At 53.3% G+C, this 70,719-nt stretch overlaps 3 protein-coding genes and 4 non-coding genes across 7 annotated transcripts; 1 reads left to right on the plus strand and 6 right to left on the minus strand.

The window, feature by feature from the left end:
- Positions 1–2,589: 2,589 nt before the first annotated feature.
- Positions 2,590–2,662, minus strand: Trnam-cau (transfer RNA methionine (anticodon CAU)). Its single transcript has one exon. It is a non-coding gene; the product is annotated as a tRNA-Met (tRNA).
- Positions 2,663–2,777: 115 nt separating this feature from the next.
- On the minus strand, positions 2,778–2,849 carry Trnam-cau (transfer RNA methionine (anticodon CAU)). The gene has a single exon. It is a non-coding gene; the product is annotated as a tRNA-Met (tRNA).
- Positions 2,850–4,154: 1,305 nt separating this feature from the next.
- On the minus strand, positions 4,155–4,227 carry Trnam-cau (transfer RNA methionine (anticodon CAU)). The gene has a single exon. It is a non-coding gene; the product is annotated as a tRNA-Met (tRNA).
- Positions 4,228–7,099: 2,872 nt separating this feature from the next.
- Positions 7,100–7,171, minus strand: Trnam-cau (transfer RNA methionine (anticodon CAU)). Its single transcript has one exon. It is a non-coding gene; the product is annotated as a tRNA-Met (tRNA).
- A 163-nt stretch (positions 7,172–7,334) lies between these two features.
- Positions 7,335–8,050, plus strand: LOC128266988 (uncharacterized). The gene is made up of 2 exons (XM_053003779.1): positions 7,335–7,469; positions 7,529–8,050. The coding sequence occupies exons 1-2, from the start codon at positions 7,335–7,337 to the stop codon at positions 8,048–8,050; spliced, it is 657 nt and encodes a 218-aa protein (XP_052859739.1).
- Positions 8,051–21,608: 13,558 nt separating this feature from the next.
- On the minus strand, positions 21,609–22,072 carry LOC128266989 (uncharacterized). The gene is made up of 2 exons (XM_053003780.1): positions 22,010–22,072; positions 21,609–21,929 (listed from the first exon to the last, which is right to left on the minus strand). The coding sequence occupies exons 1-2, from the start codon at positions 22,070–22,072 to the stop codon at positions 21,609–21,611; spliced, it is 384 nt and encodes a 127-aa protein (XP_052859740.1).
- A 41,177-nt stretch (positions 22,073–63,249) lies between these two features.
- On the minus strand, positions 63,250–63,705 carry LOC128266990 (chymotrypsin-like protease CTRL-1). Its single transcript, XM_053003781.1, has 2 exons — positions 63,506–63,705; positions 63,250–63,442 (listed from the first exon to the last, which is right to left on the minus strand). Exons 1-2 carry the CDS (start codon positions 63,703–63,705, stop codon positions 63,250–63,252), a joined length of 393 nt encoding a protein of 130 aa, XP_052859741.1.
- Between the last annotated feature and the right edge of the window lie 7,014 nt (positions 63,706–70,719).

Raw genomic sequence — 70,719 nt, forward strand, 5'->3', positions numbered from 1 at the left:
TCCGGGCTGTTGGCCGGGGAACATGCAAAACATGCATCGGCAAGCCTGCAGGGGGCCCGCGACAGATTTATCTATCCCGAGGGCTACACCGGACGACGACGACGAGGACGCGATCGCAATAAATCACCTCGCTAACGACGCCTAATGATTGCAGATAAAGCGTGATTTAAAGTATCAGTCCGCGTTGGCAGTCGGGTGAAAATTAAAAGGTTATTATGCACTGCTATCCCACCTTCATCTTCGGGGACAGTTTGCACCTTCGCCCAGGCCCAGGCCCCGGCCGTTGACATGACCAACATCGCCGGCTGCGAAATCTCGGTCGCAGCTTTTCCCAGCGTGCTGCCGCCACAGGATCTCGTAGGCGTCTCGTCGACCGGCAGGCAGCTGCAGGAGCCGTGGGCTCGCGAAAGTGTCACGAAACGCCCCGCGTTCGCTTCACACGCTCTCGAGCTCCATTAGCGAGCGGGCGCGACGTTGGCCACCCCTTATGTTGGCCCTCTATTTGCGACTAATGCTGTGCTCGGTTGGGTTTATGAGTTTGCGCTCAGCAGTCACGCGCACGGGGAGCCACGATCGGGGAGCCTATAATTGCGCGGCAAATTGTGATTAATTTGTGTCGGAGTAAAATGGAGATCAATTGGCGGGTTGTGGTGGCATGTTTGTGCAGTGCGTGTGTGAACACACACACCAACCAAGTCCCAGTGGTCTTTCCAGTCCTGTTTAAGGTTATGATTTTTCAATCACGATCAGTAATTGATGCACTGTGGCTGCATCTTCTGCCCACCAAACCGTAAATAGAACGCATCCCCTAAGCATGCCACCGATTGCTCAAAGGGTTCCTAGCATCATGGCCCTCCTTAAAGGGGCCCGCGTTCATGCCCCGCTTTGCTCAACAGTAAAACGTACGCCATTACGCTCGCTAAATGGGTCCGGAGGTGCAAATGGAGAAAATAAAACTCGGTGATCGTAGTTGATCATTAACTTTACGACCGGCAGCCCGGTGTAATGGATCAGGTGGTCCGATCGGTTTTCTCTTCCACGGATAAATAATTGATATTTAAAATGGCATTCAGTGGGCAGGCTGGCTGCCCAACTCCTGACGCCCAGCGGAGCGGAGCTCAGCGCTCAGGATGAATCACGTCGCCCGCGCGAGGCCAGCCGGGAAACCTGCGGAAAACAAAAACCCCAGGATAAGCACCTGAAAGTAATTCCCATTTTTTAAGGGGCACCCGATTCCGGAGCCCGGAAATTGTACGTGCTCGGGTGGTTTAATTTCGTGTTGTAGCGCCTTAATGTTTCTCCCTCTTCGGCTTCGGCGGTGCTGTGCTCCGGAAGGCACGAAGGCGCTGGCCCAATATTAGGAGCAGCGGATCCGTTTTGTGGTTTTTAATTTATTTTACTCATTTCGCCGGAACGCTTTCGCTTCGGCTGTGCGGATTGTTGTGTGGTTTTTATGGTACCGCGTTCTGAGCCTTCTTCCTTCTGTCTTGCTAGCACAGCAGAAAAGAGTTGGTAAAACATCGGTACAGACGGACGGGACTTCAATTGTTTATAGTGAAGAGGACGTTTTAAGGAATTATTTACAGAGATTGACAAACGAAACATCAACGAAACGAGCCTAACAAAGAGCCAGAATCAATCGCTTCGACTGGCAGTTGATGCGTCAGCAAGGTACACAATCCGACCGCGAAAGTACGAACGGCGAAACTTATTCATCAAAAATCAGTAATCCAAAAGTGAACCGCAGTCGCAGACAATTGCAGTTCGCGGTGCTCGCCCATCGACCGACGCCATCGATTTCGGGCCACGTCGGCCGCAGGATAATTGAATCTTCAAACAACGTCTTGGCTTCGCTCCGCTTTTTATCCCCACATCAATATCCTTCCCCGTGTCTGGGCACAAGTTTTGGGCGCCCCGTTTTGAAAGTAGAGCAAAAGTTGGCTCCGTATTATTCCCGGTTTGCGTTGCCTTTTTGTTTTGCCCAGAGATTTGCCCACAAAGCATAAATAATGGGTTCTTTGGTTGTGCCGCCTTGCGCCGTGTATGTGCAGCATAAAAGGCAGTGCCGATGGCCCTCAAAGCCCGGTAGGAGCGGAAAAATGGGAGGTCCAAGTTCAAACAAGCCGCAAGCGCCTCCAGGACTCCGAAAAAAAAACCGAAATTCGCCGCCGCGAGAAAACGGCTGTCATAAATTATGAGCGACGTTCGATTGTGGCCCCAATTGCAAACGCAGTGGGCTTAGAGCTTTAATTGAAACATCGGTCAAAAGCACGGGCAAACGGATGCCGCAGCACGGTGGCGGACATGTTGCGCGTGCGGCCGCGGTCAAGACCTTTCTCTCTCTCTCTCACTCTCTTCGGATCGAATGTAATCGACATAAGCCGCTGCCGTTGAAAGTGTATCGATCATGCCGATGTAAACCACTCGTGAAGCGCGGATTAAGGACACCTTTCAGAGCGCGCACAAAGAAGGCTATGTTCCGAGCGTCAATGTTTCAACTTGACCGCCAAATAAACCGATTTTCGATCAATACAAATCCGTTCACCACAATCGAATGGTGAAAGTGAATTGAAAAAATTAAAAAAGTTCTGCCCCGAGTGAGGATCGAACTCACGACCTTAAGATTATGAGACTTACGCGCTACCGACTGCGCTATCGAGGCATGCACCCGTGACCTCGTTCTAAGCCGTCCCGTAGGCGAATATTCGGGTCAACTACACTCGAAAGGATAACCTTAAAAAAAGCGAATCCTTGACAGATTGCACATTTCAAATCTCTAGCAGAGCGTAGTTTCGATCTACGGACCTCTGGGTTATGGGCCCAGCACGCTTCCACTGCGCCACTCTGCTCTCTGCCGGCACGGGGCATATTTTTAGAATCATCGAACCTATGCGGGGCGCGCGCGCGCATGGCCGTTCCGTGCCAGAGGGAAGCGCTTGGAATGAGTCAACGCACCCACCGCCCGTGTTTCCTTCCACACGGCGCAGTGCACGCCGCGTTATCGCTCGGGGCGCGCGCGCGTAAAAAGCATAGCGCGGCAGTCACAGCGAGAGCGCGAAAAAGCGCATTAATTTACACGCGACAATCTGATTAAGATACAGGCCCGGGCGATAAGCACCCGGCCCGGCCCGGGCCGGCTCTTACCGGAGGCTGATTGTTTTACGACTCGGAATGGCACTTTGGAGAGAACACAACACTCACAGCGGAGCGGGCGCTTTTCGGCGGATGGCCCCATGGAACAGGATCCGCCACAGGTCCGCGGCAGCTGTATTGTGGGCAATCGTTACATCTTCTTATCGCTTCCGCCCGCGGTCGGAGAGTAGCGCGGCGACGGAATTCCTTTCCGCCAGACATGTCAGTTTGCGGTGCACCGCCCACTGGGCGCATGCTGGGTCGGCTGACCGGCGACCGTCAAAAGGACTCGCGAGGGGCTACAGTTTTTGTCCATTAAAGTCCGGTCCGGTCCGGTCCGGCTATCGTAATCTGACTTGCGAAAACTCGCACCGGGACGGTTGTCAGAGGCCGGACACGGCCAGATAAGCGCGAGGCGGTGAATCCGGAGCGCTCCTTCGTCGTGTGCCAATTGCTCGCGGGCCGCGAATTCGGCTCGTTGCAAAACGAGAGGCGTGTTTCGCTTCGCTTTCGGGGGCCGCCGAAGGTTCGTGATTATCAGCTGCTCGATCGGACGGCATTCGTGGACGGCGACCTGTCATGTTTCTAAGTTCCAGCTTCAAGTCTCCGAGCACCAAGAGATTTGAGGTGGATTTGACGGGACGCAGCATTGGGCTCTGCTTCCCCAAAAAGGACGACGGTGGAGCCGCGACGACTACGGAACGAGTGGTGTTTTTGTGTAGGAAATTTAACTCCAGGCAGCTGCTGGTAGTTTGTGCGGGTTTTAGAAGAGACGGTTCTGGATGTGCCGACACGTTTATCATCCCACGGGGTCCACAGCATCCGTCGGCACACGGACAGTTATAATCGGTGGATACCGAGTCGTATTCGATCTAGTGAGTGGACAGAATTCGTGAGGTTTAGTTGTCACTAGATGTAGTATTCCCCCATTTAATTTATTTATCTTGGCGTTGGAAATATTCTAAACATCAATATGGAGGACAGCAAAGTTTTCTCAATTAAAAAAATACCGTTTTACTCTGTGCCCCGAGTGAGGATCGAACTCACGACCTTAAGATTATGAGACTTACGCGCTACCGACTGCGCTATCGAGGCGTGTGCAGGATGTCGATAACAAAGTGCATCCGGTTGCGTTTGGCTGGTGCCGCGGTTGCGGGGTGTTGCGGACACAAATGGGGGCACGTTTCCCATTGTGCGCTGGGCGTGCGCACCAATTCGCCGGCGTAGATAAATTAGATAATAATACGAATAACTCTATAAGGAGTGGTAACCGGGGCAGCCTGGTAGCAACGGCGGCCAGCACCAGCACGATTGGCGGCACCGATGGGCGGTGGAGTACCACCAGCATAGCGGCGGCAGCAGCCCCGGAGACCTCATAGGGTGCAGGCACGTGCGGCGTCACGACGACGCTTCGTGCCTCGTGGCGATGGAGGTCGTCGGTCGGCCGGTCGTGTGCCACGAACGACCACGGACATCGAGGGGAGGCCGTTCGGAGTTTCGGAAGCCGGTTGGTTGGGTGGTGAGTCTATCAAGTGAATTGTGGGTCGCTAGAAGATCGCGCGTGCTGGCATGCACACGTGCCCCCGGAGAGCCTTTATCTGCAGTCGCGACCCACATACCCACGCGGCCACTGGTTGAACCAGTATTCGGTACCCGAGTGGCGTAGCGAGTTGGAACTGGAAAGGATAGCTTGTGTTTATTAAATTAAAAAGTTGATAAACTATTTAAACGATAATTAATGGTTGAACTGGTCGATTGATTAAGACCGAAAAATTATGAAGGAATCCTTTTACAACCAAAAGAGTGTATTAAAGTTACTTAGTAAGCACCTAGAGTGTTTCCAGTACCAGTACCAACATTAATGCAAAATATAATTTAAGGCTTTGGTCGACCATCGTACCTCAACGCACGCCACCGTACGGGGGGTCCTCATTAACCTCGCGTCAAATTGATTGCGCCCTTTTCTTCGTCGCGCTCGCGAGGAACCGAGCGCGCGCTGGTTTGTGCCAGGATCGTGCCTCGGCACTCAACGCCACCGTGTGCCACCTTCAATTTTTCTGTCCAACTCTGCGGCGTGATTTAGCTAGCCAGCGCTGGAGGACCCCCTATCCTTGCCCATTCACTTTCCCGTGTGCCCGTGGGGGCCACCGTAAACGCCCCGTGGGGGCCTGGGGCCCCGGCAAAACCTCCGACCACGCCGTATGTTTATAAAACCACATTCATTACGCGAACGATCTGGGGTCTGTGGCGGCACGTTCACCGGCCGGCCGGCCGGCGGAATCCATCTCTCCCCCCGGGGGCCACTGCGCCTCGCGCCCGGCGACCATTTTGTGGGTTGCGGTGGCAGACGACTTTCGTGTCGAATCTTGCGTTGCCGTCGGGCGTAAAACTAGCCACAGGTTATGCTGGCCCCGGCGAGCTGAAGGTGGAACACCTTTGGGTTTGGGGTGCAAAATGATGCCCATAAAGCAGAAACTGCGCTGGGGGACGTTCGTTCAATAAGCTTTAGGCAAGAAGATTGTGAATAAAAGGCAATGGCATAGACCCATAGCCATAATATCTACGTCCATTTTGTAGATCTAGTCCTGAAGTCGTCTGAAGGTCCTTTGAATCGCTAGACATCTAGTAATTCTTCATCAAGATCGGGCAAATCCGACCTAATTTAGTGCAGTAAATGCGGTACATTGTTGTAGGCAACAAATCACTTCCGCCGGTGCCGAAAGGTGTTCCGCCTCGGATCGGAACGGACAGAGTCAGCATGGGCGCAGATCAAAGTTCGAACGCGCAACGCGAGCAGCAGCCTGGCACGACACACGAGCCGCACGAGCCTGGGAACTGGCGATCGCAAAACGTTCTCACGGCCTTTCTGGTCGGCGTGGGCTCCGGACGTGGCGTGGCGTGAGGATCAGAAGTAAGGCCCGATGCCCGTTTTTTTGCTGTCTGTGGCTGCGGCTTTCCCGTACTGCAACCGATGACGATGCGCGGTGCCTGATGCTGTGTCCACCGTAACCGTCCACCTGCAGCCACCTTTGTTGGACTCTCTCTCTCGCTCTCTCTTGTGCTAAGTCTTCTGGCGGCCGGCCTAAAGGGGATTGCCTCGATGTTTATGCTTCGTCTCCCCGCTTGCGGCTGGACTTTCGGTGGCAGCAGCAGCCACGACAACGACCAAAACGACGACGACGACGACGACGGTGGCGAAGTGCTTCTTGGCTCGCGTCCCGAAGACGCAGCGCGGATGCTTTTGTCTGGGTCTGGGATCGGTTGGGTGATGGGGTGGGCCGTGGCTTTGGCTTATTGTTGTCGTTTCGTTCCCTTTCCCCGCGGAGACGGCGTTGTTGTGCGGCTTACAATTTGCCTTTCTGTGATTGTTGCCATTCGGTTGGGTCTTTGGTTTTGGTCGAAATTTTCTCACTTTTTTTTTCTGTCGCGTCGGGGCGGCTTCTTTTGGCCATTCTCAGTCGTCCATGGGGGCTGCGGGGGACCGATACGCCCTGTGGTTGGCGTCCGGTTCGGTGCTCTATTGCGACACACTTTGCTTCTCGTCACGGATCAGGTCTTACTTCATTTCTGGGTTTCTATTAGCAATGACGTACAAAAAGATGAAATTAGCAATATTTGGGGAAATGCAAAAAACATGTTAAGTAAGAATTTAAATATTTTAAATCATTACGTACTTAAAATTAGGCATTTTTCAATCATATGTGCTCGAGTCGTATGTTTTACCCCTGAAAGTATGCAATCGGTTTCATTATCGACCGCCATCAATACGGAATACGGAGCGTACGCATATCCATTTGGAATCACACGGCGAATATTTATCTTTTGTAGACATATTATCTATTTTTATCCATCCAACACAAACGACTGAAATGGTGACTTGGTGTGTTTTTGGCAGTAATTTGTGCCAAAAACGAGTTTTAACCGCGGCGTAAAGGGCTCTCCCAACCATGCCCCTTTTGGCGCGAATTAGCAGAGCGTAGTTTCGATCTACGGACCTCTGGGTTATGGGCCCAGCACGCTTCCACTGCGCCACTCTGCTCTGTTGGACTGCTCGAGCCTCGTTTGACACCAACATCCCTTCGGTCGGTCGAAGCAAGCGACGCAGCATTTCTTACCGTGAGCCATCTAAGCAAACATTGCTCATTAGTCTGGCAGTTATCCCAGCTCGTCGTTTTGTCTAACACGTTCCGTCGATCCACAGAATGGTCGTAACGATGAGTGCCGAAGTTCCGTCGTTGAATTTCCTCGGCAGCAAAAGGGACAAGGTATTTTTGGAGTGCGCTGGCCACGTTTACTCGGTCCCGGTGGACGATGTGAAAAATTTACCGCTGTTGGATGTGAGACCGTGTGCTGCCGCTTGAGGTAATCCGCATCTGTACGCATTATCCTTTTACAGTCCTTTTCGAAGTCTTACTATGCTCTGGAGGGCGATTTCGCGCTGTATGAGTCGCACAGGAGCAAATCTTTGGCGGGCCCCGAAGCGATGTCGGACCTAAAACGTGTCGCTTCCGAATCGAGTTGCAGTGACGTTAGCAGCGCATCGGACGCTGAGAATCCACCGCTGGTGCGGTGCAGTGCATCGAGGGGGTTGGCCGAGGCGAAGGAAGAGGCAACACGTTTGATAGATCTGTTGATTCTTAAAATCGAACAAAATTGGTTGCGCGAGAAATCGAAGGACGACATGCTGGACACGGAAAACCCCACAGTCGACGAGGTGGTAGTGGAGAAGAAAGATTCGGCAGTGCCAAGTTCTTTTCATCCGGACGGTGACTATAAAATCGAAAGCTATAGGGTTCAAAATCTGGAGGTATTGAAATCGAAATCGTTCAGAAAAAGTAAAAGCCAGACGCGGATGGGATTGCTGGAAAATATGCGTACCCTGGTCGAGAGGTTGAAAGATCTGGAAAAATTGGAATAGACGAGCAACGTGTGTTGGTCTTTTTGTACTACGTTCATGACGCCATAATATATTTGTACACTTTTACCAGAGAAGCTGTAGCTGTGTTTGCTTTCATAATGCATATCATCCATTGAGCCTTTTGATGCGCTATTGACACTAACGTCGAAAAATTTGATTGAGTTATTTCCTAAGAGAGAAGGCCATGCGGACCTTCCTTTCGAGGACACAATGGACGCCAAGTCTACATTCGGGTCTGTTTTCAATCGAACCCCGTAATAGGCCGCTTTATTTGTAGGTTGTTTAAGGACAACACGGCTTTTTATTCGAAACTACAATTGGAATCAAAGAAAAAAACCTCTTCATCTTCTGTCGATCATTTTCAGATGAAATGGGTTCGCTAGAGGTGTTTGGTGACGAAATCGGCATTGCGCCGATCGGCGATGATGATATGCATTTTATTGCACTGAGTCAACATTGAAAGGCCAAAGATGCCCACACGAGGTTCAGCTTTGCCGTCTCGTGTTGGACTTTGTTAGAGAAGGACGTGCTACACGACATTGTGGATTTCAACGCCTTGCGTGTTTGCATCAGCATTTGTGGGGCGGCGTGTGCCGTTCAAAGCCTTGTTTACGGTGGAAACAACTACCGTGACAGTATGCGGCGTACTTAACCCAACATCGAGGGCCACCAGAATGGTTGTTGAAGTGCGTGGTTGACTGGTTCGTAGGTTTCAGTTTGAGAGCGAATTCCTGATATTTTTTGCCCACGGTTGTGTCCCGCTTTGACGCTTTAAACATTGCCTACTATAACTCGAATCCGTTCACTTTCTTTTCTAGATCTTTCCGTAGCACCAAACTGTGAGCCGACAAAGAAATAAATCTCATTATTGGGCTCAGACCGTGCCCTGGCCGACACATCGCCGAAAGGCCAAACACGGCACGGCCGCGGAAACCCCGGAGTGCCGCCATATCGCGTCAAAAGGCCAAAGCTTTATTGATGATAACATTAATGCGTAAATTTAAAGTAAGTAAAATTACACCCCAAAAGCGCTCGCGCGCACACCGTGGCCCATCTCGTTTGAATCCGCGGCCGGCCATTGAGAGCCGGCCGTCGGGACGTTATCGGGCCCGAGAAGCAGCTGACGTTGAGCGAGACTCGGGGCCAAAATCGTGGCACAGATTAGCACCACGACAGTACAATGGGCCCAGCGGTGGGGCGTTAAAAGCTACCGCCTCGGGGGTCATGTTGACATGCACTAAAGCCGCCGCCGAAAGGCGCACTCCCGCGGCGCATTTGACGGAGCCGCCCGAATAATCGCGAGCCAGCCTCCCCGTGCCGGATTTACGTCAATAATGGACGGACGCGAAATTCTGCCACCGCGGATACCGCGCTGTCACTGCGTTGCCAAAGATACCATCCGCCATTCGGTGCGCCCAGAGACCCTCTTAACCGTCGGGATGCCGGGATTATAATGCGGCGCGCGCGCACGCGGCCGTGATGTTACGACAGGCGGTCCCCGTCAGCGGTGCACTTTTGGCGATGGCGATTTTCGCCGTCAACCTTCGGTGAGTGAGCCCCAAAGTGTTGATAACACGAGTTCCCAGCCCCTCTGGAGTGGTTGGTGTGGCGTTGTGACAGCTGTGGAGGACAATATCCCGGCAGTCGCCAAAATGGAGCCTTTGCCAGTCGGGTATTTCGGGTGAGTTGCTCTAATTAAAATCCGCCACCGACACAGCTGCCGTCCGGCCCCTGGAAGACGGTGGCTCTAATTTAGTAATTTACTAAATTGGATCAAGATGGGTCGCTTTTCTCTCTCTGTTTCTCTGCGTGGCTGAATGCATGTTCTGGGGGTTTTTGTGCATAATGTTCCGATGGGCCACAGTGGGTCCCCGCTGAAGGGAGCATACTGTCCCTGGGTGAGCCTTCGTGCCGTGCGACCGACCGAAATTCGGGTGAAGATTTGGCCCGGCGTAATTTGGCGAAACTCACGCGAATGATCGGAAGGCCGGCCGGCGAACAAATTGCCTCCGGATTGGCCGCAGCGATCGTGGCGCTGCCCCGAGACCAGACATCGGACGCGAATACGATGCGGCAGGAAGGTTAGCTAATTTTCGAACGACACTCGTTAATTTGTCGCCTGTCGTTGGCCGGGTTGTAATTTGGGTTGATTGGCATCCGTTGCCGTGCTGCTGCTGCTGCTGCTGCTGTTGACACTGAGCCCGCATTTTCGGTTCTCGCGCTTCATCGGCGGTTGGGCTGCAGGAAGCTGCCGCGGGTTAATTTGTGCTCAACTTGCCATCCAACGTATCGTGCATTGGTGCGTTTATTTGAAGAAGAAACCCTATTTGATTTCTCTTTCCAGCAACAGTTTATTAATTAGCCGCAATGGCCGGTACGCGACGTTCCACAGTCGAGTGTGATGTGACCGAAGATAATGCGTGCCTTTCGAATGCCGCGTTCTTGAGTTGTGCAAGATGTTTAGCACTAGAACCCTGTCAGTGCGCACCTCGTGCTCCTTCGGATGGACTTCTCTTAAGTGAGCCCGGCTTTATCAGTAGTTTTCCCCTTCTTTATGGCTTTTAGGATAAGCCTGTCGGCCTTCTGGGACAGCTACACCGTATGTAGTTCGGACGGAAACCGTGGCCGAAACCTTGCCACCGGCCACATCGGAGCCTCGGAACTTTTGGGCTCCGTCGCCGCTTCTAATCGCCCGAAGGTGTCCCGCTATCAGCGTGGCGACTGTGGGAAAATACCGTCCGTTCCAGTCGCTGGGACGGCATGAATGAAATGGAGGGCCCAACAAATTATTGGCGGACTTTCGATAAGGCTTTAACGGGGCCGCCGACCAGTAATGGGATAAGCCCCGGCTAACCCGGCGATCGGTAGACACACGATGATGATGTGCCGCGCGGCCGGATGGCGGCTTATGCTGTGTGGGGAAGATTGTGCGATAGAAGACACTGTTTGCCGAAATGCTGTAGCGGCCAATCTGGGTGATGGGAAGTCGGTTTATTCGCCGGCGCCGATAGAACAGAAGATGGTATTTAAGATGCGTTGATGGACGTGGCATTACGGGCCTATCTAAGGCTGGGAACCTGCCGACCCACAGCGATACGGTATCTTAAAGACACGGGAGTTCATCACTTAGTTTTAAATAGTGCGATACACTTTAAAGCAGCCTAGGCGCAGGATTTAAGAAATTAAATGAATAAATAAGTAGAAGGATTTGGGACATGTTTTGAAACTTCTCCAAATTGAAGACCAAAACCTCAGCGATCATTCTCGCGAACGTGTGTTTCAATCGCTGACTGGTTTTGTTTCTGGGATTTAAGCAAACCAGCTTGTGCTTCCCAGTTTGGTTCGCTTGGGTTCGTCACTGTCCACGCACCTGCCACCCGGACCAGGTAACGTTCCGTCACGTTTCCGATCTTCCACGATCGTTTTCCGGCCCCGAAAAAGCGCGCATGCTTTCGTTTGATCTGGCGTTGACGCCGACGGCGACCATTCGTGGTTCGTGTAATTACATCGGTAGCTTTTATTGCCACAATTCACGTCGCTTCGGAGCTCCCAAAAAAAAATCGAGACAAGAACACTTTCGGAGTACCGTGGTTGACGTGATTCCGTATCCAATGCCAGGTGTAGCCAGGGTGTAGCGGCGTCGGGCCGCGAAGGGAAAGACTTTCCCACACTCTCGGCCGCCGGACGGAGCGCGACATGTTTTTATGCTGCCCGTCGGCGTCGTCACAATGACGGCCATCGATGGCGTTCCGATGAAAGTCACACGATTTTACGCTTAAGCAACTGTCGTCGGTTCTTTTACCGTTTTGAAGTACTTTACTTACATACTTGTGGGGATTTAAGTTTAAAAATTAACAACTTTTCCTTCCCGACATTAAACCCAATCTGGAGGGTGGATTTATCCCGGTTTGCCGGAACCGAACATTCCCACCGCGTGACCGCGTTCGGAAAAAGCCCCTCCAAAAACGAAGGCGTACACCAAGGCACCGCAGCACTAATCAAAGATCCGAACCGATCATTTTTCCGCATTTTTCCCGGGCCCCCGGAAATAGGTGCCCAACCGGCGCGTAATTGCGTTAAATTATCTGTCATCGATTCAATTACCGGCCGACTGTGGCGCCGTGGCATACTCCCGTGGAGGCACTCGCGTGCTAATTGGCTGCCTTCCTCCGGAGAGGGCGCCTTATAATTACGCCGCCAACGGGTTTCGTGGCTGCCCGACTTTCTCAGCGCCGGTCGGCTCTGGATGGGGCTCCACATAATGAGCGGAGCGCCGCCACGAGTCTGCGGTCTTTTATCGGTAGTCAACCTTGTTCCCGCTTATCGGAGTACACTCATTTACGCCACACGTCTTCTGCGTCGGTCGGCATAGGTCGGGCGCCGACCTATGGCGGCCCGGTCGGCCGTACGTCAAGCGATTTTATTATCCCACCGAGATTATTATTCAAATGATTTTGGCCAGCTGGCCAGCGTGAGACAGAGAGAGAGAGAGAGCGAATAGAAGCCAAAAAAGTAAATCTTTAAGACGTAGAGCCACCACCGAAAACATCAGCCGATCAAACGGCACCAAGCCGAACCAAGCCGGTGGTGGTGGTGCCGTTCGATGCCGAGACAAGACAAGCAACTTTCTCACACATCACCCCAGAACCTGGTGTCGTTTTGGATGTGCGATAATGGGCAGCATAACTTACGGCCCCGATAATTTGTTTCTCCCTCCGACGCCGTCATCTTCGGGCCAGGTGACACTTTAAGCGATTCTCGTCGTCGGTCGCGTCGCGTTGTTTTGGGAGATGTCGGCGACGGAGAATTCCGCGAGCGCGACTCCGCAGTGGGTTTTTTTGCCCCACCGAGAATTATTGTAATGCCCGGCGGGCTGATGGAAGGATCTCCCATCAGTTGTGGCGTTTTATAGGAAGGTCTTTAGGATTGGTCGCTTGGACGGCCTTGTCTAAAGGCTTGCCTCCGGATCCGTTTAAGATAGGCCAAGGGTAATGGTTGGCCGGTGCCCGATTTTTTCACGAGACCACGGCCACCTTGTGAGCTATTCGTGAGTGAACAGATCGAGGACAGGTCAACGCTGGAATTCGACCGAAGGGGCCTTTCTGGGTTCGAGTCGTGGCGATGGCGTGACGATCGACGGTGTGTAATGAATGTAAACCCCGATAGATAGGCCTCCGACGACTCCGAACGTCGATAAATCGTGTGTCGCCGCTCGCTTGGCTTGCCCAAAACTAAACTACTGGCCACTAATGCACGCTCCGACCGTCCATTATGAAGATTTATTTACGGATTAGTGCGCTATCTAGTTTTGTACTAGTAGCGGTCACTTGTCGCGATTATCGGCGGCAGCCTTTTTGGTGAATGCCGCCTGTGCGCTAAAGCGAATTTCTAGCAACTTCTGAACGTCTTCAAACCGTCTTGATTCATAGTGATGCCCGTGTTTGACTCCCGCCAAGCCGTGTCTTTCGCGCCGAACAAATGGATGATGGTTTTATGGCCACCGGTCTCGGGCGCGGGCGTTAATATGTATGCAAATGATGAGCTCATCTCCCAAAAGCCGGGCCCGTGTCCGTACGTTGAACCGTGGCCACCGATTTTATCGTCCGCGCTGCGCGGTGAAAAACTCGTATACAGGTGTTAAGTCGCTAATGACCGCTATTGCACTGCACTGCGCGCGGTGCAGTCAATGCACTTCCCCATCTGCGGGGCGCGGAAGGAAAAAGGGGACCCACCTTTTCCGGCCGCCCATCCACAACCACACCTTCGAACATGCGATGCGGTGATAAATTATGTAATTGATTAATGATCGCCATCGCGTCGTGTACTCCAATGTTGCGCCGCGCCGCTTCGGGCGCTTTCTTTTGCGCGGCGCGCGCGCGCGTCCGTTCTCCGGCGAAGAATGCGGCACCGCATTCGGGTTGTCCGAGCTCCCCCTTTTTTTTTTTGGATTCCAGACCGGTGCCGAGCGAGCCCTCAATTATTTTCTTCCAAAATGTGCAATAAAATCGAGAGTGATGCTACAATTAGCATAAACATGTAAAGTCGGACGCTGCAACGGTCGGTTTCGGGCATTGATTTCTGAAGGGGCTTTTGAGTTCGGCGCGGCGAGATGCGCTTTCAATGCATTCTGATGATGGTCGGTCGCTGGTTGTAAAAGGAAAAGTTTCAGTCTTGCGGCACACCTTTCAGGGGTTCTGCGTTGCGAGCGTCCCAACGTTGGAAGTGGCGACCGTTGATCGTTCGTGGGAAAGCAGTCTTTTTGGAATAATTTACCGACTTCTATCGACGCGTATTACTTTGTTCAACTAATTTTAACGCGATAATGGGGCCAATAATATTTAAACCAAATTTTGCACCAAGCCCTAATGTAAAACTTCAAATCGACGTCCGCATCGTTGCAAACAATTATCATAAAAATCCGTCCCGAACTCGAATCCCGTCCGAATCGGTGGTCCATAATTTGCGGCCGCTTTTTGGCCACGATAATGGCTTCGCCGATGCTTGCACGGGAGGCGTGAAATGAAGAGGCGCATTACCAACAAGTTTTATGCTTCATCGGCCGCGTCGGACAGACCGCGTGGCCCGACCCGAACAGGGAAACAAAAACGTGTGCCGTGTCACAGCGAGGCTTGCTGGCATGTCAAAGTCATGCGCGCCCGACGAAAGAGGGACCCCCGGTTACTCATTAATGTGAAATTATTTTCCCATTCAAATTCACCTTTTACGAGGTCCACGCGGACCTTTCCGTAAAGAGTTCATTACAATGTGTGTGTGCCGCTCGTCATTGATTGGTGAAGATGGAAACGCGGGGAAATTAATGCACCCCAAAAACCGGCACCTTCGGAGTGCATTTCGGTGTGCTGTGGGGCGCGCTCTGTCTGGTTTAATGGAACCGCAACGATCGACGTGAAGAGGCACCTGTTTCGGCGGCGGTTATTTTGAAGCTCTGCGTGCGCGACTTTGAATTCGAAAGTGCCCGCGAATGCGACGTTTGCCAACTCGCATCCCGGTCCTTCCCGGTCGGTCGGTCAACCGCTAACCGCTCGTTAATGAAGATGAAGGTGATAAATTGAATTAGCATACCGAAACTCCCCAACACACACAAACACTCGAATGCGTGTGACAGTTGGTGGACAGTTCCCGAGGCTCCCGAAAGTGTCAACACTGCTGCGCGCGGGCCTTTCTTTCAAGCGGGACAACCCTTGGCTGGGTCCCACGGCCGGGCCAAAGTGCTAATTAATTACCATACAAATTGACAGCGTAAATTTGAACACGATCTTCGAGGTTTGGGCCGCGCGCGGACACACGCGGACACAATTTACGGTTACTTAAAAGCGTCCCCAGCCGAAAAGAAAACGGTGTGTTTTGAATGGTTTGTAATTAGAAATAAATATTGTACACCCGGACCGACAGCTAGCCAGCGGAGAGCCCGGGTTGATGGACCCCGACTGGCTTGGTGTGTCACCAACCGACGACGTAGTGGAGAGCTTGATCTACGGACCAGAAACCGGTGCCGTTATTTATGGGCTTTTGAGAACAATAATGGTTAGTGGTGGACATATGTTTGCTTCCCTCTAAATCTATGTTGGATCCAATGCTGTCTCAAATTGACATAGGAAAAAGTGGTCTCCATTAGGGATATAGGAACACTGGTAACGAGAGCTTTATGACTAATTATCAGGTCCACAGCTGAGATTCAGTAAGATCAAGCTGAAGAGCAGAGGCCATTAAAGAGGATCGATCGATCACTAAATCGCCACGTTGTCGCTGTCACTGATTGCACACGGCAACATACGTCCTGACTGCCCGCCAGCGAGTAATCGATCCACTCGACCAAACGCACCCGGAGCCGGGGTCGGCCCCCCACTACGGTGGTCCCTTCACGCGGGAGCCACCACTCGAAACCCGACAAACGTGTGCCAATAACCGCATTATCTAGTCACCAACCGCAACCGATGAACGACACGGAAGGGAGGGACGACGGTATGTCACCGCCACCGACAATGTTGACGACCAGAGACCAGAGACCACCTCCGATTGGCAACAGCCTGTGGAGTGCTTCCCTGCGACAAGTGGCGGCGCTCGAGTTTCTTGCCAATAAACTTTGCACAAGTGCAACGCACCTCGCCGGCACCTCGTCCCGGTGCGCTCCGGCGGCACGACGTAAAAGGCCAACAAAAGGTGCGCGTGCGAGCCACCCCCCGCTGCTTTGCTAATTTCCGGCCACCACATCGGCGGCTTACCGGGCTCAAAGAGGCTGAATTGGAGTGAAGTGGCCCGGCTCGACCCCGGACCCCGGTCGTCATCAGCGCAGCGCAATTAATGCATCGTCAAACAGGACTTAACAGGCGGCGGGGCTGTGTTTGAGCGGTAGCTGGCGCCCATCACTTTGTTGCGGCCACGTTGTGGGTTCCGACGGTGCGTGGATTGGCGACCAAACCGGCGAGAATCCCGACATACCCAGGAAGCGCCATTTAATGGAGCATAAAAATTGTGTTTAGCATACATTGGGACTAATCGGGGTGCCATTTGTCGGGTCAACACATTGTTGCCGATCCTCTGGGAAAGTGCGGCAACATTAGTGCGGCAATTCTGGGCTATCAAAATAATGTCCACCATTAGGTAATGAGTCCCGCGCGAGTCCTCGACACTTTCTCCACGGCGTGTTGCAGTCCTAGCGCTTCCCTCGGATGCGCCATTGTCGGGCTCGGGCTTCTAATGAAGAAAATATATCTCATTTGCCGCCGCCAAGAATTATCGGATTTCTTGGCGTCTGGGCAAGCCGTCGGAGCTCGCCTCGCTCGGTTGATCCGTGCGCCGTTTGTCGGCGAGCTAATAAATGGGCCACCGTTTATAAATCAAAGCAGCCGGGACGGGGCGCGGACTAAACGGCCATCATCCTCCGGTGCTTGGGCGGATTGACAATGCTGCTGCCGATTTCTGTGTAATGCTGGAACGATCCTCGATTCTCTCTCTTAATACCATCGGAGGAGGCATTTGTTTTTGCTGCTTGCAATCATAATTATCGTTACCGGGTCTTGCGCCTCCATCGTGGAGCCAGGATAATTTGTGCCCTTAATTCTTCCTTAATGTGTCCCGATTACGGTCCAAATCCGACCGTGGTTTTATTTACCTTAAAACGCATTTTAATAACATTTTAAAACTTTCTCTCACAGCGATGGCTCCGAGCGCCTTGCAGAGTCTATTGATCCACCGACGACAGTTTGAGCGCCGCGCTAATGATGAGCGAATCGGTTCCCGTTCCTACGGCCTCCGAACGGGCGCACTATTTAACGCGTAAAATATGGGCTCGAGTGGGCCCGCAGGACACACGCAGGGGTTATGAGGCGCGTATCACGGGCAGTTAAACGGGTTGAAAATCTAGCCCTACCAGCGTGGCTAGCAGCCCGCGGCGGCCGATCCATTAACGAAAGGGACTCGTCATCGGCGTCGTCGTAGTCGTCGTAGTGACCGGCCAGTGGCTGGTAGCCAATTTGTGCCGATTAATCATCTCATTATTCACACTCACGCCGGCGACGATCTTCGGTGCTTCGGACGGACCATCCATCAGTCGCCAGGTTGCCATGGACCAGATTATCCCGCTGATGGCCGCGGACTCGGAGGGAACATTTTCTACGCCTATCGCGCAAGCGACCAAGCCCCCGGGGGGGCCGTTACACACACTCATCTTTGTACGGAGTTCCCGGAGTTCGTTGCCGAAGCTTTATTGTTTCAGCGCCCAGGGGACAATTTTATGTGGCCTACGCCTCGTTTGTTGGGAGGATGAAAAATCGGCAACATCCCGCGCGCGTCATTTGCAGCGATCCTGGACGGCCGGCTCGGTGGGTTGACGGTGGCCATGCGCTGACAGTGACATCGTTAGCGCGCTTCTTGCGTAAAGTCGAAGCGGCCACTGGTAAAGACTTAATTGCGGTTGCGGTGCATCTGCGCTTCTGCGGGTTGGGTCAGGGATTTTTTCCCCCCCGTCAGTGCGTTTCGGTTGGACAGAATTTTACAGGTTGCAATTAAAACCGAATAAATTACGCGTACGTTCGCGTTCGCTATCTTCAGGGGAGCGTTCTTCTCATTTCTGTTGCCAAATGTTGCCAAGGACTCACGTTGGAGAGAGAACCGAAATAACAAAGAATGACTCGTTTCCGGTGCAGCAGATCAGATCTGCCGGACCGAACGGTCGGCTACCAGGCCACAAGAGGTACACCCATTCCGGGCGTGAGATTTGATAAATGATAGCTCCGGGGAGGCTGATCCAATTCGGATTGCTCGGTTAGCTCGGCACTTGCGCATCCTGCGTCGGACACTAAATTGCTGGCTGGCCTTCAGGTGCACCGCGGCCCGGGCTACCGAAAGAGTCCGTCCGCGCTTCGGACATCTAAACGGTGGCGGGTTTGCCGGCTAAACATTGCCCACTGCGTCCGGCACACGGGCGCGGCGGTGGCAAGTGTGAAGATTTGAAATATTCGCATCGAACGAAAATCGATTTCTCGCAGCTTCTGGGCCACGCCCGACATGGCGGTGCGACTAGTGGAGCCTGCCTTCCGGTCGTCGTCCGTCCGACGGTCGATCCTGAGTGTGGGATTTTGGCAGATTACGACCGCAAAAGCCCCTGGAGCCCAGTGCAACTCGACCGTTTAAGCCGTGGAGCGTATTTTTCATTTAATTAAAAGCCCACGTCGCTTATCGGCGATCGTCGGCGCACCGAGTAATCGACGCGATTAGGGAATCGGGGCGCTGGGACTCGGTGCACTCGACGTTTATGGGCACTTGAGACAATTTATGAAAATTGAAATCCCGCTCTAGGAGGAGGATTGCACGAACGGGAAGCCACTTTCGGCTTCAAATGACAAATAGCTTAATTTTGGAAATTCGGCCACACTGAATCGGAGGGGGGATTATTTGTGGGACACATCAGCCATGTTGGTTAACACTTTTTCGAAAATTGGATTTTCTTATCGATGCCATCAACCTGTTTGGGTCATTCATTTCCCAGAATCACATTCCCCTTGAAGGTGTGATAAAAACCGAAGCTTCCCAGTTTGTTGTTGGAACCTGCTCCGAAGTGTCCGCTAAAATGATATGCTACCAAAAACACGCGACGACCCAGCCAAAGTGTGTCGCTGGCTGGACCTCGCTGGCACGCTTAATTATTCCGCTGTCTCGGGGCAGCTGCCTACGTATACGCACGAAGCGCACTGATTGACGGCTGACCTCAGCCTCGACTTGTGTCCGGTGCAACTTTCCCGGGACCTCGATATAAAAAATCAATCTGACCAGCTGCCCGCGTGCAACAATGAGACGGGAAAGGGCAAAAAAAAAATCGGGAATAAATATTCAGTACGGGGGGAGCTCGATTGCGCCCTGAGAATTGAGTCGTCGGCGTTGTCGCCCGACGACGACGGTACCTCATCCGTCATAGCGCCGCCCGTCTGCGCGAGCGGCACCTACGCAGCGCGCAGACCAAAAAGAAGTACAACCACGTGCGCATTAGTCTCGTTACTCCCGTGCCGTGGTCGTCCTGCGAAGGTCTCCATTGTCATGTTGATCGAATGCACTTTCTCGCCCGCAGTTAATCCCGAAATCCCGGCATCCCGGGTGCCGGACCTCCCGGGGCCGGGCCGGAGATTCCACCCGAGACAGCTCGATATCGATCACTGACAAGACAATTGACAGATCGGGCGTGATTCATTACCACTTGCCGATCGATCGTGCAGATTCCGTCTGTGTGTGTGTGTGCGGTGATAAATGGTGACTCCCGGTGGAAGCCGATGCTCCCGACGCTGGGTATGCGATGCTGCTGCCGTAATGAGTGGCGGTTCGTTGATGGAGATATCTTTCCGAGATGATCGGTTGATTTGAGCGAAGAATTAACTTCTTGCGGTTGTCGTGCAGGAGTGCATCACTTTTGAGAAATATTTCATTACCGAGTGCCGGGGGCATCGATTAATCTTATCTTCTTATCGCACACAAAGCGTAGCGTCGTGATCGGATACCCAGGATTCGGGGCGAAGAACATGTGGCGACATTTCGAAAGGGCTAAAAATTGGAGCAACCGCACGCTGTTGGTTGTCATGGTGATTGGAAGACCAAGCTCATAATCGATTGGCCTAAAAATTACTCTTCTTTTAATCCAACGTTTATTTATATTAATCTTAATCCTGTTTAATTTTGACCACAAAATGATAACGACCATTTTTACGGCCATCCTTTCCGGTTTACGGTTCATTTTCGTATCGTTGCGCCCATCGAAAAAAGATAATTCTGAAATCTTGTTGGAATGAACCCAACGAATGTTCGTGTGCCTTTCGGAACCGCCCGGTAAGTACCGGGGATATTGCCGGCGGTTCGGCCGGCCGGCCGGTGACCCATGTCATTAAACACAGGTCCGGCTCGGGAGCCTCAGTTGTCGGTGCGCCGCTTTACATATGCTGCCGTGCATCGGAAATTTGCATACAGTCGCGTCGCGAAACGTAAGCGTCCCGCGTCCCGTTAGCGGGTTGCTCCGGGTCTCCCGCTCCGCTTTTTTGTGTGTTCTCTGTGTGTGCGCCGATAATAATTCTTGTTTCTGATCTGATTAATGATCAACAAATTTGTTTCCCTTAGAGTCTGCCGGGCCGGGAAGAAATTGCGATGCGATCCACGATATCCGTCGTTTTTGCGTTGCTGCCGCTGCTGCTACTACGGCTGAGCAACACCGGTGGGCATGATTGAGCGCGTTTTTGGGGGCTGATAAAGTTAACCCGATGTCCGGTCCGGTCCGGACGGCGGGAAGATGCAAAGCGCACCACGCCACACCGAGCGCGCTTGACAGCACCAACGGGGGCAAAAGCAAGGGGAAGAAAAAACAAGAGACTTCAACGACGTGCAGACCGGAATCCTTTCAACATTGCTCCCGTGTTCCCGCACCGCGTTTCGGGAGCGAAGGCCCAGGACACACAAGAAAAAACGAACGCCTGACGCCAAAATCGAAACGAATCCGAATCAGAAGAACGGCAGAGCACAACGACCGGACCGCCACCGCCAGCGTTCCGGGCAATCTGGGTAGCTGCCGCGCGCGCGCAGCTGCCGTTATTTATTTGTAATTGTAATCATTAAATTACGCGCAACAATCGCGACGAACGCAACGAATCGCTCGGCGCGCGCGCGCGATATCAGGGAGCGGCAAATTTTCATTCCGATTCGCGCAGCATGCCCTCGCCACCGTCGCCCCACCGTTCGCTGTTTATGTTGCCTTTCGTGCGGTGGATGGCCTTTTTTGCTCCCCCCGGGCGAAGAAGGTTCGAACTCCGAAAATCGCAGTCCCTTTCTCGGGGGGAAAGAACGGGACGCGGACCTTCTGGGACCCTTGAGGCTTTGAAAGTGTTTTGTCCGATGAATCCGTGGTCCTGTTTATTTTCGCCTTTTTGTTGCTGTCGCCCCGTCGGTTTTGTGCCGGTTGTTTATTGTCCCAAGAACTGCACGAGGAGGCTTCCGCGGGAAGGGCGCCGGTTCAACGGAACCGGAGGATGACAGGTTGATTTTTGGCACCGGTCGCATTCCGAGGCTACTGCTGCGGGCCGTGCAATCGCTCCCGGTACAGGAGTTCCGCAACGTGTTGCGATTGCCTCGGTTGCCCGAGATGGATGGCCACCGTGTGCCCGTTGCCGACCATTTCCGGTCCGGTGTGGTTCTCCTCGTCAAGCAACACCTCGCGGACGCGCTGCAGGAGCCCCGGGTCGAGCTGGTTGAGGCCCTCGGACGACTTCAGGCCCACGAGCACGCGCTCGTACCGGCCGTACCGGTCTTCGTCCGTCTCGAGGTTGTACGTTCGCGTTCCCTTGAACGGCTCGATCGACCGACAGGCGGCGGCGAACAGGATCAGTACCTGAAATCGATAGTACGACGATTATTCACTATTCTTGACGACCACGTTCCAGCTCTGAAGCGATCTGCGGGGTAACTCACGATAACTGTCGCTCGCATGGCCACGTCACGAACGGCGGGGATCAAATGTCCGATCCGAGCCATCTCCGGGCTGCTTTTATACGGCACACGCGGAGTGTGTGCCGCCGCTGCCAAAATCCCTCCGATAATGACTTTGGCAACGGATGGAATTATTGGTTTACTGACCGCTGGCTTAAGTGGATGCCGCAGGGTCCTTGAACGGCCGATGGATGGGCCTGGGTGTCACGCCGTCCGGCGTACCCTGAAGCGCACCCATTAGCGTGCGTCCTTGGCCTGGCCAAGGGGACGTACCGTCTGCAGCCTCGGATCGGCATCGATGGCCAGTTTCGGTTTTTTTTTTCAACCAAATCGAAGATCTGACATTCGACCCGATGAGGTTTCTTGCGACCACGACACGCGACCAGGTCACACGCCTTGAATGACCCTTGTTTGAACACTGATCGTTCGACCACCAGCCACCAGGTTAGGTCGGGGCCACTTTCGGGGCCCGCGACCATTCGAAAGGGACACCGGTTCGTTACCGGTTGGTACACGTGGTGTCACTCTGCTGCCTCGCGACCCGTTGCCGACCGTCGTTCGTCGTTGTTTGTTGATTTGACACTTGCCTTGCCTTGTGCAACGCGCGCTTTGTCACGTTAAAAACTTTCACGCGAAGGCTTTTGGGGCGCGATAATGAACGGCACCGGCTAAACGTCAGGCGGCGAATGGCCGTTTCGGTGGCCGATTACAGAGCTGGCGGCACACCAAAAGAGACGGCAATTAGCGGAAATCAGTGGCCGATTTCGCGAAAACAGATGAGGTCGTTTAGCTATCTCGAACGTTTACACTTTCTCCGGCAAATGGCCTCCCGAACCCGAGTTGTCGTTAATATGTCACAGTGCAGGGTCCTTCACAGAACTCGGTATCTCGTAATCCATAAATGGCGGTTAAATTGAAATCTACGTTCATTCTTACACTGCCGTTGGTGGCCGTTCGGATCGTGCTCCGAAAACCAATTCCCATCCCCATTAGCGGCGTGTCGTTTTATTGATCCTTACACGCCAGCCGACCGGCCGGCCGAGTATCATTACACACCGGCCGAGTATCATTGGCCCGGCCCCGGCTCGGTGATGGCGCAATTTAGTTAATTTACTCAATAACGAGAGTCCCATTGCCGTCATCTTCGGGGGCCGAGGTTCGTCGCTGGATCGCTGATTGAATTCTTTTGTTTTGCGGGAACCGTGTTGGGGCGCCGAAAAATCGAGCAGCCGCCGCCGCGGCTCGTTTCGCTCGCTTAATGGTGATGAGCTCCGGCGAAATGGGCGAAACCTTTGGGAGTGGTGCAATAAAAATTTGTGTCACAGTGAAATTTTCGAGCCTCGTTGGCCATGAAGGGAAAGGGCCCGCTTTAGGATTCGCCAGCCAGTCCGTGGTCAGGAATCCGTTTTTGTGTTTTTCTTTTTACTTTGGCCGCTTGTTTTTTGGTTGGGGGTTCTGCCCTCGAGCGCGCAGCTGGCGAGTTACGTGCCGGAGCGTTTAAATGGCCCGCCGCCGTCCCGCCCGAAGTAATGAGTACGATTTATTACGCCACCGAGTTTCGGCGGTGCTCAGCCGATCTCAGCGGAAGGAACGGAACTTTCTACATCAATTAAATCCGCGCCGGCGGCTTCCTGGCTGCTGGGCGCACAGTTGCACAGATAACGCGCACGGCACAGATCGGATCACGAAGGATTCTTGCAACGACACCCCAAACGCACAGAGGCCGCAGACTTGCATTCTTCTGATCCGTTCGGAGTCGGACCCGTAATGCGATCCTCGGACCGGAGGGGCACCTTGGGGAACCACTTCGTCAGCTTTGATGCACCCCGATAAGGCTCCCCTAACGGGGAGGCTACGATCCGGGGTGGATAATTTATGGCCGCCAAAAATGCGACCCGTACGCGCGTGGTGTTGATGGGCCTTAATCCCGAGCCGGGGCGTCAATTGGCGTGTTTCAGGACCGCGTCGATAAGTGGTTTCTGGTGTAGCCTCCGATTTTGGGAGACTCCCTGTTTTTTTGGGTGGCCAGAAAACGGCCAATACTGTCGCCACTGCCGGAGCGCGGTGTCGTGGATCAATCAAATCGATAAAACCCACCCGGGGGGCTGCACCGGTGCTGGCGTGCTGCGGTGGCGTGATCGGCAGCTTCGGACCACGCTACGCCACACCAAACCCCGAAACACGGCGCGCGTGATTGTGATTTATCGTTTCGCTGCTGAAAGCTGTTCGCATCTCCGATTGCGTGTCGCTGATAGGCACGGGAAAAGGCTCTCCACCCGGCTGCGCGGCCCGGCGCGGCCCGGGGCGTTCCAAAGTTCACACGATCGTGCTGCGTCACGTGCACCGCCCGCTCCCGGTTCACATTTTCGGGTGGATCGCAGATAAGCCGCGCAGCGGCTGCGAAATGACCTGGTGAGTTGGACCCAACGGGGTCCCGACACGCGAAACGGGACGCAGGATTTACATGGGAGCCTGGTGATCTGGATCACGGGAGCGTTTATCACGATTTTTGCGTAAACGGACCAACGGCAACGGTCCAGGATGGCGATAGGATCTGGAAACGGGCACGGCCAAGGATCATGGCCGTGCCTCTAGTGGCATGCAAACCAAGCTGGCTTCGGGTCAGGAAAGGTGCAACGCCGCAACGAAGGCAACGAAGAAGTCAAGCCACTGGCCCCCGGTGGCAGTATCTTAAGCCCCCTATCAGATAATGATTGTGCGTGTGTGTGTGTGTGCGTAGTGTTGTTACGCCATGGTCCTGCGGGGCCCAACGAAAAGGGCCCCGCTGAAAGATGGAAAGATTGCGAAAGATGCACTTGAAGTGCATGCGATCGGGTGCTACTAGCTTTCGGTGCTGCTGCCATCGGAGATCCTGGGGCTCCGTTCCCGTTCAACACTTCTGGCAGGATGCTGGCACGCTCGGGTGACGTATCGGGCGAGTCGGATCGGCCGCGGAAAAGTCCCGTAGGGTTCCGGCAGGCCCACTTTACTGCCGACGCTTGCGTGGACGCTTCGGCCCCGGTCGAGATCGGTTGAAGATAGTTTGCGACATTTGCGACGACGAGCCGTAACCGTAGCGTGACGTGACGCGCCGGGATGTTAGGTGTTTCGTATATTAAATTACACGCTTCCCCGAAACGGTCCGATCGTTGATAAGAGCGCGATCCCCGTTTGCTGCGGAAGGACTGCAGTGCATCATCTAAGAAGGTTTCTTCTCGGACGACTGGCTGTGCGATCTGCTTTCGGTCGCTGCGGGTGAGGGCTAAGTCTTTACTTCTTATTAAAGTAATTGCAAACCGAACCGAACAGTTCATTAAGCATCTTAAGTAAAGACGATTTTCGGCCGGGTGAAAGGGGCCCAACATACGGGCAATAACAGAACGGACTCCGCAGACTCCGCAAGGCCCGGAGAATTGCGGAGAAAATAAATTTAATCTTTCAAATTATCAGTTACCGTCGGACCGTCGGACCGTGGGCATTGTTTGGGCTGTTCAAACAATTTATTAATATTAATTTCGCCTGATAGCATCTCCAGTGGCTGCGCGCGAAAGCACGACGGCAGCTGGCCGGCCTTTGCGAATGAAAGTGATTTGAGATTATTTAAGTGTCCGCACCGGGCCGATCGTCCTGTGGTTGCGTTCGCCCAAAAAAATGGTAACCACAAAAATCTGATCCTTTCCAATCAGGCACGGATCGGGTCCCGGCGACGAACCCGCGTGCGTGGTTAGTACAAATTATGAACCCAATTTGTGGCCACCGCGGACTGTGGCGCGTCGGATAATGCCCGGGCCCGGACCGAACCCGATAATCGGCCAAAGCAAATGGTATCGATTAAGTGTCATTAATTTATGACGTCTTAATGTTTACCCAAAGCCCGGGACCGGGCGGTGCCCGCTCGGTTTCGGTGGCCGTTTCGGAGGACGAACCCAATCAAACCCTCGTGCTTAAGCTCATTTATTTCGCACGGCGCCGGATGCCACGGATCCTGATCTCGGCCGGTCGGTGCTGTAATCTTTTTATTGATCATTACGGAGAAAATTATTTGCCCGATCGCTGCTAAGCCCCAAAACCGGTGCAGGCTCTAGCGTTTTGCGCGCGCGCTGAAGCTGCGTTGGCCGAAACGGAAAACGAGAACCTAACTTCTTTTCGGGGGTTGAAAAATAAATTCTCTTTTCCCGAACGCTTTGTTTTATAAAAGAGTTATTAAAAGGATATTAATTTAATATGAATTATTCATATTTTGCAGTGTTCCACATTCCAAGCGAACCGATGGTGGTGGCCTGCCGTTGGCCACTGGCCACATTGTCGCACCGTGAACGAATCGCGCAGTGATGAGGAAAAATGGTTGTAATATGTAAATTGTACGCCTCACGAGCGTCCTGCAATCCTGAGAGTGTGTTATTGCTTTCAACAGGCCACTGGGCCGACGCCGACTGGCGTGCCTGGCGATAATTAAGGGTCACCGGAATCGAAATGAAGTGTTGAAAATGGTTTATTTCCATTATCCTCGAGCGCAAAACGTCCGGAGCGCGACCCGCGCGCAAGTACGCCGCAATGTGGCGGGCATGTTCCGCCACGTACGCTCCGTTTCCGCAAGGCGCAACTCGCGCAATGCGCGCAGAAATGAATTATTTCACAAACGGATTGGTTCGGTTGCAACGAAAAAAAAGCGTATGCAAATTTACGATAAACCAATTGGCCCGGGCCCTCGGCCGAGGTAGTAATTATGTGTGCGGCAAGATTTACGGCACCATTGGCAGCTCGCATCGGACACGGGACAGCCGACCCTGCCGGCCGCAATGCGTGCGTGAAGTGAAATAATTAATTTTTTACACTTTCAACGTACGCCATCGAGAGGGTCGCTCTCACGAGCGGCCACGTGACAAGTGACGTGATTTCCAGAGGTACGATCGCACGCTTTCGTTAATGTACCGTTACCTTACGCGAGGACCTATAATTTTTTTGTGCCTGCCCTTATGCCCTTTCTTATCGAATGCAGTGCCGAAAAAACATGCATAAAAGCCGGAACGGGACGCCATTTTGCATGCAGCGAGCCATAAATCAATTTATGGCACATTTGTCCGTCCTGTTATCGTTATTGCGACACGCACACGCGCCTGGAGTCTCGCCGCGGCCGCGGACATCTTCATAAGTGTTGTGTGTTTCGTGATTACGGGCGCGCAGGTTAAATGCAGGCCGCCACGTTTGGCCGTACCCGTGTGGCGGTTAACGAGTTTTCGGGACTCGCCACCGATCGCACCCGTAATCCGAACGGGCGACATCGCCGATTACGGTCGGGATTTGCCTGCCCCGATCGGTGGCCGGGATACGAAAACAATCATCATGATCACTGAGCCTGCCAAGTCAATTCCCGCTTTAACGAGACCAAGTCGCGGTCGTCGTCGCGCGCGGTTCAGGATCCGTCCACGGGCCCACGGGAGTTTATGTGGTTTAATTAAAAATTAATTAAAACAACCCATTCGCTCGTTACGGAATGGGACCGGTTTTGGGCCGAGCACGCACCCGTGCGGGTTTTGCACATTAAACCAAGCGCTTACTAATTACCATAAGCCATCTCGCAGTGGCCCCCGAGATGGGTGCCGTTTCGGATGCACCGCTGCAATCACGGAGCGCCAAATGAAAAAAAAACAAAAACAAAAAGGAAACAAACCGACGGAACGGCAAGATCATAAACGAGTGCCGCCGTGCGACCTGCGGAAAAAAAAATCCACCACGCCGGCAGGAAACCGGAAAAGTGGCAGAAGATTTTCGCTCTCGTGTCCACCTGCGCATTGCGATGATGCGCGGCTCCGGCCGGCCGGCCAGGAACTTCGGCCCCGTAATGTGCCGGAGATCGCCCTTTTTGGGCGATTATTTTACATCGTTCTTATCACATTCCGGGTGACGGTAATGATGATAATTAGCCTCGGGGCCGGGTACTTTCTGTCGCCGCCGTCGTTGAATCGATTTTGTAACTAACCTTCCGGGGACCCGAAGGTTTTTTTTTTGGTGGCGTGAAACGAAATCAAAACATTAACCTTGAAGGGCCCCGTCTCCGAAGGCCGTCCGTGTCGATGCGAAAAGTGAGATTAAATTAGTATTTAATGGCCGGGGGTTTCTCATAAATTGAGCTCTTTATTGCATAACACGATTCCGGCCGAAGGGACCACGGGACGGGACGGGACGGGCCGGCGGGTTCCCTAACTGGGGACGCGTGCGAACGCGTCCGGATTCCGCGTCGATCGGGTGCCACATAATTTATAGATGCCGCGGCCGCGGCCTCTGTTTTGCCTCTTTGCCACCAGGGTGCGTATAATTAAGGCACCTCCTGGCACCGGTGGCGGCGTCCGCTTGCTACTGCTACTTGAAAGTACTGGTGCGTGGCCGGCCTCGTCCTGCCACCGGTTTTTGCATTATGTCCACCAGCCACGGGTGTACGGGAACATGTTTTTGCGATTGTTTTTTCCTCACCGCTTATAAACAGTGGTGGGCTTCGCGGCCACCAATAAGTGCCGGATTGCCGGCCAGCGAACCGGGAGCCTGTCATGTGGCGTAAAATATTATTTATCACGTTGCCGCTTGATTATCGAGATAATTTACCGAGTCCCACACGGCACGGGAGGTGCGCTCTTATCGAACGCGCCCGATCAGGGCGCAAGGATCCTGGCACCCGGCAAGGTCGGACAAACGATCCTGTCGTCGTCGTCGACGTCGTCGAGCTCTGGCAGGGTGACGATTCGAACGCGGGATGCTTATGCTTCGGTCGCGGCCCGCGAACGATCCCGGACAATGTTGCAAATTAGGCCTTCAGGTTCTGAAGCCGCTGATGACGCAGAATAAAAAGCACAATTTAATTGCCTTTGCTGTCGGGTGTTTGTGTGTTCTGTCGGGACCGTGCCCAGGTCTTGTTTGTGTGCGGATAACGATCTGCGAAACAAATCAGTGGTACATTTAAAGGGCAGCAGAAGAACGATCAACTACAGAGAGATAAGCGCTCGTTCGCTCACTCACAGAATAATTCCATTTTGGGGTGACATGTTGCAGCAGAATCAAAGCAAGCGTGTCCCGTATGACGCACACTGGGCCCACTGACTCGGCTCGGCACGGGCAAAAAGTAGCAAAAAAAGATCGTGATCGTGAGGCACGAGATGTGCCAAAAGCGAGTGAACCTTTTCAGCTCGGCAATTATCTCAAATTTGAGCATTGCCCATCGGGGACAACATCGCCAAAAGAAAAAACTGGACCTCGATCGTGCGATCCGCTCCATCGGCTGGCGGCGGCCGTTAATGGGTACGGCAAACGGTTGGGCGACGGCGTTCCGGCGTGTGGCCGGTCTTCCGACGACTTCCGACGGTGGCTACCTGATTGCAGCTAATGCGCTGGCTGGCTGGCTGGCGTCATCGGTCTGTCGGGGGAAGTTTCCGATTGAGTGTGGCAAATATATGTGAGGTGTCAATATAATTACCAAGCGGCCAGCGACACACCCGCTGTGGCACCCGGCGCTGTCGTCATGTCGTGTGGATGGAAAATTTTCGTTCCACTCGGCGGCACACCGTAATCTGGCGCTGGCCACCGGCTGACGGACAAACACACGACGATCGGCAGGGGGCCGGCCGATCCCGCGTGACTTCCGCGGCAGCGATACCGAGCGTGGCGCGGGCACCGCACAAAGGAAGGAGTGCGGGTGCGGTGTGGGCCACCGAAAAGCGTCAACAATACGACGCCCCGGACTGGCCGGACCGGGCCGGAAGGTGTCAAATATTGACACATTCAATTTGCGCTGACCGACCGACAGACGGCGCTGCTGCGACCAAACACAAACACACAGCGCCCCCGGCGTCGATTGACGTCAATCGAGACTCACTTTTCGAGACGACCGCCGAGACGAGGTGTCGTTTGGGAGCGACCAATTTTTGTTTTTCTGATCCCGATCCCGGCGTGCTCTCGAAAATATTGACCGATCCAGGCCGACTCTTTTTTCCCGTGGTCCCACAGCCACAGATTATCACATCTGGCCGCGCGCCCCCTGGGGAGGACTTCAGTTTCCTGTGGGTGGGTAGGTGGCCAGCAAAAGTGTGCCAGAGTACCGTGCGAAGGTGTGAACTGTGGGAGAGTAAAGTGTTACATTCGTGGTCGCCGTCGATTTGTGTTGATTTTTCAAATCTAAAAAAAATGATGTTTTCCATCACTGCCACCGAGCGAGTTTCGGTTCGACCCCCCCATTAGGCCACCATGTTCTATAGCCCCACCGGTCACTTCCGCTTTTATTTGTTTGGTGGAATTGGTTCTGCCCATCGAAAGCCCTGCCCCGATCGTGCGGTGCAGTGTTGCGGAAAATTAATCCCCGGCGAGCCCACGTGCCGTGTATAATGGCGGCTTATGACCTTCGGGCCTCCCCACCCCCCACCGGTGCGCATGGCCCACACAGGTGCGTGGCTTAATGGAACCCGTGTATCGCTCGCCCCGTGGGGCCACGATAAATGGTGGCACGTGAGGCTGTAAAGCTCGTTAAAGCGCGACCAAATCCGCGAAAGTCCTTTCTCGTGGCTCGCACCTGCTCCGGGCTCACCACGGATTGGATCAGGACCGAACAGTCGGGGTGGGGGGTTTGATTTTATTAGCATGTTTGTTTTCTTGTTTACCGTGGCCTTAACGGTTCGGAATCGCTTCTTTACGACCGCTGGGGTCGGTTCTTGTCGGACCTCAGTTCTAGCCAAATCGGCCTGCGGTTTGATGTCGATCGCCTCTCATCGACTTTCTCCCGGACGGGGTCAATTAAAATTCATTTCCAAATTGCCAAGCTGCACTCGTGCAACTCGTGGCTTGGTAACGAGGAAAATTAATTAATTCAATCAGTTCCGCTCCATCAAACATTGTGGAACGGTCCAAGAGTAAGTAGAACGCCGAACTTTGTTATCGAACTTTCTCGTTCGGGGTTTAATAGATGCATATAAAAAGAAATCAAAACGTTCACCGTTTGCATAGTGCTCCGATTTTGGGTTAAATAACTGAAGACGGGCGATTAAAGTTAACCGATTTCCAAGAGCTCGCGAAGGAAACAATTACAGAATGTTTACATAAACACACGACACACGGCTCTCTGATGTGTTTATTACAGGTTCCCCTCGAACTCGAACAACCAGTTCTTGGAGTGACAGCCAAATGGTCCCGGCAACTCCGGAGCACCGGACCTTTCGATTAATCCACGCGGGCACACCGCGCGGATTACCGTTCTGTGGCCGTTGTTGCACTTTCTTCTTACGGTTTGTATGTTTATTTTTGCGCACACAACGCTTTTAATTGCCCATTGCCCTGGGCTGGCCGGTCTTCGGAGACATGCGCTTTCTTCAAATCTGGCTTGCACCTGGCCGTCCCGTCATCAGTCGCCGTCAGTCGCCCAAAGTGAGGGGTCCATATAACCATATTCGGTCATTGGCAAAGTATCCGCCCTGTTGCGGATCATGTTTAAGGGTGGCGAGTAAGTTTAAGGATTCTTAAACATTTGTTTCCATTACATCCAACATCTCACAATATCATTTGATGGGGAATTTAAATTTAAATTATCTTTCAATCATTTTAATGTAATGAAATTTTTGTTGTGTGGATCTCCGAAATGCTTAGAAATGCCTGCAGAAATGCTAATAATAATAAATTATTTTTACAGTGCCACCAAAGGCCATCTGATTGCAGCCAAACATTGAGTTCGGTACATGAACAGAACAAAACATTAAAGGCCATATTCTGGTAGCTTGCAAGCCTACTTAGATCGACCGCCTTTGAGCTCAAACGAATCACTCCTGAACATGAATGACAGTTCGAGATGTGACAGTTCTTATAGCATTGTTTTGTTTAAAGATATGGTTAATCATAGTCTATTACTTTGAATAATTTGGCCCATTTCTCAAACTTTCTTCATCGATTATTGAGTATTAACACTTTTTCTTGCACCAATAATTAATTTTCCAACCTTTCCAACGCACCGTAGTAACTTTTGCAACAACCCAACACATGTTTTGGGCCCGCGAATGCACCGCGAAAGAAAGGTCCGTTTCCGTGGTCCACGATCCACGACCGACCGATTTTTATTTCACATCCAATCAAGGGGCTCGAACGTGAGCCCAAATTGATTGCGTGGGTGTACGTTTCGGATCGGAGCAAAAACAGAACCAAAAAAAAAAATGAGAAGGAATATGCCAAACCACCCGGAGCTGCAGCCATATGCTGCTGCTGCGGACATTCGGGAATTGATTGTTTTTAAGTCGTTTTTAATGTTTGCACTCCGCCGGTCCGATCCGATCCGCCACCGCCCCGTCGCGTTGTGTGTGTGTGTGGGAGCTTTGGCCTTGGCAGGTAGGGCGGGCTTTTGCGCAAGCCGCCGGGCTGCGTCGAGCCCGGCACTATCACGGTCACGAACACGGGGTCCACCGACGGACCAACGGTCCATGCAAATCGGAGTGAGAGAGAGCGCGTAAGCCACCTAGGATGGAGCCCTTCTGGCCGAGGTACCACCACAGGGGCCAATTGAGATGCAGAGTCCCGCGTCTCGCGCGATCCGCTGCAAATGGGATGGCGAAACATAAGAAATGAATTATGAGATTAAACAAAGGAACAATCGAGCGACAGGAGCGGCCGCGAAGGATGGAGGCTGCGCCCCGGAGGAGGGCTCTGAAAATGGCACTGCACCTGCCGGCATCTGCCGTTTGGTGCGTTGGCGTGCTGCAGTCACGCCACGGAACGTGCGTGTGGGTGGTGCATGCACCTCAAACTGCAGCGAGCCCGCGGATGGAATGTGGGCCCCGCGGGCATCGCGCCAGGAAAGCCAATTTTGGCTATCAGTGAGCCGTGTACCGGGACCCCTGAGCCCGGCGAGTGGGCTTGGCGTTGGCAGCTGCGAACTGGTTGACTTAAAGTTCTCGAAATTACGTCGGGATGCGGGTTGTGAGTTAAGCGCCGAGTTTACTGCCAAAGTTTTCTGCCAATTCTTTTAATGATTGGTGCACGACTTTTTTCCCATAACTGTTCTAATGGGTTTTTAATTTCCGAAAAAAATAAAATTAAATTGACCTTTGCTCTTCAATTCATTTATCAATCTCGGGAAGATCTCGGCGACCGACCGGCTAACGGTGCGCAAATGGCACATGGTCACATTAAACAAAAGTACTAACGAGAAGTGCGTTACTTTATTTCTTTTTAATTTTTATTAAATTATTTGCATCATTTCCTTGCTGCTGGGATTATATTGAGTCACAGCAATTACCTCTTTTTTCGACCGTTTGAAGGTCCAGGGCGAAAGGTAGTCACAATGACCCACAATGAATTGATCATTAACCTTGGACAGTGTCCTTTCGATCAATAAAGTAAAACTTCACATAATCATCTTATGATATTTAACATAAGGTACTGAACTAATGCAGTGAACTTTACTCTATGTTCCGACTGATCAGTTGATCGGTCGGAATCAAAGCAGCACGGTACCAAAACCAAATGCCATCCTTCCTTCTCCTTCTCGCGGTCCCCCCACCCGTTGTTGTCGTGTTGTGCCGGTTGTTGCGTGTTGCGCGTCCGCGGCCCGAAATTAATTATGCAAATCGCATCGATTTCCTTCGGCTTTCACACGCTCGGGGAAAATAAAATTAACGGTAGGAGCGCCGCGCAGCGTTCCCGGCGGGTCCCGGTCGGTTCATTTAAATAAATAAACGATATATTTAGCCACGCAAGGCCCCTGGCCACGGGGCGGACACGCCGCGGACAGGCGGACAGGTTAGGAAGCACGTGTTTCTGTAAATTATTCCGAAGCCGGGCGACCAACGCGACGGTTGATCGACGGTTCCGATGGGGGCCTCTGGGCCAGACCCTCCCGGGGGACGCCTTCGTTTGACGCCTGACGCCCGCTAGTCCGCGTGGCCGCGGGCCTTTTCGGGTGTCTAATTGATAAAACAAACTGGCCGCACACATTCCGTCACACCTGCGGGCAGTCCCCTTCGCTCCGATACCGACCGATGCCGGAGGCTCTCGTGGTCGAGATTACGGACCGCTGATAAGGGAGGCCCGCGAGGAGGCCCTGTTGTCATTTGTAGGTGCTGCGCGCTGTCTGATGGATCGATCGGAACGGTCCCACACCGACGGACGGCTCCGTTCGCCCAATGGCTGCACATTAGCCGGAAAATAGACTCGGCTCCGATCGCCGCGAGCCCGAGCCCGGTGGCGGCTCGCGAGATTGCGTCGCATAAATCAACCCGCTAATGAAGGCACGTGGGTGCGTTCGAAGGAGAAGCGGGCTTTCGCAGGCGCTGCCGGCTCCTAGTCGTGTGTTGTTGTTGTTGTCAGTTTCGTGCGACCATCGAAGGCATTTGAAGAATTCGAGGCACCCAAAAAAAAACATCGGTGACGGTGACGGATGCTGATTAGCCTCCGTGTTGCGTTCCGGGTTTCTGGTGCCGCACGGACCGCTCGTGTCACCGCAGGACAAAAAAAACACCCAAGAAATGTGATAATAATTAAAACGCTTTTCCTGTGTCAAAGGCGCAACCGGATGTCGCACGGGACCTTGATTAACCGCACTCCGCAATTCGACTCCGGAAAGGTCACAGCCGCGTGGTCTTTTATTTCGCACCATTTCGGTCATATTTGCAGGAAGTTGGTGGCGTGAGCGAGCGTGAATGCGCACTGGTTTGTGGGTCACCGGGTTACGGTCACGGATGGGTGGTGATCTTGGGCGCACTGAAAGAATGGCCAGGCGAACGCTTCCTTCCGCATCGGGAGCTCGCCTTTGCGCGAGCCCCAGTACTATCACGTCCGCGACTGAATGGGCCAATGGCAATGGGTTTGCCATTGGTCAACTCGGTTGCGGACGAGACCCTAACGAGCATCCTTTGGGAAGCGAGTTCCATAGTCGGAGGCCACTTTCTAGTACTTTATTTTGCTGCTCATTATTAGTTTTTTTATTGCCTTGCCTATTCCAAAAACTGCAACAACCGGTGGAAACATCGCAAAAATTCACCAAATGGTGCCACAGGACCACCGAATTAGGCTGGGGAGATAGCATACGTTATGAGCACGTAAAAAATGTTTGCTACATTTAAAATCAACGTTTAGACATGAGAAAGCTGTCCGCGCGTCAACTGCCCCGTTAGACCAAAAACGTGTTCTCAAGACGTTCGTACAACCGGAATGGTCTTTTTCGGGCTAAACTCTAAACGAGGAACTCCCCTAGTACATGCTAATGGCCTGCAAGTAGAAATTCTGTTCCACCGACAGCTCGAAAGCCCGAACTGGCTTCGGACGCCAGACGGCTAGATGCGCCTCGGCGCGCGTTGCTCGATGTCACGTCCCGCCCAGACGTCAGGTGAATTATCGCGGGCTCACTGACTCGGAACCGTGTGTGCGCCACAGCTCCACGACGCGGTTCCACTCGGCCGGCCAACAGACGCGACCGGTGCGGCCATCGGTGACGGCCATGGTCGCGGTTTTTGCGACTCACCGCCGCCGCCGCCGCGATTTCATTACGTGCCCGGGGCGCCAGAGCGCGTGCTGCGGGAGGTTTGGGCTTTTTCCGGCTGGGCCCTCCTGTGGAAGTGACCGTCACCGTCACTTCCAATTTGGCGAGGGTCAGGTCAGGTCCGTTAGATGCGTCGATGCGCGAGAGAGTTACCCCGCGGACGCGGACACTCGACGCGGAATGTTGGATGGATTACGTCAAACAGTTTTCCAAAATATTGTGTCACGCTCTGCCAGACTCTGTGTCACGCTCGATCGCTTTGATGGATCGCCGTAGTAGGCCACGTAGTTTTGGGGGGAGCCACGGTGCCTGTGTCTATTGTAAACATTCGTCTGGCGGTAGTGTCTGGCGCTCGGAAAGCGATTAATGTGTTGCGCTGTCGCGACTCATCCATGTTCATGAATTCATCTTTGTGCCACGAATAAGTTAGCGGCCCCAAAACCCCGTGTATGTGTGTGAGAGAGTGCCTTTTGCCGTCTGGCGGACGCCCGCCACGCACAGAGGAAAACATCTGCGCCACATCACCTAATAGGGCTCCGGTCTGTTTTGGGCCATAAACGCTGGCCCCAAACCATCCGCGATTGATCGCGCTCGTTGCGGAATGGAAACGAAAGTGCCACCCCCTGGGGCCTGGCATGTCGTTCTGAGAGAGGCCCATTTTACATGCCTTTTCGCCCCGTTTTTTCTTATTTTCCCCGCTCGGTGAAGGGATTTTGGGCTCGTATTTTCACAACGACGTTTGCGACGACCCGGCCCGCGAAGTGACCGCAGAGAGAGAGAGAGAGGGGCGAAGTCCAGCCAAATGCGGTTGGAAATTCGCCGGCCGGAGGAATGCGCGCGACGAATCGCCGACGGACACGCGCACCACCTTCGTTCGCCCTCGGCGGGTTTAATGGGATTTCCGTAGAAGGATATATCGCGTCGATTGTGATTCTGTCGCGCGGGGCCCGCGGCGAACGCGGGGGCACACACACACGAAAAAGGCCAAAATCCCCAAAAACGGAAATTGCACCTGCGGGCCCTGCGCTGGTTGGGTTCGATTTCATGGGTTGCTCGGATCCTGCCGTGCGCTCCGTGTCCGATCGCCGCGCACACCGCGGCGATCGTTTCTTCTGTGACTTTCTGTGTGCGTTCTGCGGTCGCGGAATCAAATTACATCGTCGCGGCTTTCGCGTCAGCTTGCCGGAGGCAGCACGACCGAAACAAAAAACGAAGACGACGACGACGCCGTCGACGGGGGATATCATGTTCCCGGACGGTCAGGAATGTGCGGCTGGGCGGCCGACGGTTTAAAATGTCCTGCGGCATGAATGATCGGCACGAGACGGGCCCGAGCAACGATGCGCCGTCCGGCCACACGGGCCGCCGGTTGCAAACGGTAATAAAGTTTAGATTCTGCGCTTAAATTGTGCCATTTATCAGGACTCAGACGGACGGATGGACTGGGATCGGGCGGCCGCCATTCGGAGGGCAAGTAAAAGATTGAATTCGAGCTAATTCTGGAAATTAGTTGCCACATCCTGTCCCATTTTGCGCTCACCGAACGCATCCTGCGGCCACTCGTGCGCTCTCACACACCCGAGTGCGTGTTTGAAGGATCATTTTGTGGAACTTTTATGAAGGCTTTTCGTGCGACTTTTGGGAACCTTGGTTCGTATTATTTTATTTATGTTAACTTAATTTATTTACATTAAATGTTGCGATGCTCGGTTTAAATACTTTATGAAAGTCGCTTCTGTTGGCGAAGGTTCCGTGTGAAGTTCGGGAGCTTCCCAGCATCGATCATGTCCGGTGCCTAACTCCCGTGGGGCATCCGTTTACTGTCTGTCGTCAATTTCGACCGCTTCTCTAATCGCAGCCATCGAAGCTACCGTAGCTGCCACCGATTGGCCGTTTCCTGTCTCCTTCAATTCCCTCGCTCTCTCTCCGAGAGTGGCTCCAGTCTAGCCATCGTCCCGGCGGGCATTTGATGTGATGCTTCCCTTCAGCAGCCTCATCATCGCCATTAAAAAACATCGTCGCATCGTCGCGCCGCTGATGGCACAGCTTCCGAAAAGCGCTGCTCCGGCCGCGCCCGAGGCGAGAGACACATTTTCGACTATCGAACCCATTTTTTCGCTCGCTCGGCTTCGGGCCCTGCGAGACAAATTGCTTCCGAATGGCGGCCGGGCGATTGAGAATCGGGCCGTCGGTCTAAGCGGCAAATTTATGTCTATAGACAAAGCGATCGGTTGTGCTGATCATAAAACGGGAGATAATATTAGAAAATTATGCTTCAGCGGCCTGAGGCACCGGATTTTTTGGGGCGGAGGGCGACCGGTAGCACACCGGGCACCGCTGTGGCGTTCTATGCGAACGGCCTTCGCAACCGGCTCGGCTTTTCGGACCGGACTTCGAATCGGGATCGTGCCCGGGGGATTGAACGCTTTTCGGTGGACGCAACGAACGCAGCAGGATTGGGCGCACATAAAGAGAGGCACCTGCATATGTAAATCGTGTGTCGTGTTCCAAGTTTTACGACATTTTTATTTCGCGTTTTAAGACTCAAATAGATAATTCGTGCTAAGCGTGGCTCCACCATGGCGTGCCATGGTGGACGCCGGAACTTGCTACACACGGTGGAGTTTACGATCCACAAACAAACGTTTTGGGGCCGTTTGGTTCGAAATCGTTAAAGTTTATGCTTCCCGATGGCATTTGCATCGGATTCGACGCCTTTCGCAGTCCGCAGTATGGCTTTTTGATATCGCCTCCGTTCGCAGAACTTAATCTGAAGTCACCTTTTGGATCCACTTTTAAGCGCCCCGGGCGGCATGTTATCGCGAATCCTGGACACGGTGGCGGCGAAAGGATAAATAAATGGCCCCACGAGTTCGCGCGTTACATGTGAGTTTGTTGCCAGAAAAAGATTTTCTTTATCACTGACGCCTCCCGTACGATCAGCGGCTAATGATCGATCCCTTTCGAGAGAGGTTCGCTGCCTGCGACTGGGCCGTCTCGCTAATGACACAGAAACAAAGGGCGAAAGAGTAAAACCATAATCAGCTTATAATCAATCAAAATATTATTGACGATAAATGTAAGGAGCTGAAACGTTTGCGTTTGCGAAAATGTGTGGGAATAAAGTTTCGCCAACCGCAATCGCGATGCGTCACTTCCCGGAGTTCCACTGCTCTTTGTTTCGCGGCCGGAGTGCCGGAAATTCCAATTCAACAACGAACTTGGTGAGTGCGAGCTGCTAATAAGGCGCATGATTCATGCCAGATTTCTCCTCCGCACTTGGGAACATAAATTGAAAAGGAAGCTCACAACAAGTTGGTACAATTTTGAGATCACAGAAAGCATTCTGAACCCAAAAATGTAAGCCCGAACGCTTGGACGAAGCAATGTTTGGCAGCATTTTATTGTACTTCCATCATCCCACTGTTTTCAGGAGCTGCTTAAACAGGATTAAATCTCATCAGAACAGAAAACGTCCACTGTTTGGATGTTTAAAGCTGCCCGCGACATTAATCATAATCTTTAAATGCGTGTCCGTTGTTGTTGTCCCCCGTTGGACCGAACGAAGATCGATAATCGCATTTCACAGTCGCTGCACCTGCATGATGCTCGCCGGTGATCGTGATGATCACCGCCTTTGCCACCGTTTTCCCACCGGTAATATGCATTCTCGACAACGTTTCGGTAGCCACAACATCCATGTTCGGTCGACCGGAATGTTGCTCCACTGTTCCGGGTCCGGTGTCGTGTCACCGCATTATGCTGCCGTGCCTGCGTAATCAGGGAGGGCAGCCGATCGATCTTCAACGCAACCGGTAGCTCGTTACTCCACCGGCCCCACGCCGGCTCATCAAAACGGCTTCCGTCTTATCCGTAGCGTTATCCGCAGGCTTCGGAGCTACCGAAACGGTCTCGGGGGCCTCGCCGTGCTGCCCGTTACACGGTGCGTGTGTGGTTGATTCGTTAAAGTTGATTGTCTCAACCGGCGGCAGAGAGGGAGAGAGCGAGTCCCGGCCCGGCCCGGCTGGATGCTGGTTCATCCGCAATCGGACGATCGGCCGTCGCTCCCCGAAGCTACTTTCTTCCACGCACCGAACGGCTCCCGCCCCGCTTACGAAAGATGAATGATGTCGTAAAGTTTTTCGATTGACTGATAAATGGCGGCGATCCGTTGATTGGGAAAGAAATTGCACCGATGGTTGGCCGCAGGTTGGCCAGTTAAAAAAAAAGCGAGCGAAATATTGATGATCAGCGAAGTTTTACCACATATCGTTGGAGGGGTTTCGGAGTAAAACGTACTGAAAACTGTCGACCTGCAGTCGACGTGGGCTGACGATGGGCGAACGTCGATGATAACTCTATCACTTTGGCGATCTGATTGGGAACCCGTTGATTTGGTGGTCGGAACTGAATCTTTTATGGTTTAGCACCACAAAGTGTAGCTCGGCCAGCTGGTTGCATTTGAAATACTCGTTTCGCGTTGCGAACATCATTCGAAAAGAGCCCGGACGTCGAAGTAGGCTCCGAATGTTTATCGGCAATGAAAACTAATTTTGCGCTTTTATGATGCATTGACTGGGCGTTTCGGGTCCGAAATCATGATGAGCCCAACACAAAAAAAACAGAGCAACTGTTGCAACTGTTGGCCACGCAGAACGGTGAATGAATGACCCCGGGGGCTCCGAAACAGGCAGGTATCATTGTTCGCTTTCGCTCTCGTTTTCGGCCGCGCACCAATGAAACTAAAAGTTAATAGGGCCATTTTCCGGTCCCTGCAGTTGCGAACCGCGACTCAAATTACATCCCGGGACCGGCCCAGGGAAGTCGGGATGAGTTATTGGGGGGCCTCACGGGTGAGTCTTAGGAATTCCGGTCCGGGAATTGATGGCCCCCGTGCGCTCGTTGGGGAAACATTAATAATCGTTTTGCGTAAAACAAGTTTCAGCTGACGTTTAGTAGTTCGTCGTTCGTATCGTTTAGAACCACCGCGGCCACGGCCATGGGTGAGCTGGCACTTTTTGTTCCGCTGCCACCAAATAATCGCGCTCCGGAATGCGAGCGCGCGCGTCCGTTCACGGTTAGGCACATCGATCTTATCGTAATGCTTTTCGGCCGGGATAATAACAATCGGCGAGCATCGGTCAGCGCGATCAGTGTGTGCCTGTCAAAGGCACGAGAACGACGAGCCCGAAAGCCGAAACCGAAAGCTCTCGTTTTCGGGCACCCGCAGCCCTTGATAGATTGAGCCATGAAAGCCGCATTGAGCCGCACGCGCAACGAAAGACTTCAGCGAGCGCAAAAGCGAGAAACCTCATCTCACCAACCGCGCGGCAAACGCCAAAGGAGATTACTTTTCTGGGGTCCCCGAGGGTCCAGCTCGAAGAGGAACTCGGTTATGGTGTGGAGCGGTGCACGGCGCAGATATCCGGTCGTTACGGGCTAATCGAAAGCAGGCAAAAAACACCAATCGGCTTCGCGGGTCACTCGCTCATTTTTGGCACTCTTCGGCAAGAGCGGGCTTCCTAAAATTGGTATTCAATCCGCCGGGGTGCTTCTATTTTGCCTGCCCCACCCCGAAGCGCTAATGATAAATGGTCAAACATTAACCTGGGGTAACTAGTTCCCCGGCTTCGGGGTAACGTGCGCCACGCAACCCAACAAAGCGCTACACACCGGTTGTGCATTAACATTTACAACGATCGGGTGGCCAGTCTCTTGCCACTGACAGCGTGTGCCACCACGCCTGGGTCCCTGGGCCGTGGCCACCGCCAGCGCCACCGCAGCAACAAATCAAACGCACGCTTATCGACCGCTTCGATCAATTATTTTGATTTAATTTTCAGCTTCTTCTCGCGCAGGATTATCGCCATCGAGGCCGGGCGTCGCATTGCACGGTTTCGTTGCCGCTTGTTGTGTGCTGATCAACACCCAGCACCCGTCGTCGGACCTCAGCCACCGTCGTTCCGGTGAAGCGCGTCCCCCCTGCCTCTTGGTTTCGGCAGATAAAGGAGCCTGGCGTTCGTCGTTTCCATCCCCAAAGGAACGGAGTCCCGCGGATCGGAGATCGTAGATCTGTCAGGGTTGCGCTCGGGGCCGAGGCCAACTCTCGGTGGCGGCGGCGGTCACAAGCCAACCGGATACACGCGCGGACGTGAACGCAAAAGAATACGAATTTTCGAATAATTAAACATTTTTATGGGCATCGACTTGCGCTGGGTGCTCCCCGGGCTGCGGGCCCCGCGGCTGCGATTGTCCATCCCATGGGCTTCCGATCGGCGGGCCCAGATAAAGCGCCGCGGTCCCCACGATGCAGTGGTGCGATTTTTCAGAAAATAAATAATTCCTCCATTCGCTCCACACGCTCCGAGGTTTTCGGGGGCCAGCGGGGACCCGATCGCGAGGGGGCCGGGGACACCGCGACAACCCACTCCAAAAAAAAAACAAAGACCGAAACCAAAGTCAAGTTTCCAATGATGATCAAGATGAATCATTTAGTGGACGTGACAGTGACAGAAGATTGATAAGTCCGCACCGACGCCATCGACGGCCTCTGACACTGTCCGGCTCGGCTCGCTCGCCTTTCGGTCGAGCGTCTCGGCCTCGGAACTTTCGGGACTTGCGGAGTCTGTGCGAAGGAACGGAGGGAAAAAAACCGGGGAACGAGCAGCTGCCAGCCGAATGCGCGACCGTTGGCTTCCACCAACTTAGCGATAAGATAAATGATCTCCGCGGTCTCCGGATTAGGCGGCATGTGAAAAAGGGATTCTGGCCATTATTCTTGCTTCTTATTTACCGAACTCGAATTCCACCCGCCGGGGCGGGCGGGGAACAGTGATGGGGCGAACAAGCGTCGCGAGACTTCGGTGGGCATTTAAAAGTGAAGTTGAATTCGAAATGCCACCGTGTGGCGGCCGTGGCGACTCGGTGCGCGTCCTTGCTCCGAAAAAACAATACGGTATCGATCCATTTCCTATGATCTCATCCACACCCGAACGGGGCGGGGACCTTCAAACCACCCACCGGGGGCTACCGGTTTTCGGTGCCGGAAAACCGAATAAAGTCGTTCATAAATCGTCCACCGGGGCAACACCACTTACTGGCCGAAGGTCGATCGGCGGCCGGGGGCCCGGGAAATAGTGGTGCGAAAAACAAACAAACCCCGCTCGAAGCCGGTCACGGTGCGTCTAAATCGGAACGGTGTGCGTTCTTAACGGTGAACTCGCCCGCGTTCGTCACGTTTTTGGCACGTCCGCGAAATGATTTATGGCCCCGCGATGGCCGCCCGTATAGTGCCGCTTTTATGCTTCACTTTTGGGGCCCCGAACCGGTGAAGGATGTCGGTTTTATGCAACGCTCACGATTGACACGATTCCAGTTCCAAGGCCCAAAGGCTTTTAAAAGCAAAGTTTTCGGCCACCGGCGCCAGCTGGTGGGCAGAGAAAGCCGAAGGCTTCACCCGAAAATGGTAAGCACGACGCAGAACGCGCCGAGAACTATGCAGATGCGGTGCGTGCGGCATTCGTCACGCGTTTCGTGTTCTGGAGGCCCGTGGGCCGAAGTTCCGAACCTGAGGAAAAAAGGCCAAGCGTGCGACCAACCGCGAAAATGACTTCCATTTCCGGTCTCAATTAGCACGCGCCCAGCGTTCGAGGTTTTTCCTACTGCCGCCGGCCGGCCGGAACTCAAGTGTGACGATCGTCTCGACCGGATCGTCACGGCACTTCCCGCCGATCACAGAGCCGGCCGGCCTGTACTGACGTCTACTCCATTCGGACGATTAGCATACCATACGCGCGAATGGTTCTGTTTAGCGAACAACGTTTCGATGGCGGCCGAAGCCGGTCATCGCCAAAAATGTTTCATGTTCACCAAAAACCCCAGTTGGGCCGGAACCGAGGCGCATGTAGAACGCGCTTTTGCCGAATTTATGGCCGTTGTTCACTCCTCGTCGTCGGTAGTTCTTGTTGCGCCGGTTATTTATGCCATGTAATTTGGTGAGCGCAGGCGATAAATTTCGAACGCTACACGATATGCTTCGTTCCGACTCCGGGTACACGGCACAGTACATGCTCCGCGAGGTTAATCCTGCCACGGGAGCGCGCGCGATCGGCATTGCGATCGCTTTCGGCGCGATTTGTTTGAATAAAATGTGAAATTTACATTTTCGGTGCAAGCCGATCCCGGGTCCCTCGTGCTAAGCCCTCTGCTAATATGGCCGATAATTAGCACCATCAACACAAAGCACCATCATTACGAGCACCGTTGCGGGTGCGTTGCGTTGCGATCGCGTCCTTCAGATGCCGCCAGCCAGCCGCCGATCGAAGCCGCCGCGCAATAAACGCTAACGAGCCGCCATTCGCCACCGCCACCACCACGGCGACAAACGGAGCAGGGAACCAACCGAAAGGAAAAAAAAAAACAAGAAACGGTATCGCTAACACGCAGCGCCGGAAGAAGGCGCAAACGCGGCGGCCGACAATTTACCTATTTAAAACCCGTTTAGAAGAATTCGAACCTTTCGGTTCGGGCGCTCATTAGCATAATATAAATTACCGAAAATATTTTGATCTCACCACGACACTCTCTCTTTCGCGCCCGCGGGCCCACGAATCCTTGTGTCGGGCGTGAGGTTAGCTTTTGCGGGCCAAGTTTTCGAGCAGGGTGCTAGCTTTTGTGAGCGACCTCAAATAAGACCAATTTCGGGGGTCCGGGGACGCTTTTTTTCGCGCGTTGCCCCGAATCGTGACCGAATTTGCATTAAAACGCAGTCCGAGCGCAACCGAAGAGAAGGCGTTCCACACACACAAAAAAATCCGCGGATGGCGGATCGCCATGTGATCTACGCGGACGCGCATCGAACGCGAAATTTATGCGTCTGCCAGCCAGCCATGCGCGCGCGCGCCCGCGATAATGAAGATGAAATTTGGCGTATAAATTAACCGATCGCGCGCGACGCCGGTACACGTGCCCGATGCGCGCATGCATTTGCGTTTTAAGCGTGTGTGTGTGTCCTGCGCACGAAAAAAGTCGTGAGTCGCGCACTCGAGCGCACTCGGCCGCGCGTGAGCAGCTGATTGGCGCGGGCGTGCAAATTGAGCACCCTTCGGGGGGACGCGTTTTGGCAGCTGTCATCGTTTGCGTGTCGTTTCGGGTTCCTTTTAGTTGCTTCCCATTTTGGGGCCAGCATCCGCCGAACGCTGTGCGGGCCCTCCTAAACCGTGGCCTCCAACTGCTCCGTGCCGCAGTGCACTTTGGCGTGCGACTTCCGAACTTTACCGCTCTTTTTTGGGACAGCTCCACAGCGCACCGCGCACCGAACGGCTAATTAATCTGACCTTTGGCAGTGTGGCCACTCGCCCGTAGAGTCGTCCATCCGCCCCCGAGTCGTTCCGATCCTTTCCGATTTGCTTTTAGTTTTCTTACAGTTCGATCGCGCTCGAATGTAACCCCGGCTGCCAAGATATATTTCCGTCGGTCGGTCGATCGGTCGGTTGGTCGGTGCGGTTGAATATTTTAATACCTGCGGCTTTCACGAGGGCGCGAATTCCGACACTCCGCCGCGTGATGGATAGCGCCGCCTGAAGCCGGCGGTCACGCTGAAAGGTGGACAAATTTAAATTAATAAAGCAAACGAAACCGCCACGGCCCGGCCCGGCCCGACCCGGTTCGATCGGATCGGAGGTAAATGAAACGCAAAACCGTGTCACTTCTAATTTAATCAACTCATTTCAGGCGCCCGCACCGCGCGACCGGCACTGTCAGCGGATTAACCGCGCGGCCACGATCGTAATTATGCGCTCACGGGTCTCTGACGAGTCGCCCCTCTTTTTTTGGCTGGCTAGTACTTCCGATTTGCTCTTCCTTTTCTTGGGGTTTGCTGTCGGGTCGGTGCGCGGTACTTTGATTAATGGCCGCCATGCTAAATCATCGTCCGCTGGCAACGCTTCCTGTTCAGCCCGCGTCTATTTTCAGTGCCGCGGAGAGCTTCAAGGAGTAATTTCCCGTGGAAAAGGGGCAGAGGTTCAGGTGTTTCGTAATGTTTGTTTGATTAGATCAAATATAAGCCAAAAATCATGTATTTATGTTGCACAAATATCGTGTGATCGAAAAGACCATGCGCCTCCATTATGTTTATTATTTTCATCATCATTCTTTTTCTCGTAAATTAGCTGGAATGGTTAATTTGTGCTTTATTTGTCGAGGAACTCATTTCCCAAACAATTTTCTGACACACGAATGTCGCTGGGTAGGGGTCATTTTGTGTTCCGAAAGAATTATTATATTGTCTTATGATCAACCCCAATTTGGGGGAGCCCATTTTCCCGCCACTCATAGAGTAAGGCACTCATTACTTTCACCGTAACTAACGCACTTATTAATTTTACCGTGAGTGTCAATCGTAGCATGCTTTTCATATAAATTTTATTCAAAAAAAAAGCTCCACATCATTGGCGGTGAGTAACGTCTTATTCAGAGTTGAACTGTGTGTGCCGGCGCTAAATTGGGTTAAAAGGTGTGGCCACTTTGGTCAAGGGTAAAAAATGTAAAATATTTGACCATCTCGACCCTCCGCCGCCGAATGGTCCGATGGTCAATAAAAAGACCCCGGACCTGACGCCGCACCGAACACAATCGTTTGTTTTCATTTCGGCAACTTTCGGCAAACACCCGTTTATGGTCTTTACGACTCCGGCCGCCTATCTTTGACGGACGCCGACAGTTCCGTGTGATCCGCGTAACCTCAAAAACCGCGTCCGCTCGCGAATCGAAACCGATCCGTCACCCGTAATCGGTGGCCGGTTGGCTGACGGAGCGCACTTCACGGGCTGCGCCCTCCGTTTTACGCGGATAGCCGGCCCCACAGGCCCCGAAACGAGTGTCAAATGGAACGAAGCCTGCCAAGTTGCTGGACGCGGTGGCTCTCACGCGCCTCCGTCGGTCTTCCGTGCCGGCGTTTGGGGTTCTTCCGGTGGACCACTTTTCTCACGGCAGCCCGTCACGGTGCGGTGCGCACCGTCAGCTTCGGTTTACAAATCTGTGGGTCGGGTCGGGAAACATTATCGGATCATCGGGGCGCATCCTCGCGACCATGTTGGTGCCGTGCCGGCCAGGCTGTCAAAGAGCTGATAGCTTGGGAAGTGTCAATAACGGGATCGCTGGTTCCGCCCGCGTCTTGAGTGCCGCGCGACGGCCATAAATCAGATCCGGGGCGTGCGCGTGTGTAGGTTAGCCACGTCCAATTCACACCCTCTCACGCGCACGGGGGCCTTCGATGTGCGAGTCTAATTTTATGCTTCAAATTTACCCCACCGAACCGGTTGCCGGCGACCGCAAATCGTACCGGACAGCCACCTGCTGCTGGGCTGGGAACATATTTCACAACATCGAAGGCGGCCGTGGCGGCCAGCGCACGCCACGCGGGGCGCGCGATTATTTATCATCGAGTTGGGGATTATTCAAATGAAATCCAATCGATGAGCGACCGAGGCCAGTGGCGGTTGGCGGTGGTTCCGACCGGCCAAACGGGTCCAATTTCAAGCGCAGCTCGCAGCCACCTCAGGTAATCCAATCCACGACAGGCGGACAGGCGGACAGGCGGGACCGTTGGGAGCCACCAGTCCGGAAGACTTCACCCGTGTCATGTAGCGTGAGAAACTCGGGGCCGACCGGGGTCCGCCCGGTTGAGCACGGCCACCGGTTACAACCCCGCTTAGGGACTAATTGATGTCTCTGTCGCTGACGGCCCACGGCGTCTGCCGGGGGGTGACCTCACGGATATCTGGTTCTCTATTTTCGTCCCCGGGCCGGGTTTTTTTTTCTTTCTCTCTCTCTCTCTGTCTGTCGGGTTGCCTCGTAGTGGCCTAACCTGTACACGCGCGCGCGCGGAGTACGTTAATTAAAAATGTAAACCTAAATGTGGCCAAGTAGCCGGACACGAAACTGATGGGCGGAAAAAATACGCGCGACCACAGGGAACCGGTTCATTAAAATCTCATCTAAACGCTGCGGGCTGTTCGTTTTTTTTTGCTGGCCGTTGGTCCTTTGGAGGACTTCGCCGAGCAGATTAAGGAGCCGGAATTAATTTCACCATAGGACGCCGAACTGACCTCACCCCCGGGGGCCACGGGCCCGAGCGACAACAAATCGCTTGCCATCGAAATTAGTTGTTAATTTTTACGGTAATTAATTTACCGATCCTGCGATCCGAGTATGGGTCTAGTTTTGTGGCCGATACCACCACCACGGGACCAATTCCACCGGAGTCCACCGGTGCGATGTTTATTGGGTGATTTAATTAATGGCTTATTAGGTGCCAGGATCGGGATAGGCTCGTTACGTTTTTCGGGCGCCTCCCCGCCCGATAATTGACTTGTATTTTTGGGCTGGGGCTCCAAGCGGCCCCCCGACGGCGACGGTGGCCTATTTTCGAAAGTATTGGGCGCCCGAAAGAATATTATAATGATTTGTGTCGCTGGATGCCTCGTGGAGATCGTGGGATCGCGCGAACCAAATGACGCGATTAACCGGGACTAATGAATTATTTACGGAACAAATGGATCCTGGTCGGGCCGTCGAGAGGTTTAGTTGGTTGGAAATGTTGATTTCTTAACGTAAATCAGGATGCGCAGTAGAAAAGAATTGGCCCAATCAGAAAAACGAACCGAAAAATGAGCAACGAGAGCTAATAATAACAATTACGCGTGCGTGAGTTGCGCAAAAATGAATTATTAAAACAAAGTTCCCTAATTGATTGATGTTTGCACCGCTGATTTATGGCACCGCCGAGAGGTTCTAAGCTCGCGTTCGTCGCGGCAGTCTATGGTTTGCATGGAAGCAGCTGCACACCACAGGCAGCTAATAACAGTTCTTGCACCGCACTGTGCCTCAATTTTGAACCATAAAATTTTGGCAAATTTATCGACATGACAGGAAACATGTGCAGCACCGAGCGGAATTGCTTCTAACCCGTGGCCGTGGAGTGCCGGACCTCTAAATAACTTTGCTAACCATAAGATCGATAAGATCGATAACGACCCGGGCGGGCTCTGATTTTTACGATCTCCTTCGGCACCAGCGAACCTGGTTCGGTTAGCGTCACAGAAGCGCTCACTAATGACGGTTGATCGTGTACGATTTGTGATCCCCAACACGTGCCGCGAGCTACGGAGTGCGCCACCAACAACTACTTTGTCCGTTGGCCAGCCAGCCAGCCAGCGACACAAACCAAGCTGAAGAAGCCAACGTCTCCTCGGCAGCAACTCCAGGCAGGTCTTGTTCGTTAGCCGGGCCAGTATGCAAATGGAATGTAAATGGCACGTTCGCCGTTTTGCTCGACATGCAGCCTCGCAGCCTGGCGCGCTGCTGTCGACAGATGAAAAAACGATTCATTTGAGTTATCTGCGGTGGAGAAAATAAAAGGTCCAGAACACACAAAAACAGTCCAGGACTCCGGACTCCGAACTCCGGTTCCCGAGAGAGGGAACGATCAGAAGTGACATCGGCTGTCCGGCCGGAAAGTGAGGCTCAATCCGTGACCACCAAAGCGGCGTGGTCCACTGACTGGCTGGGTGGGTGGGCGCAAAAACCCACCGACTTCACCGGTGGTCCCTGGGCGGCGGCCGGTCACCACCTTGGGCTCCTTGCAAAATCTCGTCGCCTCCAGGAAGACCGTGTTCTCCTGGGCTGGCCATCACACATTGCTGTCGCCCCAGCTGTCACAACGGGTTGCGGGCAAGCCGTTTTCCGGTTCTCTGGCCACCACCGAGTGTGTGTGTGTGTGTGCGGGGCAGGTCAACCTGCCGCCGGACCGATGCCGAATGTTAAAAAGTGAAACACGAAGCCACACGCACGCCGAACGCATTCCGCAGTGACTAATTTTGTTGTTCGCCTCTCCCAAACATCGTAATTATGTATGTAAATTTGGCACACTGGCACTGGCCGCGCGGAGTTCTACCGCGCCCAGGACGGCCGGACCTCCGTCGGTAATTGAATTAAGTTGTTGCCATGGGGATGCAATTGTGTGTTGTACTCCTTTCTTTCGCCGTTTATTTTTTTCGCCGGGCACCGGTTGCTTTGCTCACTTTTGACGTTTCTATCAAGCCACATTGTACCAACAGTCGGGAACGCCGGGGAAGATGATGATATTACTTTCTCTTCGCATGGCGCCGGCCATCCTTCTGGACCACCACCGCCGCCGCGGAAGTCATTTACGTAACCGAGATGCAATTTCACGATACTCGATAATTGCTACGCCCCGAAATCTCGGTGCACGCTCCCGGGGTGGCCGTGGAAAGTGAAACGAGGGGGGAACCAGGGAAACCTAACCTCCCATTAGGGTGCCCCGAAATTGATGCCCTCCATAATTCGCATGAAAAGAGGTCAAATAAAGCGCAAAAAGTTCACTAACTGTGGAAGTCATGCACATTTCATAAAGATTGATCGTTTAATCACACATTTTATTCTTAAACGTACAAACAACATTTATTATATTTTATTGCAAATTTTTATTAATAAAACCAACATCAATCAAGGGCGATCAATCATTGTGACGATAAAAAATGGGAACGATTACACTTGCTGCTGCTGCTGCTGCTGCATGTTGATTAATTAACTTTTGCTGGACCCCGGTTCTGACCGCGGTCTTAGACGCACGGACCCCGGCGTGTATGAATAAAATAACGAATCTTTTGCCGGATCGGATGCTGGCCACCGTGCCACCGGTCCCAATGAAAAAGCAATCAATTTCGCGACTGCACACGCTGCACACACACAAGGGATGCAATAAATGCATCATTATAATCATTAGCCCAAGTAAAATCGGCCTGGGCGGAGTAACCGCGCGCGCTCACGGAACACCAACGTTGATTAGGAATTCATCGGACAAATTGTTTCAAATGCTGGTGGCCACCACCGGCGACCACCACCGGCGCAATCTGTGTCGCGTCGGTCCCGGGCCACCGATGGCCTCCGGCGGTCTCGCTGGCTCCGAAGTTTGATGTCGCATAATTACTTAATAAATAAAGCGGTCTCTCGGTGGCCACGCAGATGCTCCGGGCAATGTAGCCAAGTCCTGCTGGAAGCTGCGGCCCGGTTCGCGGTATTTGTTTTGCCATGCCGTGCGTGGTAGCCATCTGCTGCCTGCGCTGGCGACGGTGGCGAATGATCGATCGGAACCCCCTGGTGGACCGTAACCTGGACGCTCCCGTGTGTGTGTGTGTGTGTGTGTGTGTGTGCGAGCGCGTGGTAGGTAGGGCAAGGTAGTAATTGAAAGAAATCATAATTAATGCACGGTCAGTATCATTAGATTCTGAAATATGGAGCGGATCGCCCCGGGCGGCGATCCGCGGGCCCTTAGACGGCGGGCGCCGTCTCCGGGTTGGGGCCAAATTTTTAATTTTATCAGAGCAAAAAAAAACCATCCAAACTTTCAGTCCGCTTCGTGCTCCGCTCTAATATTGCGACACTGTAATTGCCAGAGAACGCAAGCGATCGCCCAAGGAAAGCCCAGACAGAGAGCAGCAGCATCAATCAGCAGCGATAATGTGCGATGGAAATGTCCTTAAATTGGGGGCCATCCCCAGGGTCGTGACTCCGCGTGTGTGTCGGTGTCCTTCGGTGCACGACTCCGGTTTGGCCACTCGCGGTAGGCAAATTGGTTTCCTGGAGCACTTCCTGGAGTCGCTTTGGCAAATAACCGTTTGATTAATGAGCCCGGTCGGAACGGAACGGATTCAATTTGTTTGCCAATAGTAAACTACTAAACAACCCGCCGGTCGGTGTACCGGAGTTAGTTTGCGCGTGCCATAAGCTGATTATGCTAATCCTGACCCCGTTCCGTGCGTGTGTAATAAATTGAATTAATGAACCCATTAATAACGCACGCACTGCAGAAATAGGACAACGGACCAACCATGCGCTCGCGATCCTGATCGATTGGCCGCGTGTTAGGCCGCGCCGCGCGTGGGAAGAGCCTCGGACACCTCGGGTCGGCCGGGGCAAGTGCAAATGCGCTTTCTAGGTCCACCAGTGTCGTTACCATCTTTACACGACTTTACGACTCCGTGTTGTGGACTCGGTTGCTTTTTATGGCGTGGCCGACTCATGACTCGTTTTGCGCGCTGGCGCCCGCGTCCCCTGGTTTGTCACGATTTGTCACACCGCGCACGCCATCTAGCCGAGACGGCCGTGGTCCACTTCTAAGCCAGGCGCGCATACGGCGCAACTAACTCCGACCAACGCGCACCATTTTCGCGCCATGATTGATGGGCGGTGGCCGTTGATTTGACGGAATTTTGACATGTTTTTTTTTCGATGCCGATCATCCCTGATGGCGGTGGCGGTGGAGGCGGCGGCGGCGAGAGTTGATGAGAGGCACCCATCGACAGCGGCACCCCAAACACTGGCCGGCCCCCGCCGCCGAGCGGCAGCATCATTCAGGTCCCTGGACCGGGCCCGCTGAACGGCTAATTGTGTTTTCCCATAATTGGATTATCGTCAGGTCTTAGGCCACCATCATCATCATCATCATCGGGAAGTGATGGGAAGTGGCGGTGGATGCGTCATAATGGGGCGTGAAGATGTTGGTAGGTTGATAGGGTAGATCACCGAGAAGAGGAACCGATGGTTCTCTGTTATTATTCTCCTCCGCTAACCCTTATGGTACGACGCGGTACAATCGTTCAAGGATCGACATCGGGTTTGATAGATGAGGCCCGGTATCGACGTTAGAACGAGTTAGTGACCGTCCAATACCGGTGGAATGCAGTTTCCAATAAGATTAAGTGGTCCGCGTGACGTCCGCAGAAGGTGAGCTACATTCTCTCCACCGTGGCCACCGTGGATTTCCGCAGTGCCAGGTTGCCAATCGGTGTCATGTCCCGATTATTGTCGATGGCGACCGCTATGCTAAGAGCAAGAGCTCGTTCCACCATCCCACCGTGAGGGTTAGACCGCTGAGCCGAGATTAATCCATAAAATAAATTTCGGGACTCGAAAGGCTCGGACCCGGCTCGCACACGTGCCGCACGGCACGGGCAGGTTGCAGGCGGACCTCAGTCGTGCGATGGATGCCGAGCGGCATCCGTGGTCACTAATTATCGGCGTGACGAATCGGCGGCCCGTTTGATGCGCGCGGCCCGTCCGTCCCGTCGCAGCAAATGGCCACCGGATGGAAAACAAACCACCAGGACGAGCGGCGGTCCGGGAGCGCCACTGACCTCCCAGAATGCACCGCCAGAGACCACCAGAACAGGGATAGCGTACAGGATACGCGGTTTGTGCGAAAATTACCCACCGAAAAGGCCGACTTGAAAAGTCATTAATGCATAAAGATTGATTTCTTAATTACCTCGACGTCGTTTTGGGGTGCGCCTTCGGGCCGGACTTTCGGTTTCGGATTTCGCTCTTTTGCACCTCTGTTGGCCAACTCGGCGCCCAGGCCAGGACCCCGCCAGGTAGAAGCGCAAGGAGCGAGTCTAATTTGAGTGAAATATTTCACCGCACGTGAGGTCAGGTTCGCCAAGCGCCGAATTGAATCCAAAGATTGAATCTCGGCGTGCGACTTTGAGCTGACGATCAATCAGAGAGAGAGGGCGCCCGGTGAAAAAGGTATGCAGCAGCGAGCAGCGATGGCCTGCCACGATTAGCATATCGCTGCGAGGGGTTTCCATTTCGCTAATCGTTAACTTTGTCGTCCGGCTTCTTACTGTCCGGCTGTTCCACATTCTCCGGGTAATCGGGTCCACCGGGCCCGCTATTGCTTAATTAGCTCGGTCGTCTCGGACGGACGTGATTTATCGGGCCTCGATGCAAGATGGATGTCCTGTGGCCCACCGTCTAATCTATACGCTGACCTCCGCTAGATCCCATTTCTCGTCCCCTGAGGGACGTTTTCTTTTTGGGGCGCTTATCTTGTCCGTTTTTGTGTTTCCCTCGCGGCTTCGCTTCGGTTCACGGTACGGTGACACAACGGAGAAACACCACCGAATCAAGATAGGCCCGTGACAAACGGGGTGTAATGTTGAGGAATTAGCTCACGACGGTGCGGCACGATAACGAGCCTCTGGCGGACTTTGGCGGACTTAGGCGATAGTCGAACAAAATAGGTGACATTCTTTGGACCTTGGGGGGGATTAATGTGACCAAATGAAACCGATATAATAGGCGTATAATATGAAATATGAAGCAACACGATCTTCGGCCGATAAACGGCCGGCTGGGCTGCATTAATTAGGCCGGCGCAGGTCGTAGGGGTTGATCGTGGAGTTTCCCAACACTTGCGCTGTGCTGTGCTGTATGCGGACGCCAAGATTAGTATGTAAATGGGCTGAACAAAATCGGTCTTAATTTCCTCGAACGGCCGAACGATAATCGGTTCGAATCGATCACCCGTCGGTGACGGCCAATTGGCAGCGGAATGGGAATTTCTCACGCCATCGGCAAACGGGTTTACACATTCATTTCGAATTCTTCGACGAGCAAAATGGCACCTGACGGGTGCTAGGATAACTAAATTAGGTCCGTCGAACCTTCGACAATCCGCAACAGGATCCGATTTCGTCACGTACTTATGTCAATTTAACGGCTACCCACGTACCCAGCCGAGTGTGTGTGCGTGTGTCAACAATTCAATCATGGCCAGGTCCGCTCAGACTTCCTGTATTTACGCAACAAAGTGATTCCCGGAAAACCGCCGCCGTCAGCCGGAACAGAGCCGAAGTCGAAGATAAGTCACTGTGCTATGTCCTTTAACGCCTCCCGATTGGGAAGCGCGCGGCAACATCAAAGGACCCGGCGGAGGCGACTTACACGCGGGAGAGGGTCCTAATGATGCCATTTAGCGTTGATTAGCGGCGGCAACAGCAGCAGCCCGGAGACCAGCATCGTCCTTTATGGATTGCGATGGCTTACGATTTGCCGCCCCAGTGTTCGGTGGCCGGTGGCCGGCGTGCGTGTGGCGCTTGGGTCGTCAGTCCCGCCGGCCACCGGTGTCCTGTTTCGTGAAATTCGACCAACAAAGGGAGAGAGAAAAGGAGGGCGCGCATTGAGAGCTACGCTACCTGCTTCGGAACGTGGCCGGACAATGAGAGCGCGCCGACGCAGAAGCTTCCCGTATCCTGCCCGGGGGGTCCTGCGCAGACTGTGCCGCGACGCCGGACGCACTACCTGTTGCGCAGCACATTGTTTTATTATTGTAATTTAGTCTTCACAACAGCGAAAAAAAGAATCCCAGTCCCAGGACCGGGGACTGGGCAGATGAAACTTTTCTAGCCACGGAGCCGGACCGAGCGGCGTTGCGTAGACGTCGATTCTTTTGCGCCTGCGCACGTCCACGACGTCGTTGCGCAGCGGAGGGTCCGAGCTGGGTGATGGGTTTGCCCTTTTTTCCTTCGTCGGCTTGCCGCCGCCGACGCGGACGACGACTGCCCCTTTTTTGTGTGAGGTCAGCGCTAGCGCACGATCCTTCTCCTTCACGGCATCCTTCGGATCCGTCGGATTCGCATGTCCATTTATAACATTGCTGACCACCATGACGATGAGTGGCCGAAAAACGTGCTGTCTGCCGTGCCTTGACATCCTGCAGCGCCACCCGGATCGAATGACGCGTTCCGGGCCGGGCCCGAGACCGGAATCGCTCGGCAGGGCACCGGGCGGGTCTAGTCCATATGTTACCAGACAGTCCAGGCGGTCCACTCGGTCGGTTGCCCCGAAGCGGCATGTGCCGCACGTACCGGTCCGGGACTTCACGGTGGCCGTCCTTCGGCGTGGTGTCCACTCCGGTTGTAGACGCCCGGAAATTCTCCGAAAACCCGCGCGGCCGCCACGTGGTCCAGTGTCTCTGATTGGTGTCTAATTTGCATAAGTACTCGCACCCGGAGTGGCCCCGCCATACGGAGACACACGCCCTGCATTTCGCGTGCTCCTGTTGCGCCTTGAGGGAGATTCCTGGGAGACCAACAGCGTTGCGGCCACAATCGTCGTCGTCGCCGTCGTGGGCTGATGAATATTTATTTTCCAAATAAATCCAGCGGCTTGCTTCGCGTATCCCTGCGCCGGGCCGCGCTTATCAGCGATACGATCAGCAACAAATTGGCATTGGCCGTGCGCAAGGTGGTCTTGGTTGGTGGTCGGTTTGGGACTTCTGCGCGACAGGAAGTCCGGGCCGGGTCGCGTTCATGGCCCGCGAGCTGACCACGCGGTTAGTTATGCATTTCCGATGACGCTCCGATCACGTTGATGATGATGATGATGGCAATCGATCGAGCAGGACACTGCTCGGACGACCGTGCCTTGAAACGTGGCCCACCCCTGGCGGCGGCGGCGGTGCTGACGTGCCGTGAGAATGTCCGCCCCGCTGACAAGGTGAGATTGGTCAAAACCGGCCCAAACTGCGGACATAAAAACGGACCCACGACGACAAAAAGTCCGAACCCATGATCCCCAGGGCCGGGGATTGATATGATTGGGCCGCGGGAATGCCACCAACGTTGCTCAACGGTTTTAACGGCGTCTTTCGAGTGGCTTCGCCGGAGCCGCTCTTGTTTTCGCGGGCATAATGCGGGTGCAGTCGAGTTACGCAAAGGCGATTCGGTCGATCGATTGGCGTCCTGAATCATGCGGGTGGGCGAATGGGCTGGAGAGTGCTTTCAATTTTTAAGCATTTCGAGCGTTTATAGTTGGTGCACGATTTTGCGTTGACACCGTTTCGTGGGCCCAATAACTTGGGATTGTGGAGCTAATGCAGTTTTGTTTATCCGCTTATGCCGCTCTACTGTTTAACCCTTGATTTATCGTTATGTTTCAAAAAAGTTCATGGGTCGATGAGTCATTAATCGTCATGTGATCGTATTGCCATTGTGGTTTCCCTAGTTGAGGCCTGGAGCACTTCAATTTTACTACACGAAGGAACTAAAGGATACCAAAAGCAATTGGTAGATCACATTTTCTACATGTTTCGGGATAGAAATTAAACCCTCAACTGTTTCCGTTCTCAACTCCAATTATTGATTGAGCACGATCTTCCGAACTAAATGCTTTAAGCGCGGTTGTGTAGTTTTTAGTTTCTTTATTACTACAAGCACCGAGTGCTAAAACATTACTTATTTTGTCCGTCTCCTGATCGCAACAATCGATCTCTATTTACAAACAACAACAATCCAAGCGAAACTAATGGACCACGACACAACTCAAAGACAAATACGACCGATTTTCGGCTGAAATGATGTTCCATTTGCTCACTAGATCATTTGGATTATGGATAGCTTTACACTAAGTCGTTGTCGTTTTTATTGATTTATTTATTTATTACAAAAAAATCAACGGGCAACATAGCCCAATTCACAATAAATAGCTTGACATAAATTAGAACTAGAACTAACACTAACACCAGTATTTAAAGGGAAAAATACGAATAGAAGAATTAAACAGTATCATGCATGACACAGTCAGCAAGAAAACATCACGACACTGATCAAGGAACATACTAAACTCAATACATGACACGAAATTGTTATACGTACGATAGAGAATTAGTAACAGGTTCTTATGTCCCGGTAAGGGACGATCGCGCATCAAATCTGAGTTAAAAGGAGCTAGGAGTGTCGGCGAGTCAATCCGGGAAGTTAAGATTTTAAATGCAAAAACAGCTTGAGCCGACCGATCATATGAAGAGAGATGAGACAATCGTTGCATATCGACGTAGAACGTGAATGTAAAAACAAGAATAACTTGAAAATGTGTAACCAAAAGAGATTGTAACTGACCTTCTACTGTCATCCCTTCCTCTTCAGCATTCAAGCATAAAGAGCTTCTTTGGCTTATAAAATCAGTAAAACAAAACCTGATAAACAGTTAGCCGATGCCGCTCCTCTCGGTAAAGCTAATTTCTTTAACTACACCCAAGTTCCGGTCGACATGAAACCAATTTCCTGCCCCGTTTAAGCAGGTCTCGGACCTACTCGCGCGCCCATGTCATTGATAACTGAGGGGCGACCGTTGGTCGGTGCTCTCGGACTCTCAGCATCAGCATCAGGCTAAGCGACTATGTTGCGCAAAGGCGCGTGCACGCCACGCGCAACGCACAGCCAGCGATAGCGCGCGGATCCCCCGGGTTGGGATTTGCTTCTTCGTGTTTTTTGTTAACGGTTGCGGCTGCATGCGATTAGAGTTATCAACCGAACTGGACCACTGACCGAGCTCTCCGCTGTGGAACGACCGAGACATTCTTACCGGACCGGAACCGCTCGTGGAACCGATTTGGTGCCAACCCACGTGGCACGTGGCGCGTAGTGTTGCGCGCGTGTGCCGACTTTCAATATGGGGCCGCGATAAACACATCACAGGGGCCCGGGACCGTTCGTCCAAGTGTTCTCGATGACGACGCGCGTGCGCTCGACTACGAACCGTGACGGGAAGGTGGTCCACGGGGCCTATAAAACTGTCGATAGCACCGTCCGACCGACCGACAGCAAAAGCGCCTTTTCATTCCAATAAAAGTCGCAGGCTTCGCAGCCTCAATTCGCAGCCTGGCGCGGCAGACGCCAAGCAGAACACGGTTCTGTTGTGCCCGGTGGCCCATGGCCAGGACACGTAAGTCACGCGTCCGCGACCGATTGTTTGTTTATTCTACACCGTTCCTTTTTTGTGTGCGCGTCGCGCTGGGACTCTTGTGTCTTGTGCGCGCCTTTTTTGTGTCGCAGTACCGTTTGCCGGCTCACCTTCGTACCTGGGGCTGGCCGGGGGCAAACAATCCTGAAGATAAGATTACCGTGCGGGCCGTGGCAAGTACGCGAGCCCCCCCACACCACGATGACGGGCCAGGCTAGGGTCTTATCTGTAGACACCGTGCGGACCGACCCGAGAGTCTCGTGATCATCACGTTCCTCGCAGGTGAACAGCCACCCTCGGGCGGGCTGGAGGTGTGTGACCATCATCATCATCACCTGATGCCGGGCACTTTTACAGTCCTCGTAAAATCCGTAATCGGGACCGCTCCCATTTACTCGCCATGATGCGGCGGCTTTCGGTCGGTCGGTCGGTTGCCTGCGCGACTCATCGATCGTAATCCGTGCGCTGACTTTGCGCGGCGATAGCGCGAGCGCGCGCCGTAGTAGTACGCAGCCACGCATTAGTCAGGAAATACCCGCAAAATTCCCGCACGTAACGTAAGCGTTGTGCCTAGTCACCGCTTCCGGGACGTGACGAGTGCAGGCGGCGCAGATTATGGCGGCTGAGACGGCGGTCCTGCCTATAAATAAACGCTCCCGGGAGGGATTAGCTGGAACCCGGCTGACCTATAATTAAAATGCATCGTCTAAACGCGTACCGTTCATAGGTCCGATGTGTCTGGATCCTCTGGAGCCCACAACGAGCCCGGAGCGCATTGGAACGATCATCTAGAACCCGACCTCCAACAGAGTCACGGGAGAGAGCCCACCAAAAAAATGGAAATCCGTCGGCGATCGGCCGAGAATCATAATTTTCGGCCCAGAGCCCACCCAGGGACGGCGCAATCATGCCTGCAAAAACACGGAGCGCCTGCCGCATCTATGCGCCATTTCGCCCCAAGGGAACGCGGCCGACAAGAAGCAGAAGGAACCGCAAGAACCGGACCTGCCAGGCGAAACTCGACCACATAATTGCTCAATTTTGGCAAAAAAAAACAGCGCGCCCGAGCGCTCCCGATCGCTCCTATTCCGGTGCGCGGGCAAGGATGCTGGCCGTCGGCCACCCAGCAGCAAGGACTCGGCCGTGACCTTCACCGGCGGCCTGCACGCGCGCGGCCACAAACTGCCACCGGCGTTGCTGCGCGCCCGTAGTCCGGTTGCCAGACCCCAAAATTAAGACACTTGCAGGACTCACGACGACGCTGGTGTGTACCTTCGCCCCGCAGGGTTCGGAGGGGCATTAAAAGCAAATAAAAAAAAGCGAAACCCACCCCGGGAGGCACCCGCTCGGGGGGTCCGCCGGAAGTCTTCGCCGGAAAGGACGGTGAAATCGAGAGTTTTTCTGTGCCTCCCAGGGGATTCGCGGCGCGGTGCACCGGGCCTGCGCAAACACGCGAACACCGGCGACGCGCGACGCGATCCTTCCGCGATGGGCTGGTGCGCGCGCGCCCGCGATTCGATCCGTGAGGGTCGTGGTTATTATCTAAATTGCACGCCCGGTCTCCCCGTGCTCCTGCGTGGTGCAGAGTGCATTTGCATTTGCGTGCAACAAATGCGCGACTCTTAGGCTGGAGCAGTGGACCGATTCGGTGCCGAGTTGCACGTGTTGTTTGTTTTTCGCGTGCGCCAGGCGCCGCCGCCGTGTGCGTGCGGCTCGCAGTACGCTCCGCAAACGGTGCCACAATTATTAGGCAAACCGCTGCCACATGTTTATCTTTCGTGTGCGTTTTAGAACGTTAACATTTTTGCATGGCCCAACCGTCTAAGAGACCCCGACCCCGTACCCCGGTCCAGGGTGCTCGTTTGGGGGTAGCGCAGTTTTGGGAACGCGGCATAAATGGGGTTTGGTTGGCGTGTCTGCGGCGGTCTGGGTCGGCTGCGGCTCGGCTCGGTGCTCGGATGTCGTCAGCTGTTTGATAAACAAACTGATCATGCAACCGTTGCATGATCGCACAATTACACACTCCGACGTCTCAATAGCTCGGGAGCGAAATCAATTCACGACCAGTAATGGAGTTCCCGGTAATCATTTTATTCGGATAAAGTTATATTATGCGGATTATGCGGTCCGTAATTGCTTTATTATTGGTCTAATCATTCGTCTGATGGAAGCGTACTTAGCAAAGAAGATGACTTCATTCGCCAGATCACAGAGCTCAGCGCAAATATTTATGGGACGATCAACATTGGACAGCTTTTAATGCCCGTCTTTGGTTATTCATCTATTAAAGAAGTGTTTCATTACCCGGTTGGGCGTAGGAAGAAAAGCTGAGGAAGTTAACAACGAAGGTTTGACAGCCAAAAATGTGGTACACTTCGTCAAGCCTACTACGCCCAGTGACTAAGCTGTCATAATTGATCATATACGAAGTCGGTTCAAAAAGTATCGTGAATTTTGTGTTTTTTCAAAAATTATTTATTTATTCATGAATATCCAGTGTGTCCTCTTTAAAGAAATCTTCATCAGATATTAAACACCTTGTGTCAACGTTTTCTTTAATCCTCGAAGCACTTCAAAACATCATTTTCTGTGATCTTGTTCAGCTCCTTCTTCGTTGCCGTCTTCATTTCCTCAACATAGCGTAGCGTCGTCCTTAAAAAAAATCACACAAAAGGCAACATACCGCCACAGAAAAAATCGAAAATCGAATGGGAATTTCAAAATTTGCGATACTTTTTAAACAAACCTTGTATTGAGGCCAGATTGCCGTTAGTAACACTCAAACCCCTCGGGGTAAGAAAAAGAGGGCTGGACTAAGACTTGATCTTGAAGAACGATCTCAAGTTGGGTATAAGTTGGCAAATTTCAATAAAACTGAGATCATTTAAGATTGAAATATGAAATTCCAAACTTTTGGTGAGCGGTCACCAGTATGGTTCCCGCCTGAGAAGCCATTTGATACAAACCGAGCATTCCAACAAATCGATAGTGATCGTCCTCAGGACCTCGGAGCATTAATTGTTTCGCATTAATGCTAACCAACCAATCAACGTAAAACCGGCTACACCCCATTAACCGCACCGGAGGGCGGCAATCGACGATCGCACCGATCGCACTGATCGTATCAGCAATCAATCAGCACGAACTTCCAGCGGGCGCCATTTATGTTGGGGCGCACATTAACGAATCCGAGTCAGCCTAGCCCGGGGTCGGGTCGGTTGCTGCCATGAACTTCTCACACGTTGGCCCTCCCCCCGGCAAGAATGGAATGGTGTCGGAATGGTGTCTGTCGCGCGGAAACTCAGCAGGCGAGGGCCACACAAAGCACGCACGCGTGCGCGAGCGCGCGATTTGCGATGTTAATGGGGCTGGCTGGGGCATAATAAAACCTCGCGCGGGGTGCCAGACGGTGGCCCTCGCTACCTTGCACTTGATAATAAACATCCACACGCCGCCGCCGTCGCCGCCACCATACCAGACGTAAGCATAAATGTGAATGAAAGAAACAAGAAACGGCGCCGCCACCGACGACGGCAACGGCAACGGTCGTTTAACGGTCGCGTGAAACTGCGTAAAACTCACGTACCGCGGCGGCGTGGCGTGTATGACCCTCGGTCGGCTTGTGGTTATTGCCTTGGTGCGCAGCACCAGCACCAGCACCATCATCGTCACCTCGTCACCGGCGCTTGGCGGTAATTTGGGGTACGCGAGGGTGTTTGTCCGCGAACCACCCATTTCACGGTCAGCGGTGACAACGTGACCAAGCCACGCATCCGTCTCCAACGCCGAACCGGGTCGCGATGATGCGATAACTCTTGGCCACGCTCTTCCATCACGCAAAGTAAAGAAGAATGCCTTTCGAGTCCATCACTGTCAATCGGGGACGTCTCGAAGACGTCAATATCCCGTACATCGTACGATCTTCGCAGCAGCCGCAGCCGGTTGTCGAGTTGCTAGAGCTGTGCGTCACCGGCCGCAGTCGCTGTCGGTGGTTGGAATTTCCCACCGACCCGCCTAGGGGGGCAGCCGCTATCAACACTTCCTGCAGCGCGGAACGGCACGTGCCCGTGCACTGTTGCCGTTCCAAGGGTCCAAAAATATAATTTCAACCACCCCAACTCACACCCCGTGGGTCGGCTGCGTGGAGCTTTAGCCACGAGCGCGCACACCGATAAGGAACCGGCGGCTAGACGCGGGATTAGCCACGGGAAAGTCATTCCGTGTTCCGACCTTTCGGCCACCGGCGGCCTTGCGGTGGCCCGACCCGCGGGTGGAACAAATGAACTTTTGACACCACCAAGTGCCTTGGTCGGCGCTTGTTTGAAGCTCTTCGCAGTTGTTTCTTGTCTGGCGGCCATTACAGACACGCGTCGGCCAGGGGCCAGCATGTAAACAACTGCGGCCGTCCTGTCCGATTGCGCAAATCAGTCCGCGTCCCAATTCTGGGTATTCGGCGGAAGCGCGCGCGTGCGCGCGTGGTGCCAATTATTCATCGCCAAAGGCAATTACGCTATTCGCGCTTATCATTTTGGGGGTTTTTATGCATGGCTGGTCACCGCCTTATGAGTTATGACCTGTTGTGAAGGGTGAACCCCAGGCGCGTGTATTCTGACCATTCGGAGTAAACATCAACAAACGGTTCTGTAAGAGGAACGTGATCAAGACATCATCAACGGAACTAAGAGGCAGATTCGAAGGCGCCGTTTAACGTATTCTTGGATAATTATAACATTGAAACACAAACACCTACTAGCAGACTACGGACTGCGGATTACTCATTGATTCTTAAGACAGCCACATCGTTTGGCTATGTTATGTCTTGGCCACCAATAACTCGAGGCTACCCCAGGACGTTGGGTGAATTATTGTGCACTGTTTGCAATTGTTCGAGTGTACTGTTGGAATGCCGTGGCCTACAATCTAATGTGCGTCTTTACGTTCGAGAGCTTTAGCCTCGGTTAGTAAATTGTTTGGCAACGAATTGAATAATAAACAGAATTAAGGTAGCAAGTGAATTAAGTTTTCGATCGCCTGAGTACTGTTTTCAATCGATAATTAATTAACAGGTTTAAAAGCTTAACCGTGTTGGCCACTTAAGTACTTTAGTAAGTTTGCGTGCCTAGACGGCAGCCACCGCTCGGATGAAGGAACGAATTTTCGGTGCCGACACCCTGGTGAAGCCTTGAGGTAGTTCGTTCGAGCAGTTAAAGGTAGTAAAAGACACGATTCCATACAGTCGTCCATCGCACACGAACGGTCCTCCGCTATCGCCGGCACAAACGTTGGCGGGCTTGGAATGTGCACAAAGCATCCTGCGGGAGAAAATAGATCAAGTTTAGAAGGCGACCAACAGCCGACGGAACGGCCTGACTTACTCTTCCGTAATGATTTGGCCCCGAGTGGCCCACTGCTCGACACAAGCTTTGCGTGTAACTAGCCGATAGTGTCCAATCTTCAGGTGTTCCGTGGACCAATCAGATGATTCTGGGAAGCTTGTGTCACCCCATCCGACGGCGAAGCAACTGACCGGTGGTGCTGCTCCGGGTTCTTCATCTTGCAACGGCACAACGCCCATACCGGGATAGTTCAGAAACGACTCATTGACCCTCAAGACAGCCACATCATCCTTCAGGGGATACACGCTCGCATCGTCCGGGACTTCATAGTGGTCCACGTAGAACAGATGACCCCCGGTGCCTTTGTAGGTGCTCGCTCCGCGCAAAACGATCTCACTTTGGCCCGCTTTATCCACGCAATGTCCAGCGGTGAGGGCGAAGTAAGCGGCTATTACGGATGCTCCACAATCAACACCGCTCTTTCGGTCGAGTAAGTAAAGGGTGTACGGAACATACCGGATATCGATAGTTTGACCTCCGATGATCCGAGGAGATCCTAGGGCGTTGGTTAAATCGCTCTTCGATTCGACAGTCCATAGAACACTCCAGTGTAAGGCAAACACGATCGAACCAATGGCGGGTTTCATTTTGCATCAGAACCGTAGCTGAAGCCCGCTGTTATTGCTTTATAGTTTCAAATTTCACGCACCTTCAATAATCGTTTCGTAACGTTCATTTCGCTGCGTTTGCCAAAGTGCGATACAGTTCTTGTTGGGCCATAATGAGGCCATTTTCGTTTGGTCAAAACAAAAAGTTTGCTGTTATTCGATTTACAGTTATTCGTGCAGCGCCTTCAGAGTGTATTTTAACCCATCTAGTAAGCTGAAGACCTTCGGAGGGAGATTTATGTCGAGCGTTTCCATAGCTCCGCACCGACACTGAGATCTAGTAATCATTGGACACAAAGAATTGGCTGTTAAACTTTGTTATCAGCGTTTGCATCTTTTATGGTGTTTGTTCTTCATCTTCGGAGGAAGTACCGCATCCATTGCCGTCATCAGCATCAACTATTTAATCACAGAAGAGGGCGCTGTAACGACGGCTGTTAATCAAACAACCCCCGAGCTCAAGGGCTCTCGAAAAAGTGGAACAAATCTGTGCAGTGTCAGGTCTTCCTCTCAAACAGGCTGTGCAGTTCATCAACGGTGTTATCTGGCTGTGCCACCCTACCTAGCCCCGTAACCTTGAACACTTTTGACCTATTTTATCTCTTCCAATTCATTCATAGAGCGTTCATAGAGCAGAAACGTCGGCCAGGATGTGCCGAGTGCGCCCAACCCTAGCGATAAGTCCGCGTGGCCCAAAACAATACATAATCACGAGACAGGCACGAGCCATCCTCGTGCCGACGACTGAAGATTGGCTGTCATCGCCTCGCCCCACACCACAGGGCCCTGGTCCCCCCGCGGCACGGTTCGCTTATCCGCTTCCGACGCATTGCGGAGCCAGGTATCGCGTTCGATAAGACGTGACGGAAGGGTTTCATTTTCGGGTGGCTTGTGGAGACGGGACGGGAGCATAGTGTACCCCGCACGGGAACACCCAACTAGCCCAGGGGTGCGCCGGCCGCCCCCTTATCAGGGCCCCGGGCGCGAACGTGAGGGCAACGCACGTCGGATTCGATATTGATGGCCGGCTTCAATCGGCGGGGCAGCAGCGGCGCAGAAGGACCCGACGGATACGCTCCGCAAGACACCACAGCGAGCGCGTATTACTTTACGGCGGTCCGTCCGCCGCTGAGATAACCACCGCGTACCGCGCCGCGCGGTAACCAAACACTGGACCGGAGTGCTCCGTTTCGTGTGACTCGTCCCACAGTGTCGCATTTCCTGTCGCTCCGTCGGCTCCTGCGGCGGGCCTGGTGTAATCCGACGCCGACGAACAAAGCGGGGGCACCTCTCTAGCGTAACGGCGAACGGCTTCGGGTCCAGCTCGTCGGATAGCGGCCGACCGGTCGCTAACAGGACAATTATCTCAACCATTAGCGCGCGCGCCGGAAGTTGGGCTTGGGCGATGGCTCCGCCGTTGTAGCGAAAGGATTTTGTCTCCGTCTTCGTCTTGTGGTCTTTTCGAAAATGCGCCGGGGGACCGGGCGTGGCTCGGGATAAAATATGACACCAGGCGAGGCAGGGTACGCAACATGACTCTTGGACCGCAGGAGCGTCCTACGTAAGGGACATCGCCCATAACCTCGGCCCAGGTTCGGATGTGATCGACTCGAGAGATAGCAGAATAGATGCCACAGCCAAAGGGGCAAAGCAACGTGTGTGTGGGAAAGGATCGTAAACTGGACTTGCGGAGGTTCTCGGCGCACACCTGCCACGCCGGCCCTGGACATAATTCTCGATTGTCCGGCAATGCTGCGGGAGACAGGAAGGCGTTTCCTGGCCCGGCCTTTGTCCACTGGGATTGTGGACCTGACGGATGGGTTGACCGATCGGACGGTTTGGGCAACAGCACGAACACGATCTTTTGGGATAATAAAACAGGGTATTCTGCCATTGTGAGCCCTGTTAGGGACATTTCTTGATACAAGAATCGCTTTTAAATGCAGACGGATATCGGATTCAAGCACAGTTTATTTCCAATATCAAAACTTTAAAGGATTTTTAGGGAACTTGGATATAACTTATTGGACCATTGCAATAAGAACTCAATTTACTTAACCCCCAATCCGGTGGGTTGCCGTTCGCGACTTGGTCACCCTCGGGCCGCGTTACTCATCGCGATCGGTCACGGAGAAAATAAAACGAAGAAACGCGGGTAGCATAAATTAAATCTGGCAAATATTTATTGTGAAGACGTGCGCCGCGAAAACCCGCCGCCATCGGTCGGGGTAATTGAGCTTCGAACCAATTTCGGACGAGCCCAATCCGACTCGGCGAGACGGTGGCCAACAAAAGCGACCAGATCCTGGGACTGGCACGGCTTGTGCGGCCTGCGGTTGTTTTCTGCGCCACGCGTGGTTGTCGAAATTGGCGCGAGGAGAGCACCCAAAGTGCATCGGCGGCCAGCGCACACACACACACACACACGTGCGCTGGAAGCGAGCCTAATTTATGGGTGCAATAAAGAAAAAGATCAATACACTTACGGTGGACCCCGTGAGCAACTGGGTGGCAACGTGGGCGAGCGCATGGTCGATCAGCCGGCCCCTTCGCGGTCAGCGGATCATCGCTTCGGCGCCCGGGGATGTGTCACGATTGGGCAGGGTGCGCCCGATGCGCCGGCTGGCCGATATCCTGCGTTTCCTGTCACGACGTCGCAGGTCGTCGCACGTCGACGACGGCGACGACGATGGGCCTCGGTTATTGAGTGCAAAAATAAATCGAATTTGGCAGGAACGTAATTCAGCACAACCGCACACGGGCGGGCGTGGTGCCAAAATGGCGATGGGCAGAGAGGTACAGACGAACCCCCCAGAGCTGAACCAGTCGGACCACATTAACATCTGTTTAAATTTCAATTATTGTAGAAACAGTTATTTGATCAATCTCTTCACTCTTGGACCGCCAACTATGATCGCCAACGCAGTTTCTGGTCACAGTCCCGGTCCACGGAGCACCTTCGAGCCCATTTCCTCGTTTTTTGGCGAACAAATTGAACAACAAAACATACGAAACGAAACGATCGATTCAATTTAAATCCCCTGACAGCTTGAGCCCTCCGGGGACATCGTGGCACAGGATCGCCGTGGCGGCCCTCGAGAGGAGAAAGTTTCCGCCCGCCCGCGGTGTCCCGGAGCTGCATTGTTGTGCCCGTCTCCTGCTAAGCCCCGATGCACGCCGGGCACCGGAAATGGCTGCTCGATTGTGGGCCAGCAAACAAAGGCCAGACGGCACTCTTGACGCAGGTACTGCACGCCGCCGCCGCGGTGTCCACTTAAGAGCCCGTAAGAAGAAGCTCACGACTCACGGCATGGGATGCGCACCGTCGGACTCTAGGTCCGAGATTCGCCCGGAGTGCGCCGGTAATAAGGAACATCCGGTCCATTGTGTCCGGTGCGGATCGCACGCGTAGCGAATGTCCTGTGCGCTGTGGGAGCTCCGGGACCTTCTCGAGCTTGCGAGGGCTGTGTTTCTTGGAAGCGTGCTTTATCTGGCTAAGCAATTGAAATTGGCAGTCGCCACCGAAGGGAAAATGATGATCGAAACCGCTCCTTAGGATGGGCTTACCGACTCCCAAACCAGGTGTTGCCAATTGCGCAGTTGATCAATATCATTATCTCGATCATTAGGATCGCGTTAAGCACGGTGGGGTTCTCTTGCATCTTCGAAGGACGCGGGAACAGGTTGCTGCTTGTATTGTGGTGAGAAGAAAATTCCCCGAAAAGTCTCGTTGCTTGCCCTTGTTCTGTAACATTGTGCTTCTCCCGCGGAGCGACTGCATTTTATTCTGGCCACCGCATAGTAATTGATGAACGTCGAAGCCGAAAACGCGAAGATTCGTGGAACCGTGCGATCGTGACCACCTGTGTCACTGTTCCCCGACGACGACCCGCGAATCGGAGAATGTGGGCCGCCCCGATTGCATCACTGCCGAGGTCTGGGACACCGTCGTGTCGTGGCGGAGGTTCTCAAGTGACTGATAGTGATCACCTGGCACGGCACAGTCTCGTCATTAGGTCCAGAGTTGGCGGGGCTCACCACCTCTCGAAGTCGAGAGGACCCAACATTGTGTAGGCCCTGGTTTGGCCGGACCAGCCGCCTGACTGACGAGCCTGACAAATGACCCGAGGGTGTCGTGCCCCGTCGATGATTGGCCGATGCTGCCCGATGGCGGGTTTTGACGCGTCCGGTAAGGTGCACACTCATCGGTCAGACGGCGGCCATATTTCACCGGCGATTAGTTCTGAAGTCGCGAGGTTGCGAGTTGCCAATAGTTGAAACATTGTTGGTCCGAACGGACTGGCGAACGGAATGAAGGCATTTGTCAGCCGGCCAGGTTCGGCAGCCGGCGGCTGTCAGGTTCGCGTAACCCACATTTCACGCCAGTTTGGCACCGAACGTTTATTTTTCTACAGCCTTCTCGCTCTCTCTCTGCTGTGGTGGTTCCTCAGCACAAGGTTGAATGACACTGGCCATCGGCGGGCTGCATCGGATGCAAATGACAAATGACGGCGTGCGGCAGACCGAGAATCGCGAACCGATGGACGGTGTGGGCAAATAAAAGGACCGAAATTCGCGTCCCGGCTACCGATCGTCGGTCGAAGATTATTTGCCACTCGGACTCAACGACCGGATAGGTGGGGAGCCACACAAAAAATACCCACACTTCTTCGAGGGAGAAAACATAAACAACCATCAGCAGCCACCCTTGAAGGTTCTTGAAGGATGAAGGAACAGCAACAAAAATAAACGCCCAAACGGCGAGTGTCGAGTGAGAAAATACACGGCGCATAAGCAAATAATGCGCCCCTGCCACCAACGCCCGCGATCCATATCGGATGCGGATCTGCCACGGAATGCGGCGGGGGGCGTTACGGGCAGGATCGGTCGCCCCGGGCGTTGTTGAAATTATTATTTATTTAATTTAGCTGCTTCGGAGTTTCGGAGGTATTGTTTCTGTGGGCTTTTTCCGTTGGTTGCCTCCGTACCAACAGAAGTCGGTGCCGGGGCTTCCGCCCGGGTTGATAGTTTCCTGGCATCAGGCAAGTCCTTTTTGTGATATATTTTGGAATATTTCAAAATTTAAGCTGTTGATGCGAAATTGAACGCTGACATAATTAATTGTAAGGTGGCACAATGAGGATTAATCCTGGAAGTTGGCTTCAGCTACCAAAACATAGCCCTGACCTAAAATAAACTGTTGTTCCAGGAACGCTTGTTCCAAGCTGGTCCGCACTGGTTCGGTTCGTCCTTAGCACGGAGAACATCGTGTTTCGGACCATCAGGCGGCTATTGAGGCGGCTGCCGAGCCTTTCGCTTTCTAGAAAAAGAAAATATGAACACCACCAACCGCACAGCGTCCGTCACGGGCCGCCAAGGAACGCCCGCCTCGATTCCGATCGGTTGGGCCCGATTGTGGGGCCACAAAAAACCATCATCCTCCGGCGAGGCAACATGCAAAGCGAAAAGAAAAAACCGGTGCGGTTCACGAATCACAGTTCACCCGGTTCAACATTGCACCGAGTCCTCCCGAGGACGGGAGTTCGCAGGAGGAGGGCATAAAACATCCGGCTCCCCACGAGGGGCCGGCATAAAGCCGTGCCACACACCACGCGCGCGCGCGCGGCCGGAAATCCTTCTGATCTCCTCTGCTGGCGTGGGGCTGTATATTGGATTGCCTTTGTAGCCCGAAACCCTTTTTCGCCGTTCACCGAGAAGGTAATAATCTGCGGTGCGGTGTGGGCCACCGGGAGCCGGTCGTTGTTGGGTCATCGTCGGAGTAGGTGGTCTTCCAATCGGTGGGCTCCACACAATAAACCCCGGGAGCATAAGGCAGGCTGGCTGGTAGGCTCAGTTCGTCCCGGGTGGGCCGGGTTCGCGGAAACGCGATGCGCCATTGCCGGGGGTCTTTGGCGAGCGCATAACTCACGCGCTTTGTATGAGGGCCAAAATGGTGGGCGTCGGTTGCACCTTCACGGGTATCGGACTCCTGGGCCTTTCGTGGAATTATCAACATTACGAACGAAGCATCGTTTAGGCATCGCATTAAGGTTATTTAATTTCATTTGAATTATCCAACAATTATTTAATAAAATGAGTTATTCTCAGAACATTGTTACGGTAATGTAGAAGAAATATTAAACTTATTCTATTTTATTGACTCGGTACAGTACCGATTGGAGGTCCAAAAGCTCGTAGAAGACTCCAGTAGACCAATTTTCCACCTGAACCTCAGATCCCGGGGCTAAGGATACCGGAAACGGTTTGCTATTGTTTTCGTCGACAACAAAATAGATCGCTCCTCGGGGGATCTGCACTCCCGGATCGGTTCGAACACAACAAACCCGCGGACGGCTCAAGGATGGCGCAAAGCATTCGGTTCGATTTTCCCTTTCAGCCTCAGAGTGCTAACGGCTGTCCGAAGGGCTCTCTCTGCCAACCGGAGCGGGCTCCGGATGAGTTTCCCACACTCGCTTCCTAGGCTCCGGGCTTCGGTTCACCTGCATGAAATAGGAAACATTGGAATTTGCTGACGGCTGCTGTCCCGTCCCGTAACGGGTACGGTTCGTGTCCTTTCGGCACCAC

This window comes from Anopheles cruzii, chromosome 2, assembly GCF_943734635.1.
Source record: "Anopheles cruzii chromosome 2, idAnoCruzAS_RS32_06, whole genome shotgun sequence".
NCBI classification, from domain to species: Eukaryota; Metazoa; Arthropoda; class Insecta; order Diptera; family Culicidae; genus Anopheles; species Anopheles cruzii.

Excerpts from the sequence above, each read along its gene's own strand:
- LOC128266988 (XM_053003779.1), top strand. The coding sequence starts at position 7,335 with ATGGTCGTAACGATGAGTGCCGAAGTTCCGTCGTTGAATTTCCTCGGC. Across the intron at positions 7,470-7,528 it reads AAAATTTACCGCTGTTGGAT|TCCTTTTCGAAGTCTTACTA; the intron begins GTGAGACCGTGT and ends ATCCTTTTACAG.
- LOC128266989 (XM_053003780.1), bottom strand. The coding sequence starts at position 22,072 with ATGGCTCGGATCGGACATTTGATCCCCGCCGTTCGTGACGTGGCCATG. Across the intron at positions 21,930-22,009 it reads CCATGCGAGCGACAGTTATC|GTACTGATCCTGTTCGCCGC; the intron begins GTGAGTTACCCC and ends TATCGATTTCAG.
- LOC128266990 (XM_053003781.1), bottom strand. The coding sequence starts at position 63,705 with ATGGGCGTTGTGCCGTTGCAAGATGAAGAACCCGGAGCAGCACCACCG. Across the intron at positions 63,443-63,505 it reads GGCCAAATCATTACGGAAGA|GATGCTTTGTGCACATTCCA; the intron begins GTAAGTCAGGCC and ends TTTCTCCCGCAG.